The following is a 72,089-nucleotide window of genomic DNA, read 5'->3' as shown; positions in this document are numbered from 1 at the left end:
TCTTCTGACAGAGCTATGAGGTACAGTTTCATTGAAAGAATAAACTAAAGTTTACCCAGGTGAAATAACCCCTGAGAATTATCCCTTCAATTTTCAAGACAAGACTGGAACAGTGAACGTTGTGTTTCTCTTTAGGAAAGAGAACTTGTGGCAAGTAACATTATCCTAAGGCCAAAGATCACAGAAACACAGAATAATTGATGTGGGAAGGGACCTCTGGACATCACGTACCCCAGCTCCTCAGCTCAGAGCAGGGTCTAATAGATCACATTGCTTAGGGCCATGTCCAGCTAGCTGGGTTTGGATTAATTCCAAGGATGGAGACTCCATAACCTCTCTGGACAACCTCTTGATTACCCTCAGTGTAAAAAAGATTTTTCTTATGTTTAAATGGAATTTCTCTATTTCATTTTGTGCCCATTTTCCCTTGTCACCCCCTGACAGAGGGTGCACTCCGTCCCATCATCCAGATGACACCAAGTTGGGCGGGAGTGTTGATCTGCTGGAGGTTAGGAAGGCTCTACAGAGGGATCTGGACAGGCTGGATTGATGGGCCAAGGCCAATTGTACGAGGTTCAACAAGGCTAAGTGCTGGATCCTGCACTTGGGTCACAACAACCCCGTGCAAGGATAAAGGCTTGGGGAAGAGTGGCTGGAGAGCTGCCCAGCAGAAAAGGACCTGGAGATGTTGGTCAACAGCCGGCTGAATATGAGCTGGCAGTGTGCCCAGGTGGTCAAGAAGGCCAACAGCATCCTGGCTTGTATCAGAAATAGTGTGGCCAGCAGAACTAGGGAAGTGATTGTCCCCCTGTACTCGGCACTGGTGAGGCCACACCTTGAATACTGTGTTCAGTTTTGGGCCCCTCACTACAAGAAGGACATGGCGGTGCTGGAGCGTGTCCAGAGAAGGGCAATGAAGCTGGTAAAGGGTCTGGAGAACGTCTTATGAGGAGCATCTGAGGGAACTGGGGTTGTTTAGTCTGCAGACAAGGAGGCTCAGGGGAGACCTTATCACTCTCTACAACTACCTGAAAGGAGGTTGTAGTGAGGTGGGGGGCGGTCTCTTCTCCCAAGTAACAAGCGACAGGACAAGAGGAAATGGCCTCAAGCTGCGCTAGGGCAGGTTTAGATTGGATACTAGGAAAAACTTCTTCACCGGAAGGGTAGTCAGGCACTGGAACAGGCTGCCCAGGGAAGTGGTTGAGTCCCTGTCCCTGGAGGTATTTAAAAGACATGTAGATACGTGGTGCTTGGGGACATGGTTTAGTGGTGGCCTTGGCAGTGTTAGGTTAAAGGTTGGACTTGATGATCTTAAAGGTCTTTTCCAACCTAAATGATTCTGTGATTGTATGATCCAGGTCATTAATGAAGATGTTAAACAGTACAGGACCCAGTATTGACCCTGGGGTACACCACTGCTCTGATGCCAGCTGGGCTTCGTGCCAGTGATCACAATCCTTTGACTCTGGCAGTTCAGCCACAGTTCAGTTCACTGTCATCTACAGATCTGGTCTGTAGTTCGTCAGTTAATCTATGAGGTTGTTACGGGAGATGGTGTTGAAAGTGTTACCAAAGTTGAGATACAAAACATCCACTGCTCTCTCTTTGACTGCCAAGCCAGCCGTCTCATGTAGAAGGCAATCAGGTTGATCAAGCATGATTTCCCCTTCATAAATCCATGCTGATTACATCCAGTCACCTTCTTTTCCTTAATACATTTGGAAATGGTTTCCAGGATCAGTTGCTCCACCACCTTCCCAGGGGTGAAGGCAAGGCTGACAAGCTTTTAGTTCCCATAATCCTCCTTCTTACTCTTCTTGAAGACAGAAGTAATATTTGCTTTCTTCCAGTTCTCATGAAACCCCTTCCAATTGCAATGACTTTCAAAGAGACTGGCCTTTTGGTGACATCTACCAGCTCCCTCAGCGCTCATGGGAGCACCAGTGCCATGGGTGTGTGCATATCCAGTTTGTTTAAATGTTCCCTAACCTGATCCTTTTCCATCAAGAGCAATTCTGCCTTGCTCCAGACTTTCCCCTGGTCTCATGAACCTGGGATTCCTGAAGGCTGGTCTTCCTTGTAAAGATCAAGGCAAAGAAGGCCTTGGGAACCTTGATCTTTTCCATGTCCTTTGTCACCCTGTTCCCTGCTCCATTCAGCAGTGGGCCCATATTTTTGCTAATCTTACTTTTGCTGCTGGTATACCTGTAGAAGCCCTTCTTGTTGCCCTTCACATTCCTCAGCAGATTCAACTCCATGTGGACTTTGGCTTTACTGTCGCCATCCCAGCATACCTGAACAGTGTCTCTATATTTCTCTGGCTCACCTGTTACTGCTTCCACCTCTTCTACACTTCCTTTTATGTTTGTGTTTTGTCAAGAGCTCCTTGCTCATTGGTACATACCTCCTGCTGTGTTTGCTTGATTCTTCTGCTTGACAGGATGGACCAGTCTTGAGCTTGTAAGAAGCAACCTTGAAAATCAACCAGCTCTTCTGGACCCCTCTTCTCTGCAGGGTTATATGCCATGGGATTCTTCCAAGCAGGTACCTGAACAGGGCGGAGTCTACTCTCCTGAACTGCAGGGTTGTGATCCTCATTTTTCCTTTCTTTCCTTCTCTCAGGATCCTGAACTCCACCATCTCATTGTCCCTGTAGCCAAAGCTGCCCCTGGCCTTCACATCCCCAGCCAACTCCTTTTTGGAGATATGAGGTCCAGCAGAGTGGTCTCCCCTTGTCATCTCCCCAGTCACCTGTGTTAGGAAGTTGTTGTCAGTGCACTCCAGAAAAATCCTGGATTGCTTGTGCCCGTCTGTGTTGTCCTTCCAGCAGACATCAGGGTGGTTAAAATCCCCCTATGAAGACCAGGGCCTGCAAACATGAGACTTCTTCCAGTTGTCTGAAGGCCTCATCTACTTTTCCCCGATCAGGCTTACTGATACAGTTCTGCATCCTGCCCATCCAGCCTCACTCATGTTGGTCTGTCCACTAAGCCTGACCCATAAACTGTCAGCTGGCTCATCGACCAGCCCTAGGCAGAGCTCCATGCATTCCTGCTGCTCTCTCATGTAAAGGGCAACTCCCCGCCTTGCCTACCTGGCCCGTCCTTCCTAAAGAGCCCATCGATGGCTGTGTTCCAGTCATCCCACCAGGTCTCTGTGATCCTGATAAGACTGTAGCCCTGCAGCTGTACATGGACTTCTAGTTCTTCCTGTTCCCCATGCTGTGCATGTTACCGTACAGGCACTTCAAAGAGGCATGCAGTTCTGCAATTTTCCAGAAAAGGTATGACAGATTCTCCCATAATTTCCCCCATAATCCTTGGGGTATGTCTAGATGGCTAGCCACAGACAGACCTGGGTGCTTTTGCTCACCCTTTAACCTGAGGAAGAAAATAGCTCTGATTCTAGCACTGCTCATCTGTATTAGATACTTGCTTTTCTTGCACATTAATAACTCTCATTGCAACAGTGTGCCTATTAGCCCATTCTAACCCAGCTCTTCTGCCTGTAGGCTGGCATGAGTTGAAGATTACATCCATTTTTGTGTTCACCCACGTAGGCTAGACTGCTGGAAAAACTGAAACATACTGAAATTACAGTTTAGCCACTTGTGAACAGGACAAATAACTTCAGCATCTTCCCCACAAATTTTAGAAGTGAATTAATAAGATTTAGTACTACTAAGGTACATGTCTATCATTTTGATAAAGGAAATGGTCAAAAAAGCTGTATCAAATAAGCTTAGTTTGAGAAAAAAGTCAAGGTTATAGTCCCAGCTAGATGCAGCTACTTAAACAACAGGGTGATGAGGCATCTAGTTTCATAGACATCTGAGCAGAATGAATGAACTTGAACTAAATGTGAATTCAATGCCATGCAGTCAGTTTTTCTTCCTGGACCATTATATAAACATTTCTGGATTCGTTGCCACTAGTCACACATATAAGTGTGTTTATTCATGTTAATGAAGAGATTTTGGCGAATTATTCTTTATCTCATCAAGTACTACTGCTGGCTATACCACTGTACTATACTATTGCCTGCAAAAATAGAAGCCCTCAACCCCTCTTCAAGAGCTTTCACCATCATCTTTGTCAGCTCTGTTTTACACACTTGCCCTTTCCACTTCATTCTTCCTGACTATATTACCATTTATTTCCATATTGCATAGATGAAATGAGCTGCCCCATTTCTTTTTACAAATGGTAAGGCATCTTGGTAGCAGCACTCTGATGTCTGCCAGACCCCTGTTCTGGCAGATACAGTAAAACTCACCCAAACGTAAATTCTTCTTTCCTAGAAATGACAAGTGTTTTAACATAAAGTTACTTGCAGTGTAATATGCTGTAACCTTTTCTGCCCTTTCTGGAGGAAAAGACAGCTAATGGCCTGTATACACCTCCCTTCCTAACAAGTCACAGGCATTTGAAATGGGAATGTAGACAGAGACATTGTTTACCGTTTAATTTCTAGTAACTAGAAGTTCAATAAATTTCCTTCTTCCTGCCCTACAGTGATATTTCAGAGAAGTCAATATCCTGATGTTGGCAAACTGACCGATATTGACAACAAGTAAGCGAGAGGGGACCTCAAGCCTCTACCCCCAGAAGGATTTGATTCCAGATGAAATGCTACTAATACACCTAGATAAAAAAATAACTATACCTCCTTGCATACGGCTTATTTTCTCTGTGTTCTTGCACTGCAATGCAGCCTAGTATGGTATCCTTGAGTCACTTTGAGCATATGAAATGTTATATATTATGGTACATATCCTCAGGTGTTACAACCACAAATGGATAAACATGTCCCAGACTGATGAAATCATAGAATGTGTGCTCCCAATATTGCCTGCAAAAGATTGAAGTAAACCCAATTTAAAGGTCCATTGACTAGTTTGAGACAAAAATTTTGGAAGAACATGGGGAAGCGTTGCCACAATCACTTTTATACTGTGCATTCATTCTCCTCTGGTTACATGAGAGTTTATTGTCTCCCATCTACCTTGAGTACAGAGTTAAGAATCTTGATTATGGACTGTGTCAGCCCCTTGCCCTTGCAACATGTACTGCCTTTAAAATAGTGCATGCTGACAAAATCCCAAGGATCCTATACACATGGAGGATGTTACAGTTGCTCCCTGCCAAATGTTTTGGAGGTTGGGATAACCTATGCAGTTTGCCTGCTGGGACTTGTAAAGCAATTACCTGCACTAATATGAAAAGAAAGATTTCACGCATCTTACAGGACAACATGAGCCAAATAGATAATCTAAAAGTCCAGTTCGTAAACACTTTCTTTTCTACTTGAGGAAGTGGAAACTTGAACCAAATTTTTTTCTTCATATCATTTTAACTTCTTCCTATTTAACAGACAAGCTGAAATCTCAGTTTGATGTGGTTAATATCAGTTAGTGTTTGTAAGACTTGCAACAGTGACTGAGGCTTAAGTTTGCTATAAACTGAATATTCTGTGAATAGATATAGAAACATATTCTTTAAAATCATTACTTGTGAGGGTCAATTGCTCTGGTTAGTGATCCTTCTACTCATACCATATCACTGCCAAGAGGGAAATACGTACTTTTTAACTCCAAAACTACAGAAACAAAAGGCAAATGAAGCATAGATCTTGGTGATCTTCAAAAGATAATCCAAGGACTATTGCTGATTAATGGAATAATTGCTGATAGTCTGCAGAGAGCTATCTGGTTATCGGGTCTCCTTTTTTCTAAGTGATCTGCTTCATGACAAGATAGGCGAAACCTATAAGTATGAATTTAGTAGTAATATTTTTCCATACAGCCCATTGTTCTAATTAGTATGTGGATACTATGTAAGTACGGAGAAGAGAGGAGGACAATGTTGTCACACACGAGAGTGTAGGAATTAATGACTGACAAATACTTACAGATAGGCACCATAAAAAAAGCAAAACAGTTCACCTTTAAAATGCATCCTAGAAATCAGCATCATCCTAGAAATGATGCTGTCATTGAAAAATCTAGTTTTGCTGCTTTTTTCCGTCTTGTCCAAGATTGTAGATTTTCAGGGAACTTGCCATTTCACTGTGTGTGAAATGCCTACATTTTCTTTCCTGTTCTAAAAAGCTCTTCTTTTTTAGGGTTCTTTCATGCCTTTCTCCTCATGGGTACTCACACCTTTCAGGTTCCTTCAGATGATTACCACCTCTGATCAACATATGCCTGTAATTTGTAGTTTTAAATGTATGAACAAAACAACATTTTTGGTGGTGGGGAAAGGATTGTTCCTAGACTTACTCAGAGAACTGAAAAAAAAGGAATCCTCACTCGCCTTATCCTTTTGGGGAAGATTTTCCAAGGACAGGTAATTTTTCTGCACAGAAGAAGAGCCTAACTACTCCTTGTGCCTTTGAAATTCTCCTCCCTCAGTTTTCCAGCTATTTCTGTAATCTAGCTGTGCTAAAGGACACCTACAAGAGTCAAGTGTCAGCTTGAGACTGGCTAGCAGAAAAAACATCCAAATGGAAAAGCGCAGTTTCGCAATTAAACTTAAGTCTCTCTTTTTGCATTGTCTCCTTCATTTCTCTTTCTATAATTCTGCTTGTATTATTCTGACAAGGACTTCTGTAAACTCCCAAGATGCCAACCTGAAGCTGACAAGAATGGTGGCAAAAATACCTAAAGCACAAATTATTTTGACAGCCTAACAGCAGTCTGTCGTCTGCTGGAATCACCTTTCATTTTTCCCTTGTGCATTTCTTGTGCTCTGCCCTCTGCACACACCTCAGCGACAGCCTGGGGGTGTCAGGCATAATTCTGCAAAGACACAGGGAAGGAAAAGAAAATGCCAAGTGTCAAGTCTATCCCATGACCTCCCACTACTATATAAACTGAAAATAGAAATCGCGGGAAAGTGGCCTTGATAGGTTTAATTGGTTTCCAAGTGTTTTCATAGCTACGCTGGAAAGATATCTGTGTTTAGGATATGATGCAGCGTCCATTGAAATCAATTAGAGTCTTTATACTGACGTCAGTGGGCTGAAGGTTGACCCTGGTTTCCATCGTGAGAGTTCTGTATAAAACCAACCTACTGATGCCCATTTGTAAAGGATCAGTATAAAAAACCTTGTTCCACTAGCACATAAAAATGAGGCAACAGGGGACATTCTGAAGTTTGGTATTAGAAACACAAGTTCAGTAAAGCTGGGAAGAAGCACGTGAGCTCATATATGTGGTGCTGTATCACAATAAAAGTAGCTTTTTGCAGTTACTGCTGATGTCATTTCTACTGTTACTGATCCAATACTGCTTTATGTAGTTCTTCTGAAGAAAATGTTCACTGGCATCACTAACACTGATCATTCAGTTATATTGCCAATTAAGTCCAAGCAGTAATGTTCAAAGGAAATATAGATAAGCACACTGTGAAAAAAGGGTAACTATGCAAAGATAAGCCACTGACTTTGATAAAAACTAAATCAAACTGCAGCATTTAGTCAGTATATCCCTTTGAATTTTTGCTATTCTGAGTGGTTCTGGTTTTAAAACAGAGACTCTCCACTTCAGAAATGGAGAGCTGACATTCTACATCTGTATCCGCTCAGTTCAATGTTTGTATCGTGGTTACTTGCCTTCACTGCCATTTGCCACAAATGCTGCTGTGGATACGTCAGCTGTCTATGTGGATATGTCATAGAGACAAAACAAGTGAAATAATGGTAGATGCTAATAAACAAACTGATGATAAATATTCACTTTTTAATGTGAGCATTGTGTTAAGTTAGTTGATGTTATTTCTGCTTACACATCATCAGTAGCTGGATCTTGCATGGGAAGGAGTTGCAGTACAAAGTACGATGTTCCACAGGTTTGAAAGGTCAGGTTTAATCTCCCAAACATCTGTAAGTTTATTTTCATCACTTCAAAGGCAAATAAAATTCACTTGAACAAACTTGTCATATAAATAACTTGCAGTACTGAAGATATGAATTCACAGTAAAACTGGGGAAAACATGGTCCCTACTGGGTAAAAAGAGCTAACATACCCTGGAAGTCAAAAGTAGCTGACTGGACTGGCCACAGCATTCTGAAATGAGAGCTTTTCTAAGTAACCAATAGCAGGCACACATTTTCAGTGGGAATAATGTGATGTGACTACTGTTATTCAATAGCTAAATATTTAATATTATATAATATTTAATGGTTTAATATTTTACACCTTTGCAGGGAACTGCACAAAGGAGAAAAGAGTGCAGTGAGTCAGATTCCCTGCAAAAGTCTTGGCAGTGGCTCTTAAGAAGTAACTGGTCACTTTGGAAAGGAGAAGTTCGGAGTACTTGGCTTCTGTGCAGTCTGAATGCAAATGGCACGACCCACCGAGGCTGATGCTCAGGGACTCTGGGAGACAGGACACTTCCTTGCGGCTGCTGACTCCAGTTACCTATAATTGAGCTCCTCGCAGCTGCTGACTTCAGTATAGTTTTCACAGTCAGGACAATTATCATAAGCTGGAAATCCTCTTGCATGGTGTAGTGGGCTTGGTGTGGGACATGCTGCCAAGAAGGGAATGGGGCCCGTAGCCTAGCCAGCTGCCAGCGAATGCCAGGTCTTCCCTGTTTTCCTAATCTGGCACTGCCCTTTGCAGCTAATAGTTATGATACTTATAGTGACATACAGAGCAAAGAAACCACAGATAAATGACCTAAGAAAATACAGCTGGCCAATCTTTCCAGAATAATAGGTATTTTATTTAAAAAGATCTTTTTTTTCCTAACTTAACTTACACTGTAATGTTGTCTCATGCATTAGCTTTTACTTTCTTTTCCACTTTCCTTTTCTCATTCTTTTCATTTTCCTTCACTTTCATTCCTCCTTTTCCTGTGCCATCTGCCACTCTATATGGCCAAAAAAAAAGGGGAGGGGGATGACTGGGGTGAGAGACAGGACAGAGAAAAGAAAGAAGTATGGGATAAAAATACGAGAAAGAGGAAATATGAAAGAAGAATGCAGCACATTTAAAAATCAACCCTTTTTGATAAAAAGCACAGCAGAGACTATTACAAAGAAATACAAAATTTGGCTATTTTTAAATCAGCGTTATGCAAATAACAGAAAAAATAATTATTTCTTTTTCAAGTTCCTCATCTCCATCTTTAGTATAAGTCTATTGGATAATGGACACTGTTTTTTGATCAGGAAATTTGTTTAGATGTCCAAAATTTAACAAAAGGATCTTTTCCTTTACAACAAGAATGCTAGTGGAGAGAACAAGATTTCTTCCACTTGTGCTTTATCTGGCTAATGAAGGAATAGTTTTCAGCACTGTCCACCATTTGTTATCTTAGAGTTAATGCAGCTCATCTTCCCTTGTGTCAGTTTTCAACAAGGACATGTACTGGATTGCCTTTAATCTGTATTTATGCCCAAACAGAACATACTGGGTTTTCTTTCTTTTGGTTTGAAATAGCCTCGTGAAATAGATGGAGCAAATATCTAATTTAAAGAAGAAATCTTTGGCTTGATTCTTATCTCTTACTACTATAAATCAGGGATAATTCTACTAAGGGTAGTGGAGTTACATGAATGTAAATCCAGATAACAGAAGGAGGTGCTTGCTCCTGTTAAGCGTTTGTGACTTTTTCTAAGCAAGGCTTTGGTAATATAATCAGGAGCAGTGATAAATCCTTAACAGATACCTATTGTTCACAGTCAAATGGCCTTTTAGGTCAGCTGTCGAATTACCATGATTTACTAAGCAGTGGTATCTCTTCCATTCAGTGCCTGCTGTTGAGTGGTATGCTCCTGACAAGCAGAAGAAAATCCAATTATCTACTTTTCTTTCTTGCTTCTTCAGGAAATGTTTCCATTTTTAATATGTCATCTGGCCATACAATACAGATGTTGGTAGGGTGTCTTTAAGAGAATTATATTTTTGTAACTCTTTTTCATAACAGTTGTGAAAGACAGAACCAATTTGCTGCTGCAGCTATCTGAAGAAACCAGCATTAAATCTGTTCCTGGACAGACTCTGTAGGATAATGTTGTGAAAAATTCATAGAAAATATGCTATTGCATTTCTCGTTCCAATCCTTTTGGACCAGCCAGCTCATCTTAGGAGGGCTCCTGTGAATTGAAGGACACCAAATGGGAGCAACCTGTCACAAAATAATTGTTTCTCTGAAGAGTAAACTATTACATGCCTTTCACAACTCTTCTGAAGCCAATTTTCAAAAATCCTTCAGAACCAGACAAATGGCCATAGAGTTTCAAATTATAGGAGACATTCACCTCCTGAGGGTACGGGTGACTTGTGTGTCACCCTTTTCTCTACAACAGCGCATCTCAGAGTGTTTTGGAGGATAAAACAATGTTTTTGATAAAAACACACTCCAAAATCTCAAACCCACTTTGGTGGTGTCCACATATTCTTTTTATTTTTTGCTTGTATGTATGTAACAGCACAGGGGTGTGCGAGACTTGGCTTTTTGTGTTGTTTTTGACATTGCTTCGTGGCAGAAACAAACTGGGCAGGTAGGAACTGGCACATAACCACACATGTATCTCACCCAAACTTGGAAGCTTAGAAATACTTCTGAATCAGTCATTTTTGATACAGTCTCAGTTTGCTTTTGTGGTTACTTCCAGGTTAAAGTGCAGGAGAATCTGGCTGGATTCTTGCTATTTTAACAGCCAGCGTAGTTTTCTGTTCTTTATAAATCATAATAAATGTAACTGGGAGGACTTTTGAGTCTCAACAACTAGATTTTCTGTGGCAGAATAAATAGTGCCCTGAGAACATATTTCATTGTCTTCAAACGCCAGGGGAACCCTCTGACCTTTAAAAGTAAACTTTCAAATTTGCGGGAAGAGGTTTAGCCAAAAGATTCTCATTAACATTTGTGGCAGTTAAGAAGCTGAATGCTTCTGCTGAACTAAAATTTACCTCTATGCCACAGACTATGAAGCCATATGATGAAAGTCAGAGGAACTTCTAAGGCCAAATGTTCTTTCACAACTCTTTTTGCAAAGTTCTCTTACAACAGGCTTGGGCATATCCTGGACTAATTTCATGTGGTCCTGACGGCTTAAAACCTGATGGTATTCTGACTTGAGATGTTCAAAGATTTATTTAACGCTTCTATGGTGCTGGAATATCAAATGCCTTTTGTCCAATAGGCAGACTGCCTTTTTACAAGATACAATGCTCATTTTTAAGAGCGTTTCTCTTGAAAGGCAGAGAACCTGTGGAAGTACGACTGCTGCTTCACCAGTGGAATTTTCTATACATTCGGCAGCATATTCTATGAACTTCTGACAAAATTTTCAGACTGTGGGAACACATTTATTTCATCTGATGATTCAGGCTCTGCCTTTCTCTGAATTTTACCAATTCCTTGGCAGTAGGTTTCTTAGTCAGCACTGTGGTGTATCACTAATTCTTTTTATTTCACTATTAACAGTGAGGCAGTTAACTTTTTCATGAACATTATGCTTTATAGATCCATATATTTTTAAGGCCAGGGGGACTGCTGTGTTAGTCTAAGCTGACGTCCTGTGTTGCAAGAAGTATTCTTCCTCACTTATAGAAGTTTGAGAACTGAGTGAATTCCTTTTCTTCTCAAGGGCAGTATGAAAAGTCCTCCTGACTTTGTGGATGACATGACATTTTTCCTTGAACTGATGTATGAAAACAAGTAAATTCATTCCAGGTTTGGTGCTATCACCTCAGTAAGGTAATTCACTGAAACAAGTGGAGAGGTAAAGGTCAGAAGGGAATGCCTGTGTTCGAAAGAACTTACAGAGGTGGAAGGGGGTTTGGGGGCACTTTTTGGCTAAAAAAAAGACCGGTCAAACACAGACCATATTTTATTTTTATTTACAGGACCTACTGGGAGAGGATTCAGGTCCTTCCTAGGCTCTGTTGGTAAGCTTGGCCAGACTGAAAGAGAAGTTAGCAAAGTACTTCCCTGCCACTATTGCTAGTGTACAAAGACTTGGTGAGAACAAAACCTGCTGAGCCCTGGCCACACCAGGGTATTGCTTCTTAATTCCATTTTTTTCCTACACTACCAACTTGATGACAGGGAAAAAAACTCCCAATTTCTTCTCTTCAGCCCAGAATATGCTCAGTCCTCTGATATTCTCAGCTGTTTGAAAGCGCATCTCTTCTGCCCAGTGGGCTCTCAGTCACCAAGAACAACCATAGGAAATGTTGGGGTTTCTCCTTGAGTTGGCTAGGTTCAACAAGCAGGGTTCCCTTTGTCACTGCAAGCATTTCTGTGTGACTCAATGCGTGCCTCACGTCTTCTCCTTTGCTCCTGTCTTCTATGCAATGTCATTGTGGAGGAAGAAGATTAGACATGCAACCTATGATTCTTTGGTGACTCTTTAGTGTCTAGTGTGAATCAGTGCCTGGAAAGATCTCAGGGAAGTTCATGAAAAGTGTTCAACAGCCATCTTATTTTTCACTCTTTTACTTCTTTGAATTTCCTGGTGATAAAGGGACCTAAGACTTAGGCAAAACTAAAAGCAGTTGCTTGCCTCTCTAATTAACAGATCAAGTGTAGTTATCCTTTTCGCCTCCTACCACACCATAGCTCCACAAACAGTGTAACAACAGCCAAAAGACAGCTAAATCTTTAACCTGGACTGAAAGAAAACATGTAAACCTACACTGTTGACATTTAATAGGGCTTAATTTGGTTTTCAAAAGGCAGGTGCCCAGCACCATGTGAGATTCCCTAAGATATTGATGGCACCTGCATAGGGTTGGCTGGTGGAACACAAAAGCTACTGGTGACTCATGCCTTTCAGAGCAGCAGCTGAAGGCCAGGTGAGATTACTGAAGGCACCTCAAAAGACTCTAAATGCCTGTGCTTTGGCAACTGAAATGAATCCTAAGGGACTGAGTGAAGTTTAAAATTAGCATTTTTAAGGTGCTAAAATCATATCACCTGCAGCAGTGGCAGAATTAACTTCGTTTCCAAAACCAAATGTGTCAACATGTGTTGAGCTGTTTCCATCATTGCTTTCAAAGAAAACTGAATTTCTATTGCCTGCTACCATAACCGTCTGCAAAACGCCGTGACAACAAGCTCTCCATGTGCGTAAGTTTAGAAAATAAGGCCACCTTTGTGCCCATTCTGGTTTAATGACTTTCAATGGCTCCATTTATTTTGAAACAAGTTACAGCATAAGGCAATTTTGCTACTCGATAGCTTTTGGGTGCAATCTGTTTTTGATTTAGGAAATAGATGAAGCTCTCAAACAGCCTGAATTCTTTAATTGAAAAAAAAGGGCTACAGACAAACTTAAGAGGCAGCAAGCTTCTTCATGCTTCATGATATTCTCCAAAAAGAAAAGCACAAAATATATGGATGATGTGGCAAGTTTTCAGAGAAAGCAGAAAAATGGAAAATCCTAATGAAATGATATCACCAAACGCAGTCCATGTTAGTTACATTATCTTGCCACACAAGTGTTTGTACTGTGATGGAGTACAAGTACATTTTACCAAACAAGCTGAAAATGCTGCCTTAGGAGAACAGGCTGACTTCAGCTTTATTCCACTGCTTTGCCTGCAGGCGATTTCTGATATTTCAAAGTGACTGACAGAATCAAGCCAAATTCACAAACTCAGTCATTCAAAATGATATAAGTTATGACCTTCAAGATCAGAATGGATATTTCTGAGAAAATTTCAGGAAAGTACTATACAGTTATGGTAGATGAAACTAATCGACTTTTACACAGAGCAGGTGGTTTTGTGGCTGCTGTGTGTGGAAGGTGACATGAATGTTCATGAAGAGTTCACCTATAGGTTGTACCAAGTAATCTGATCAGTGGCTGTAACCAAGTCAATGATGAAAGATTTGTTATTGTGCCTAAATGTGGGGATCAAACACTGCCAGAAATGGTGCGGTGATATTGTAGGATTAATATCAGACGTTGCATCCAGCTTGCAACTGGCAGAGTCACATATATCATTATTGCTGTGGGCATGATTTGAATTAAGCTTGCCCAGAGAACCCTGAGAATAATACTGTATTAAAAACTACCTATGAAACTGTTTATGAAACCACGTATCATGGGAAAAGTACCCTACAGGAGATGCTATGTTAAAAGGAAAAGATGTCTATGTGTCCTATCAAGAAATATGATGTGGTACAAAGCGCCACATCTAGAGATAAAACGCATGATGCTGTGTGCACCAGCAGGCATCCATGTGACACAGGGAGTAAAACAGACTTCCAGTGAAGAAGTATAGAGTTACCTGACCATGTGGACAAAGTAGGAGTTAAAAATATTATAAAGAAATATCAGGAAATGAGAGCTTGAAGACAGGATATAGTAGTTCAAATAGGAAATGTTTACTTGCTTGGTACAAAATGAGCTCTGAACATGATAAATAGTTGGAAAGACACACAGACAGACAAAAAGATAAGTCAGGGAGATTAATAAGCCACAGAAAACTTTGCAAAGGCTGGATTTTCAGCAACAGAAGACCATTCTTTATGAAACAAAGCACTGCAGTCTTTCCAGTCAGATGAAAGCTGCAACTTATTCTAAAAGCAAGTCCACCGAGACATTTTAAAGCTGGAGATACTGACGTTCCCAAAAATAACTCTTAAAGAGATGAAAACATGTCCCCAGATTTGGCAAAGGAGTTTTGGAAGTACCTTCACAGCAGTGAACCCATTCTACAGCATCTCTCCCATCAGGATTTGAAGAAAATAGCTGATATTACCTTGGATGGTGCTCAGCTTCCTGAGCTGTAAACTGAATGAGGCTTACTGAAGTCACAAGCACCTTTACTTTGTGCAGCCAAACCAAACATTACCTGGTTTCCCATGCCATAAAGTTATCAGTTATTCCAGCACAGGTAAAGCCAGTACCATAAAACAACTGAGATTCGTCATTCTACATAGCATCCAAATGTGGCTTTCATCCATCTGCTGCATGTGCTGGTATGTGTTCAAGGACAAAACCGATCACCTTCTACTTAGATATGCAAGTCTAGATATTGACTTCAAGAAAGCCAAGGCACAGATCATCATTGGGAGCTTTTCAGACAGGTCTTTCTCATTCTTGCATTAAAAATGATTTAATGAATAATTTTGTTCTATGACTGCATTCATCCATTTTTAATAAAATGAGCATTTATTCCAAACTTAGCATTCTTCAGCATTCTGTATTAATTCTGTACTGAAATTTTGGAATGTTTAATGTCCTAACTCATCATTTGAACTAAGCTTACTGAAACTATTGGCTCAGTTATGAATTCATTATCTTTTATTTCCTACATACCTCTGATATGCAAATTTTTATAGCAGTGAAATATGTCTGACTGCTTTGCTCCCAGTTAATGCAGTATTAATATAACAATGAACTTCATTACATTTCCATATACCTTTTTACTTACACTAAATTAATGTTTGAACTTGCGTGATAGAGTCCTGCAGTTGCCTAAGTTTGGGTTGGGCTTTTTTTTTTTTTTTTCCAAATTAATACAGCTGTTGAGATATTTTGTGTTGGCACTAATGCTGGGTGAAACTTCTACTTTTGTCTGTCATCTGTTTGTGAGATGCTGACTTTTCTAAATCATAGGTTAATTATTTCAACTTAGAATTTCACCTCTGGAAGACTGTCTGTTCCAACAGTAAAAATGACATGGAAAGACCTCATGTAGATATAAGAGGAAAGCCCATCAAAATACTGTCCCCATGATGCTAATGCCCTGCTCACACCCATCCCTTCATACTGTACATCTGAAGTGTTTTAAATGACAGAGACTGAAAGAACAGACATTATGCAGCCAAAAAAAAAGAAGAGAGATTTTACCTGAGACTTTATACCAGTCTCCAAATAAAGAAATAAATCATTCTGTCAGTCTACAGTAGATAAGATAAAAAACAATGGGCTAAATTGCAGCAAGTGATAGATAGGCCAGACATTGGGAAAACCGTACTGCATGGATACTGAAGCTCTGGGACAGATTGTCTAGAGAAGCTGTGGAGTATCTGCTGCTGGAGGTTTTTAAATACCACTCAGACAAACACCTATCAGGATGGGGGATAGATGAACTAGGCAATCTCTTAAAATCCCTTCCAGTTTTATTTTTTATGATTCTGTGAGTAGGGTTGTCATACTGAAATATTTCTCTGATTAGGGTCTGATGCTATCCCTTGTCTACTGTAAGGCTATTTATCCTTATGTTGTTAGAGACCTATGGTGATGAATAAAAGGTAGATGACTAGTTTGCTTTCAGAAGCCAATTTTTCAGCTGGTCAGTATCTGAAGTTGCAGACAGACTTCCAACAGAGTTCAGTTCTAGAAGTTCCCTTGTTTCAGATATAATGGGACTTTCTAGGTCAAGCATCCTGGCATTTTCTACAAATATGCTTAAGTAAAGATCACCATCATGCTGAGACACATGACTGCATTCCTGTAACTCACCTAGTCACAGAACATCTGAGGTGAATCCTCAACCTCATGTGGCTTCCACTGAGGTTTAAACTGAGAAGTTTTACCAGCCACTTGCAGTGAGACAAGATCATGCATGAGATCAGTTGCTATGTCTCAGCTGTCATATGGGAACTTCTTAAGTCACAGCACTGTGGCCAATGAATGACTTTAAAGATTCACTCATGCTGAAGAAAATATCTGAGAAGTCCAGGAGCCTAACACTCTAGAGGCACGCCATGAAGCTGACAAGATGCTTGTTCTGACCCTCTACAGTTGTTCTTATAAAGTTTGTTTGAATGAAGTTTCTAAATCAATTCTGAAAATGGGACCTAGGCTTTGAATTTACCTGCTTTTGATCTAGGTGTCATTTAGATGCTTTTGACAAAGTTATATATAGCCCTTCTCAAAATCTTTAAGGACACGCTTAACTATATGCACCTACATAAACACTGTTGAAGAGGAATGTATGCGAGCATATATTCCTGGTTATATGTACTTTCAAACATATTTCTCATCTCTTTAGCTATATCACAGCTAAAGAAGACAAACTCTCTTGGAAATTTGATCCTGTACGCACAGCTGTCCTGAAGGAATCCCCAGAGCAGGATGCTGAGGACAATGCAACTGTAAGTCAAAGACAACAGCAAAAGCTGTCTAGAGTCTTAAACCACTCCAGAGGAAATGAGGTACCAACATCGGTCTTAATACAGTTATTTCCTTATCCACCATCTAGTATTTATTTTGTTTAGTTTTATTCCTGTATTCCATTTTTGTTCCTGAATGCCCTGGTCTATTGCTGATTTTAAACAATTTCATTGTGAATGTGAATTAGCATCTCTGATATCAAATACCTAGACAAATACCTTTGTGTCTTATTTGTCGTTTATTGTTATTTCAAATCAGGTGCCTAATTGGACTGCTTATAGGATTGCAGGGCGCTTGGATTTTAATTGCATGAAGTTCAGGCAAAAATGACTCTAAAAGCATCAAAGAAAAATAATAGTTTGTAAGTGCAAGTGAAAAGATGCTGAGATTTACATAATGGATTTAGTCAGACACCCCTACTGTTTTATAGAGGGAAAAGTGCATGTGCACAATAAATAAATTACACTGTGCCATCAGTATGTTGCATCTAACTGCATTAGTGGCTCCATTTTTCCCCTCATGACTTAGGTAGGGTGACATATTGGAAAACACATATTTCTTCATTATACTATTTAAATGGTTTGATAAATCTGCTTATAGACGACAGAAACATTTTTTATTGCTTCTACCAAGTTATTTGTATTTAAAACAACTCTTTCACGTGTTTACATGCAAGATCTCAAAATATTGAAAAAATGTTATTGCCATAATAAGCCCCACCTGTGGCTCGGGTAGAACATGACCAAAATCTTGTTCTTTGACCTACTCTACCTTCAGGCTGTCTTGCTGCATGCGCTTTTTGTGGTGCCCATCTTCTAAATCTACTCAGTTCAGGAAAGAGCTGTGTAAACCATCTCCTTCATGATCAGGGCATTTTGATCTATGTTTCAACAATTCATTGCAAAACGATTTTTTTTTGAAGTGCTGTTAATATGTGGTGAATTTCATTTTAACATGGCAAAGTACTGGTTAGAAATTGTTAAATTATTGAATCCATTTTTATGGAGACTGAACCTTGCTTTGAAAAGGAAGCGTACAGAAATGGGATTGTTTTTGATGAAATGAATATATTTCGTTTCCAGATTTTTTTTATCCTCTTCCTCCACATTTTTCCCTGTGTTTTTCTGTGCTTTTTTATTTTAAAAAGGTTAAGAAGATGAATGGCTTAAATATGGTAAAAAATGGGGAAAAACAAAAAATGGAACAATACTGAAAGTTTTCAGATAAAATTCCATGTATTTTCTTAATATTTTTTTTTTCTAAATTACGGATCTTTAGAATTAACCTTTTCTGTAGTTTCAAAATGGTTAATATTTTAACTTTGGCCAGCTCACTTCTTTTCTCTGTTCAGTGCATCTACGCGCTGGAATACATGAGAAAATCTAATATATGTATATGTTTCCATATGCAAAAGAAAAATAAAGCAAATTAAGGAATGTGTTACTGGAGGTCATAGACAGGATATATTATGGACTTGATTTTACAAGACACTGAATGCCTGCAGCTCGCCTTGCACCCAGTGAATTTAAGGCACTTGTCACATGACCTGCTCTTTTATTAGCTGAGTTGCAGTGGAAAAGGCAGAGCAGGAGCATCAGAAATGGAAAACGATGGCAGGAGAAGTCTGGTTGTTGGTTCCTTAGGTGTGATGGAAACAGCTATTCTCAAAGGGTCTCTGCTGAGGAATATAGGAGGAATACAGAGGAAGACAGCAAGAGCAAAGAAAATGAAGATTTAAGAATAATAGAAAATAACAATAAAAAAAGCACAAACTATTTCTGGAGCAATAACTGCTCTATGAAAAAGTTATCAACCCAGATGAATCACATCTACGTAAGGGGGCTAATTTAAAGGCATTTTATCAGACAAAGAGAAATAAACATTTCTAGAGAGTGATTCAGTCCTTAGGTAGACTGCATATCTTTCTCTGGTGAGGCATCTCAAAGCACATAATGAAATTCAGATGGAATAAAGCTGGGCCACGATGACTGGGCACTAAGAGACTGGTCCTTCCAACCGTTTCTGCCTTAAGCTAGGCTGCTGGAAGTCTGGTGCCCAGCTCAGTAAGGACTGGTGTTTCTGTCTGCCCTTCCAGCCATCCATACTGCAGGTATTTTGAGATCAGGCAGCCATGAAGAAATAGGTAAAACTTGACCCCTACTTGGCACAAAGAAGGGATCTGGCGAAGAACTGCAAAACCCTACGAAACCCTGCAAAAACCAAAAACTCCTTTTAGCCCTCAGAAGAATGACGATTTTGCCACCTGCCTACTGCTGGCTGCACAGAGTCGTGCTCAGAACAGGCTCATTGCTGAGGGCTCCCTCCTGCTGCGGAGGTCATCTCTTTCATCTGATGATGGCCTGCAGAAAACGGAGGTTATCATTTAAATGTTTTTATGAGTATCTTTAGTTGCCTGAGAACACACACTATACTTCCCGCTGGTGTATTCCCTGTGTATACTCTCCATACGGCTCAGTGATCTCAGTGCCTTTTCAATAATTCAGGCTGTGTGCTCTGGCGATGTCATCTCGGGAAAGGAGCCCAATGCGGTATCCAAGAGCTGTGCTTCCTATAGGAAGGAGGAGGAGGTACATGTTATGGGCTTTCCCGTGTTTGCTCTACCTTCCGCGTAAGCTTGATTTTCAGGCCTATTTGCATCGGAAAGGTCCAGTCCCTCAGACAAAGGTCAAATGTTCTTCAGTGGGAACTTTTCCTGAAAGCAGACTGCAGGATCAAACTTTCCTGCATGAAAAATGACATCTTCCCTCACTGAAATATTCAGGATGCAGAAGCAGCATATTTTTGCCCTCTGCAATATAATGCAACTTAAGGTATGCTGCCTCTGATCTGAGGCCAAAAAAAGAGGGCTGCTTTATTTTATTCTCAGCTTTTTAAGCTCGCAATGCTTCACGTGAAGAAATTCAGTCAAAAGAGAGGATCGCAAGGAAAGACAACGCTCGGTGAACAACGTCTCGCTGCCGGCACGACCCCGAGATTTACGCGGGCCCCTGGTCGGACTCCCGGGACGCTGCGTGGGGGCTCAGGCGCGGCCCCGCGCACCGAGCGCCCTCCCGGCTGCCGCCGCCCCCCGCCGCAGGGCAACCACCATCTTGTTCCGCGCAGCCCCGGCGCCGGCGGCCGCGGCGCGGCTCTGCCCGAGGCCCCTCGGCCGCGGGGATCCGCCACCTCCCCGCTCCCCCCCGCGGCCTTTCGGGCGGCCGCTCCTCGGCGGCGGAGGGCAGCTGCCGCTGCGCGCCGGGGCGGGGGCGCGCCTCTGCGGGGGCGCGCCTGTGTGTGCTCGTGCGCGCGTGTGCGCGCCCGTGCAAGGCGGGGCCGCGCAGCAGGCAGCCCCGCGCCGGCTGGTGCCATCTGGGAGCCGGGGCGTGGAGCGGAGGAGGGCGCGGGAGGGGGACGAGCATCCTCAAGGCCGAGGCTCCGTTTGTCTTTCCGGGCTCCGCGCCGGCGAGCGGGAGGCTCTTCGGCACCGCTACCGGCGAAGTCCCTGCGGATCGGCTTGCCTCCTCCTCGCTGCTTTTTTTGGTTTAGTGGTGTTTTTTTTTTCCTTTTTTTTTTCCCCCCCCACCTTCCCTCAAATCCGGGGAGACGCTTCTGAAGCGGGGCGAGCGCTGATCTTACGTAAATGGTGCTGCTCCGAGGAGGGCAGCCCCCCTGCCAGCCCCGGGCCGGGGGAGCGCCCCCGGGCGCCGCTCGCCCTGCCTAGCGGCAGCCCGGCCTCAGATCCGCACCGGCACCGGCACCGGCGGGGGCGGGCGGCGAGCGGCAGCCGGCAGCCCCGCAGCCCCGTCCCCGGCGGGCTTCGGCGCCTCCCCGGACCGGCTGCGGGGATGATGCGGCGCGTCGGACCCCGCGGCGGGGAGGGCGCTATGTCAGAGAGATAACGCGGCTCCGCCAGCAGCCCGGGGGCGGTCTCGGTGCCAGCCCCCCCCGGGACCTGGCTGCCTGGGAGCCGCTCGCTTCTCGGCGGCCGGACTGGCAGCGGCGGCGGGGCCCGGGAGCGGCGGGGCGAGGCCCGGCGGGGCGGGGGAGCGGCGGCCGGCCGTGCCGGGGCACCCCGCCTCCGGGGGGCAAACGCCCGGGAGGCTGAGGAGCGCAGGCAGCAGAGGCGGGGAGGAGGAGGAGGAGGGCAGCGCCATGACTCATTTGCAGGCAGGTCTCTCCCCGGAGACTCTGGAGAAAGCCCGGCTGGAGCTGAACGAGAACCCCGACACCTTGCACCAGGACATCCAGGAGGTGCGGGACATGGTCATCACCCGCCCGGACATCGGCTTCCTCCGCACCGACGATGCCTTCATCCTGCGGTTCCTGCGGGCCAGGAAGTTTCAGCACTTCGAGGCGTTTCGCCTCCTGGCCCAGTACTTCGAGTATCGCCAGCAGAACCTGGACATGTTCAAGAGCTTCAAGGCCACAGACCCGGGCATCAAGCAGGCGCTGAAGGATGGCTTCCCCGGCGGGCTGGCCAACCTGGACCACTACGGCAGGAAGATCCTCGTCCTTTTTGCTGCCAACTGGGACCAGAGCAGGTAAATGCGGAGCCAACCACCCGCCTTAACCCCTTCTTCCCCCGGGCAATGCGTGGGAAAAGCTGTGCCAGACCAGAGAGAGGATGGGTGGGCAGCGGGGACACACCCGGCTCTGCCCACAGGGGGCTGGGCAGCAGCCTGGAAGGCAGAGGGAGAAGAGAAAGAAGAAATGTATTTTGTGGTTTAGGCCCTTTTCAACCTTCTCATCCTTTAGGCTTGGAATTTCAGGAGGCAAGCAGGAGCTGCTCGGGTGCGCTTCTCAGCTCTCTGATGTGAGGTTTACACCCCTCTGCCTCCCCGCAGCCAAAGTGAGCTGGCGTGGTAGATGATGTGCTTAAACCCCCGACAAAGAAAGCTTGCGATCCCTGTGCTGGTCTTTCTGCTTCAGCACGCACAGAGCTGCTCAGGTGCCGTAGGAGAAAGTGGGAGACTCTGTGTGCAAAAGAGGAGTATCCATCATGGCTTTTGAGCTGAAAAGTTTGCCAGTGCGGGAAGGTGAGGCTCTGAATCCTTTCCTTCTGCTAAAGAAAGCTCTTCCTGAGCCACCTGGAAATGCCAGGATGGAAGTTACAGTAACCTCTTCTTTTCCCCACTCACGCTGCTCTAAGTGTGAATTCCCTTCATAATAAGATACAAGCCTACAGAGCTTTGGTAGCAAATTGAAGGAGGCTAGTGCAGTCCCCAGAACAATTTCTGATCCTTTTTGGGACTACTCAAGCCTGAAGATGACTTAGCAGGCTGACCCAAGGGCTGTCTCACATCAAGGCCCTGTCTTTTAGCAATCGGCTTGATGCTATGTGACACTGGTTATTCTAAATACCTCATTAGGTGCTATGCCTGGTTTCTCCTGGAGTCTAAAATTACAGTCACCAAAATACCTTGATTTCCCACACGTGTAAATGAATGAGTCCATTAAGAGTGAACTCTCTGAAGCCTACTCCTGTGAGTACTGCATGGCTTCCCTAGCCTCCCAACCAGTGACCCGTTTTAGTATCTGAAGTGCTTCCTACTGAGAAAACTTAAAAGTCTTCCTAGCTGCCTTCACGTGAACCCAAACTGTCTTTTGTGCAGTCAACACGGGCTCGGCACAGGCAGTGCCGAGTGCTCAGTACAGATATCCCAAGCTCAGCTATTCTGAAACATGGGAAGGACACAAGCAGCTAGCAGTGTGGATAGGATGAAATTTGGGGGATCAGCATGCTTAAGCTTGCCCTTTAAGTGTTTGTGTAGCTGTCCTCTTGCAGGCTGTATCGATAGCCATGGCAAGGAGCGATCCTACAGCTCCCTGCAGCAGTCAGGGTTACAGCTAGGGAGAGGTCTCTGCCTGGAGGGCTGCTGGCCCACCATGGCTCTCCTCCTCTCCAGACAGGGTGGCCACATCCATGCTGCCTACGGGGAGAGTTTCCTGGCCCTTGCTAACCCATGAATCATGCCCAGAGACTGGGAGAAAGCTGTCTGGCACAAATATAAACTGCCCACGACCATGCTAACAACTAGAAAGTGTGGATGAACATACGCGGAGCTGAGGCCAGCATCCTTTCCCTGCTTTGGTTTTCTGGCAGGTGGAGCTAAAGAAGCTGAGTGAGGAAGCGGTGGTGATGAGGCTAAGGACTCTCTGAGTGGGCTTCGTTTCCCACCTAAGGACCTTCCTTATTTCCTACGTAAGGATCAGGTCAACTTTTTATTTTAAAAGCAACTCCACAAACTCTTAAAAATCCCCAAAGGAAGAAACAGCAAAGAAATGGATGCTTAGATCTTTTATTAAGTCATATGTCTACTATGAAGAAGTTCCCTTGTTACAGCTAATGTGGCCTACTGTCTACCATTATTTCTCATTAATGGAAAAAACCCCCAAAGCTTCATGTGACACTTTTCAGGTCATTAGTTCCTAGTGAAGAGAACACCAAGAATTCCAGTTCAGGGATAAAGTAACATTACAAAAATATTTGCCATGTGAAAAGAATAGTTTCATTTTCTGCTTCATTTTGGAGGTGCTGATATTTAAACTACATCAGATCAGCTGACACAACAGTAAATTTATCGTGATCTTTTTCATGAAGTCCTATTGGTACAATTACTATTGTTATTTATGATATGAGGGAAGTGACTGGGGTACACAGGGGTACCTAATGGCCATGTTTGCAGTTGGGTCCCCATTGCTCTTCAGCACTGCCCGCCCACCGTACGCCTCTCCTCCAGGGCGAGGGATTTGTTTTCAGATAGACCACTCAGACAAAGGGGAGAGAGCTGAAGCCCAGCTGCAGGGAGCGGCTTGCTCCAAGGCACGTGACAAGTCAGTGACAGATCTGGGAATGGAGCTAGGTCACTTTCTTTTCTAATTAATTTAGTGTCTTCCGTTATCTGATGTTCAGCAACTGAACCTGGGGAGCATTGTGCACGGAACTTACACTGGAGCTGCTACGCAATATGTCTCAAGCTTATGCCTTGACTGCCTTGATATCTTACAGTACGTAAACCAGCGCTCCTCTTACAGCAACACTGGGAGGATTGCTTTCTGAAGTCTGTCGTGTTAGGACCTCTTCGTATGCTTCATAAACTAAGTTAATAGAGCACAGCAAGCCTCCAAATTTATCATGTGTGTACAACTTATTATGGCCAGCATGTAACAATTAGAAATAAAAAGTTCCAATTTGTTATTTAAATGAATAGCAGACATACTATAGATGATTTATGTAGCACCAGCAGCCTAGGATTTACATAGTTCCAATCAGAAAGAAAAGCGTGGGAGGAAAAAAATCCTATGGTAAAACAAGGCTGTGTACTAGTTGTTAAATCATTAAATTAAAGCAGGGCCTGAAAACTCTGCCAGATGTCCTGCCATCTGAACAACTAAATCAGACATGTATTTAAAACAAACAAACAAAGGCAAGGTGAAGAATAATGCATTGAGTCACCCAGCAGCTTTTCAATGGGACCCTGCCTAACTCTCCATCCTGTCTCTACTATGGGGAAAGTGAAGACGGGTGGCATTCCTGCCAGGAGGCTGGATAGCGCTCGGGGAGGACTCAGACTTCCCTATTAGCTTCCAGATTGTTGATTCGTAACTACATTTGGCTTGTAGGTGTGTACGTGCATTTGAAGACTTCTTTTTCTTAATGTGTCCAGCTGGTGAAGTTTTTTTCAGTTAATGGTACAATTAACTTGAACTCTCAGCAGCAAGGAATCTGCTGTCATGCATCTTCTATATGTTTTGTGGCACCTGTACACAAATTCCCCAGGAAAATCAGTCCATTATGATGCTATTTATTTGAAATCTTTCCCTGCGTTAATTATCTCGGAACTTTTCATAGAAAGTGCAATAGAAAAGTGCAGTAATGCCTCGTTCCTGTCTGTGTCACAGTGACCCAGTCAGCTCACACCATCCTCAGTGAAAATGGAAATCCACGGCACTCCTTACCATTGGCTCTGCTGTTGCATCAGGTGATTTACAGCAGGGCAAAGACAGAGTCCACTGGTTTGCTTTCAAAACTATGCTTTCATGTGCAGAAGTGCTAGAAACTTTTCTTTTCCTCCCATTAAATGAAAATTTAAAATCTGTAGCTATTAGGAGGCTGGTCTGCTCCTCAGCTCACTGTTAACCACAGGCGAGTTGGCAGGGTATTTTTCAAGTGCTGATGGAGGCAGTGTGACAAAATAAATAGCAATGCTAACAATAATAACGCATTAACAATAACAAAATACCTGCTTAATAGAGTCAGTTTTTGTTTGGAAGTAATATCTTTCAAATAATAATTATTAACTAGTGCAAACACAGTCATTTTTTCTACAGTTTCTCCTGCTGACTGATGCTGTCTTACTGTTTCCTAACTTTCCCCCAGGTATCCCTATCTGCCCATTATCACTTGTATTTAGACTGTGAGTGTTTTGGCTAGGGATCTTTTTGATCAGTGCTAATGTAAAATTTAGCTCAGCTGAATCCTAAAATTTAGGTCCGTGGCTGCGACCGTTAGACACTGGGCTAACATAAGGAGTAATGAATGATATTAAATCTGAATCTAAAAGCTAATCTGGTAAAATATTTGAAGCAGTTTCCATTTTTCTATGCGTTTTTGTTACACTGGTGGTGCTTTTTGTTTTTAGAATACGGGCCCCCAGGGCATGCTGCCACTATATAGGCAGAATAGCTATAAGAGAAGTTTCGATCCCCCATCTTTTCAGCATTCAAATCTGTACCCAGACTGACAAACCAAGGAGATCTGAGGCATCATTTCTACGTACTCCTTTGTGTATCTTGAGGGCTCTTGTTTCACTGAAATTCTAAAAATACTAAGCCAGAGCAGTAGGTTAGAAATGGGGTGATGGCTCAGAGACTTGACCAGCTTTCTCTTTTAAACCACAGTGGCTCCGGAGCTCATTTGATAGAAACCTTGACTTGTCCAAGTGGTGATGAGCTTAAAATACAGATAGTGTGTTCCTTACATGTTTGGGACCTTCAGGAGACATGTGGCTTAAATTCAAGCAAAGACGACTTACCATTTATCTCTTCTAGTTAACAGTTTGCATCCTGAGAAGCAGATTCATGCCACTCAGTTTTAATGCTCAGAATAACTTGAAATTTCTTGATAGCAGGGGAGCGGGGGGTGGGGGGTGGGGGGGTGGAGATGACAAATAACAATAGAGATAGTAGGGCAACTCTGCCAAATCAGATTATCTGTTATTCAGTGCAAATGTGAATCAACTGGAACCAGAATCTGGTTAAACAGTTGATACAGTGGATGCCACCCATCATCAAGAACATAAAATACTGAAAAGAGCTGACACAGCTGGATTTGACATGAGATATCTGTACCCTGCATTCTTCCTGTCTCTTCTCTTTCTGTTGGTCTGGTGGAAATCACAGTGGCCTCTGGGAGTGAAGAGGATGCATAGACCACATAACCAAGAGGTAAAGGTGAAAGATCATAGTGAAGTACTACCAATACTACCAGATGATAGCAGTGTCTGCCAGACTGTTTTTCCCAGAAATCATTGGAAATACTTTGAATCTGTTCATATCCTGTAGAAAATTCTCAAAGAACTTGTCTTTTCTGTAAAGGGGAAATTGCTGCCACTGTTAAATTACAAGAGAGCAGGATGCTCAGTTAATTGTTCGAGCTGTTCTGTTCTTGACAAATCAAGACCTCAGTGAGGCATTACCCTAGAAAGCTCTGTCGCTGTCCTGGTAGAAATGGTAGCCATCCTGAAGCATTTGAAAGAATCGCTGTCAGTGTGGCTATTAACTTGTCAAGCCTTCCCAGGCTCATTGCTTTAAAGTCAACCTGAATGAAAAATTTCAAGAGGTAGCAGAGTATGTCTGCACACCAGTCCCCACCTCATTTGAAGTCAAGCTGGGACTCACATAGAAAAGGACCATTAAGAGTGCATTATATATGTGATAACATATTTCCAGCATTTGTTATTCACATTAACAACTGGGCTAAAAAAGTAGTCTGAGCTCGCCATTGAATTAAGCATGGTTCTATAAATAGAGGGCATTAAATACATGTAATTTAACTGTGAGTTCTCGATTATCCTAGCAATTAGTAATACCTTGCTAGCTACAAGATGTCCCATAAGAGTCTGTTTAAACAAGTGAATGCAACTGAATTTAGCCATAAATAAATAAGGATTTATTTCTGCACAGCCTAACTCCCCGCTGCTACAGCTGCTGCAGCAAATCAGGCCCAGCACACCCTATGTACCCGACAGCACTGGAGCACCCATTGTAAAACTGAGGCCAGGACAAGATGAGCGGCTCTCTGTCCCCTAAATACACACTGTTTCTTAACACAGATTGGTAAGAATAAAACAATACCATCTTCCCCTCAGACTGAACACTATAGTCTCTCGAAATTGAAGGCTAACATGTTGCTTTTTTCTTCTTTTTTTTTTCCTTTTCTTCAAAGTAGAAAGGCAGTCAAAACCACCTTGGACCAAATTTATTTCACACTCACTACCTTATCCAGTTTTTCTCACTTTTGAATGGTTATACTTCTGTATCTATATGGAAAGTAATTTCAGCATGAAATAAAAGTTTCAGCAACACAATGCAGAGTAATTTTTTCCACCTTCTTTTTATGTAGGATTTTCATTTCTGTAAAGTCCAGCCAAGGATGGAGCATATGTTATGGCAGAGCCTGTGCATCCTGCTGCTGACATGAACAGTAGTAGCAGTGAGGTGAAATGTTGGATAACATGGGTCTGGAGTGGATTAAAGATGAGTCTTTATGCAAATAACTCTGTGCTGTGTGAAAGCTTCAGTATAGTTTCTTTAATCATGTCTCATTTGCTTGGGCTGTTCAGCTGATACTTTCAGTACTCAGCTTGCCATTCGCAGCACCTAAGATTTCATCTGTCACACCAGGTTTACATTTCTGGCTTGCCTCACCATGCATCCAGAGTAAAAGCTGCTTTAAATATCCACTAATGGATTTCTTTTTCTTTTCTGGTTTTCTGTACTGTACTTAAGTAATGTATCAAAACCAAGAGAAGAGGTCCATTAAAGAATGAAGGATAGCTCCTATCTTCAACTAATTGCCCCTAAGGGTATTTGAGGTGGGAAGCTTGGTTGTTAGGGTCATGTCCCTGTATAATCCTGATGTGGCTTTTTAGATTTAAAGAGTACTTCAGATACTTTCCTCTGGCAGAAAGTGTTCTTGCTTGCTTTTAGCTAGACCTGTGTTCTTCAGGACTTGTTTTCACTGGGAGGACAACCTTTTGTCTTTTTCAGTAGGTAAACATACAATATCATCGTTGTTGTGGACTGTATTTCTTACACTAAGCAAACCTGCAACAGGGGTTACGGTGCGGGTGAATATGCCATAGATTTGTGGAAGCCCAGCACTGCGACCATTGGTTACTGTCTGTGGTGGCTGAAATCCTGGTCTCACTGATGCCTGACAGTTTTCCCATTGACTTGAATGAATTCAGGACATAATTAGGTGTATATGTGTTTACATATCTATGTCTATATACTTATCATTTAGGTATATATAAAAGCATTTTATGGCCAGTCTTACAGGCCTGATTGGCCTCATAAACAAAGAATCTTTATGTCTAATGCACCAGATTTCTAGCAGCCTTGTACCACCAGGGAGCCGTTAATCCAAGGCATGTGATATGTCTTCTTGAACTCCCTTGGGAGGGCATTAGAGATCTACATCAGGAACTTGGGACTCATCTGCTTGGACTGGATGTAGGGTGCTTGCAGCAGCCTTCTGCTTCGTGGAGCTCTTCTCCTGGAAAATGAGACCCTCTGAATGTGGCAGCATAAATTTCAAGTGGCGTTGAGGCTAATTTTAGGATTTGAGTATTTCTAATGTCTGTTTCTTGTATGAGCTCTGATAGATGGTCTTCCGCAGACTGAGGCATTAGCTGCTCTCCCAGTGTCTCACGTGATGTAATTTCCTTCCCTTTGCAGCCTTTTCCCTGGGAAGGCCTCTTACAGGGTGTATCTCCATCTAATTTCATGAAGCGATAAAAATACAGTATTTCTGAGACCTCTGCCAGCTCGCAGAGGTAACCGGTGGGCTCGAAGGTAGTTGGCCATGCTCTGAGCCGAGCCCCAACCCTGTGCACAACTCTGTAAGCCTCATTCCCTCAGGCTAAGCATGTGTTTTAATCCCGATGCTGGCATTTGTACAAAATGCAGATTGTACAGGGGATTTTTAGTTCCCATGCTGATTAGGTGCCCTCCTCTGTCCATGCACCAGTGTTGTATTGGATAGGTAGGCGGGTCTGCAGATACCCTAGGCAAATTAAGACTTTTTTAGTGCCAGTAAAACCATCTATAGTCTTCATGCTGCCAAACACTCCTTACATGTCCCATTTTACATGCGCAAGCTCATTTGGGAAAGAGCCGATGAATGATTTCATTTTTCCGCAGGTCACTCTTCGCACTGCGGCGCTGGGGGTGTGTGTTTGTTTTCGTATTCAGAGCCCTCAGCAGCGGCGGTGGCATTTTCCCCACACGTCCAGCAGTTGGGCTTGGAGGAGCTGCTCTGCCTGGGGAGAGGGGGAGCGTCAGCCGCGCCGTGCCCGAGGCATTGGCTCTGCCACGCCAGCCCCTGTGCCCCCAAGCAGGTTTGCTCAGGGCAGGCAGGGCGCTCCAGGTTTGCTTCACTGTGCCTGCTGCAAAAACGTTTTCCTTCAAAATAGGTTTTAACACATGTCCTTTTTTTCCCCCATAGACAAAATTCCACTTACAGAAATGGTCTTTTTTTTTTTTTTTTCTGCCGAAAGGAAATAGAGAATTTTAGCATTTTGAGGATTTCCATAGGGAAATTACAGAGAAGAATTTTTCTTGTGCTGTTGCCTCTCCCAGTTGAAAAAACCTGGACAAAAAAGAGGGAGCGTGCAAAACTTCCTGTAAACCTTAGATCTCAGAAAAGTAAAGCCTTAGAAAAAAGTTAAATCTCAGAAAAGTGAAAAGGAGAGGAGTGAATATGAAAACTTTAATCCTAATCAATCCAACCACATTCAAAACAAAATAAAGGTCTCCAAAATTAAGAGAAGAATTGTGTAAAACAGTGCTTCCCCTAATGTTTTCTGGGGAAAACACACTTTGTCTTGTTCACTTGTGTTAGGCTGACATTAAGAGAGTCCTTTTCTAGTCCCTTTCCTAGGAACACATAGTTGGGAAGTTCACTGAGTTTTAGTTGGCTAAAAAAAAAGATGGAAAGATGCGAGGAGTCAGCTAGAGCAGATTCATTTCATTTGTGTTATTTACAGATACTTTCAAAATATAGTTATGTACACAATGGAACAGTGCACTCATATTAAAGCAAGTAGAATTTAGTATAATTTAATGTAATTTCTAAATAGGCACACATGCTTTTTGCTACATATGCAGTATGGTGGAGATTTCTCTGGGGGCTCATAATTTTGAGAACTTCTATGTTTGATGCCATCATGGGAGATTTTTAAAGGACCTTATTTAAAAATATCTGCACAAACACTGAAGATTTAACTCTTTCTTTTGTTCCTGGAGTATTTGCTTATCTGATATTTTTCTGGTTTCGCTTTCTAATGCCACATCTGATACCGTGGTGCCGACTGGCAAATTTGCGCTGTTTCAGTAACTATCTTTCTTACTTTTAAAAAAATTTTTAGATATATAATATAGTTAGCCTGGAAAAAATCAAAACTTACTTAAACTACTACTTTTATATCTCTTAAAAACCCCCAGATAATTCAGGTATTTCACCTTTTTAAAAAAAATTCAATAAGCTAAACTGCAAGTTGATTAATAACTCTATTATATGGCAGTCTAAAGATGACTGCTGGATATATTTAAGCTATTCAGCTGCTGTATTAGGTGCTTTAGCTTCAAAAAAGAAAGATTATACTCAACAGGGCTTGGCAATAGGGAATTACGTCTTCTTTTACAAGACCATCGATCTCAGAAAAGATTATGTGCGTATACATAAAGCACATAATTACATATTGTAGGTGGCATCTTTGTAAACCCAAATTTAACATAGAAAATTCTAGGACTGATGAATACCACATTCCAAACTTACTCCTGAAACCATATACTTTGGGTATACAAAGTACTCAGAAGGCAGTTAAGTAACTCTTAAAAGGTTGTTATTACTCTTAACCAGGAACACCTCAAAGCCCTAGTGTGTGTTACTTTGTGCTTTCAAGATCCTTGAGTAATCAGCTTTCTGTAATACCCTTTATAGATTTAAGAGAAAATATTACCCAGAGAGAGGGACAAGGGGAGCATGTGGAAATTCCTTTTTTAGCTGATAATTTTGTAGAAGCTGTTATTTCAATCCCTTGGAAAAATGTAGGAGGAAACTTTGGGTCTAGGCTGCTGGTGTTAGACTCAGGTTTTGGTATCATTATGATTTTAGAAAAATACAATTTGCATAGATACATTTGTACAGACATTTAATAAAATGCATAGATATTAAAGCAGATTAGGAGACTATAGAAAAGTTGAAATTTGCTTTTGGTGTGTTATATTCTTGTAGTTAGTTCTGGCTTGCTGGTGTTCTAGATGTACATAATCCTACTCCAGAGGATGAGTTCAACTAACTGAGCTTTTGAGACTTTCCCAGCTTTACATACCCGTGACTTCTGGGGATAAGTTTGCGCTCCTTTGATTTAAACTTTTGACAAGCAGTGGAAAGGAAGAATGCTCAGAACTTCACGTCCGTGGTCGTTGCTCCTTTCCTAACCGAATCTCCCCTTAATGTTCGCAGGTACACACTGGTGGATATTTTGCGCGCCATACTTCTTTCTTTAGAAGCCATGATAGAAGACCCCGAGCTTCAAGTGAATGGATTTGTTTTGATTATAGACTGGAGCAACTTCACCTTCAAGCAGGCCTCCAAGCTCACACCAAGCATGCTTAGATTAGCCATAGAGGGCCTTCAGGTAACCTTCTTTTCTTTCTTTTCCTGATTCTCCTTCGTTTTGCAGTTCATTACAAATCTAGGTGGCTAAAAGCACCCAAATGAAACACAAATCCAAGAACTTCTGAATAGCAAGGCTATTAACACCTTAAGGTATGGGCAGACAGACAAGCTTCAGTGGCACAAGCTAACGCATGAGCTCAGTCAGCTAAGTGCAGTAACTCCTAGTGTGTAGGCTCCTTCTTTGCCATAAATAAGAGGTAACTTTTCTGTCTTTATTCCAAAGTGGCTGGCTTCCTGTAAATTCAGATCGTAGCTTCTGCAGCAGCAAGTTAGAAGTAATCGGTTTATATCTTGTCATTTTGCACAGGGCTAATGAAATATGGGTTGCTGCTGCCATGCCAGGTTGTTTTTTTTTTGTTGATTCCATTGGAGATGGGCTCTACATAATTTGTCCTGAAAAGTGTGGGGCACTGTGATTAGGCAGTTAGCTGGGACTATTTGCTTACTGAAAGTTCAGCATGTGCTTGGGTCTTTTGCTGGGTCAGGATTAATTTGAGCAGCAGCTTCTGAGACTGAGTATACAGTGATTTAAATGTCTTTCTGGTCATTGTAAATGAACTTTACATGGCACAGGCACATTGGTGGAAAGGATACTACATAACTCTTGGCTGTCTCCTGTGATCTTTAATGCTTATTTAAATGAAAAACTAGAATCGGTAAAGTAGTTGTTTGCTGTGCAAGCTTGAGTTGCTGTGTTAAAAATACCAGTAATTCACTCCTGTGGCAGTGTGCCTTGGTTTTACAAGGACATATATTCCTTTTCTGTGATGTTTTTATAATTTATACATTTTTATTACTCATAAAACAAAATGACAGCCTTATCTGAACTTTCTTCACTTTGATATTGCTATTTTTGAAGAAACTTGTATAGTAGTAGTATGGAGTTTTGATTTAAATCTTGAAATGGCTTACCCGGTGTTCAGCCTGCTGTTGCACACAGAAGGGTAGTGACAGTCATGAGACAAAGATGTTAATTTTCATTTTGTTGTGTTTCCTTATGCAACGGTGTGATTCCATGGTCTTGACAAGTACATCAGAAGGCAGCAGTGAGATCTGTACTCTAACAGTATTGCATTTCCTTTTATTGCTTTCAAAGTTGTTTTCTTTTTTGTGCTGTTTTTCAAAGTTAGCAATTGTTTTCTTGTTTAGAACATGAATAAATACTTTAGTGGTCTTTGTTTTTAAATGGTGGTGTTTCTTCTTGGACATTAATCAGAGATGGTTATTATGAGGAGAGCTGCAGTGGATAATTGCATCTGAAAATATGATGGGTGACCTACCAAACTTCAGGTGGGCTCTGAGACTCTGTGTTCTTCTGCCATCGGTTCGTTCGTTACTGAGTTGAGGTGAAGTCCATTGGCTTAATTTACCCATGCCCCCAGCTTTGTCTGTTCGAATATCCCGAGTCTGATGGTGGCCAGAACCCAGGGCATCATTTTGTGCCCACTGTCTTCAGTCCTGTTGACTCCAGAAATGTAAAACTAGGCATGAAATGCTCCAGAATAGGGAATGAGAATGTACTGAAATGGCAAATGTGAGATAAAACTCTCCCAGTGCTCGAGGAATCGGTCCTAATCTGTGATGGGTATTGTTATTGGTAAGCAGCAACTTTTGCAAGGCCTTTTACCACAAGTCTTTTGAAGAAATCAATTAGTTGGGCTCTCATAATACAGTGTTTAATTTTCTGTGGAGAACCACTGAGGGAATGAGGGCTAACATTCTTATATTAGTAAAATTGACTGACTCTCTAGTGATATTTTCCCAGTAGTTATACTGCTTAGGGGGTTGTTTACATTTAATTTCTTTCTTTTTTTCTTTTTCTTTTACTTAGACATTTTTCTATGTAAAGATATGTTAGAATCAATGGAAAGGACTAAAGACAATTGTACTGAGCACCTTGGAGGGAGAACCTCACTTCAAAACCAAGGAAATAAGAGGAAAGCATGGTGGAAAGGTGGTACAGGGAGACCCTGGGAAAGGCACAGGTTTCTGTGCACCTTCTTGCAAGATTTCATGCCTGAAATGTTACATTCCTCCAACAGGGACTGCCTTTCTTTTCATTTTGGACAAAAATGTGTAGCGGAAACATCATTCTGAATGATGTCAAAGTAAAAAGTGCTTAGTCAGGTGGTATGAAAAAGAACAAGAACAACTCACACGCACTGTTTATTTATGATCTTTGTAAATACTCTCTGTTTAATCAGAGAAATGGAATTTACTTTGGCTTATAAGATTTAACAGGGCTCAAGATACTGAACTTTACCATTTGGGGAATTTAAATATTTGTGTTACTTGGGTGGAAAGGGACGGGGAAAGTGGGATTAGTGACCACTGAATTTGATGTTAACCAAATCCCTTTGCCTCCTGAATGAAATCTACTAAATTTGCATTATATTTACTTAGCTTCCATGGTGAGCAGAATATTCAATATGGTATGTACCAGAGAGTTGATTACAAGCTATGGCATTTCTGGGCTCTTCACAACTGCTTATTTTTTAGGAAATTGCTTTTGAAAGTAAGATAAGTAAATATATACAGTTTTCTACTGAAGACAAGTTCTGCTATATACTTTGTCTGCATATATATATTAAATGGGAGCATGAAAAGAATCATACCCCTAACTGACTTGTATACATTAGAAAAACCTCCTAGGTAGTTATTTTCAGGAAAAGAGCCTTTTGGCCTTGGAATTTTTAGTGTTAAAGGACACTGATTATCTGTAAACTAATGTGGATTTCCAGCATATCCATCCCAACAGTGCTGTACCAACCAATTGGTGCAGTGTAGGTCAGTGCTGATCTTTAGATCAAATGGTTCTGCTAGCCAAGAAGCAAAAACCTCCTGTGGAGGCTGGGGCATTCGGCTGGGACTCTTGATGCTCCAGTCCTAGCTCATACACTGGCCTTGTGCATTTGGAAAAAAGGAGCAATACTCTTCCCTGCGGATGCTGGTGGCTACAGCATTTATGTTGCTCCTTATCAGCAGGAAGGAGGATTTGCACTTAGAGCCCTTAACATCTTCTGTAGTGAAGAATAAGAACATAAGCAAATGCAACATGTAATACTCTCTATTTTCTGAGAAGGGTCTGTCTATATTAGGTGCCTAGCAGCCATGAAATCTGAGCAGAAGGAAAACATTCTTTGAGAGGTGAGACTGAAACCCATGCCCTGACTTTAGCACCTTGTGTTGGCTCTCCCTGGCATGTTCAATATGCGGGTGTTTGTGAATCCCAGTCTTCAGTGCCCAGTTCTCCCCATTCGTTGATTTCTGTAGCCAAGCACTGATTTTGGGCTTATGAAGGAGCTCATGTTACTCAGCAGCTGCGTTCCTGAAAGCAGAGAGTGTTATAGCATTGTGTGCTGCAACACCCAAGTGCCTTGAATAAGTCCCTTTCAAAAACTTTGAAGAACTTTACAAAATTTTGCTTCTTTCACCAGCAAGGGGTTACAATCTGCGTGCTTCAGCTACTTTTCCCATAGAAAGGAGAACTCTTGAGCGCTCAGAAGAAAAACACTCCTAACTTCCCATAGACAGTGATGAACTCTAAGCTCTTACCACACAAGAATGACAGCTTGATGTTATGGTCTGATAAATAGTTCTATGAAAATATCATCTCAATACATAATGTTCATTGAAAAAGCAGATCAAATGTTAGGAATTGTAAGGAAAGGAATGTAGAGCAGGGAACATGGTGAAGCTGCTGCAAAAATCTGTGCCATCACTTCCGTCTTGAATATTGTGGATGCTTCTGATTTTCTGTCTCAGAAAGACTACTGTAGGACTGGAGAAGGGCAAAAAACCCCAAAAGGTATGGGCTGGTGTCTGTATAAGGAACAACTAAGTTGGCTGGGATTCTTCTGGATGGAAGAAAAAAAACTGTGGAGGGAAACTACAGGTATCTATAAAACCGTAGGATCACAGGATAATTCAGGCTGGAAGAGTCCTCAGGAGATCAGTACGTCCAACCTCCTGCTTAAAGCAGGGTCCCTTATGAGGTCAGACCTGGGTACAAAGAAGGTCATGTGTAGCTGGAGAGAGCAGACAAGCTGCAGATGTTCTTTGTTACCTCCATTTTAAGAAATGGGCATCATCAGATGGTACTAGCAAGAGGCCTGGCTCTTCATATGACACAGTGGTTCTTTGTACAACATCCAGGTAATCTGTGGAACTCCTTGCTGTGGGAAATGCTGGGTGCTAAAAGTGTAGTTGTGTTCAGGGAAAATGGATAAGTTTGTGGAAGAGAAATGAACTGAGGATTACTAAATATGTAAAAACGACATCAAAGTTCAGAATTCCTTGTGCTGCACATAGTTGGAGATGAGGTGAATTCCAAGTGGAAATATCACATATGCTGTCTGCATTGTACCTGCTCTAGGCTTTCATTTTTGGCCTCCGTTAAGGACAGGATATGGGGTTAGATGGACTTTTGGTGGGACATAATTAAGTCAAGTGTGTATGCCCACCCCCCCTTTTCATAACCTTTCATTTTACTGCTCCTGGCACTCCCATGGCCCCTTCTGCCTGGACACTGAGCTGGGAACACTTGGGCAGAAGGAGGGAGGAGGTTCTGGGTATGATTCTTTTCTTTGTGATAGTCCTTTTATAGCTACCTATATGGGCTTTGTATTGAGTATCAAGAGAGCATGGTTTTCACAAAGCAGGTCAAAACAGTGTCAAAGACAAAAAATTCAATTTGAAAATTATATTGAAAGTTGGGATTTATTATTAACTCCGACAGACAGCTTTGAGGGTAATTATAAGTGAGCTTTGCAAATGGAAAGTTGTGGGTATGCATAAGACACTTTAACTGATTAACTGATATTTAGGATTCTAAAACCTGGAACACTAAATCCTTCTAAAATACTTGATCTCTGTTTAGCTCATAGTAGTAGTTGCATACATGACAGATTTGTTTTGCATGTTGTCACTCAGGCAGGCTGTACCTCCAAATGCTTTGCAAAACTGCGTAGTTATTGGTGGCTGAATATTAATGCTTTTCCTCAAGATAAAAAGCCAGGGAAAAAGAGATGATACACATTTAAACTGGGAGCTGAACACATGTGGACAGTCAGCATTGTTGCGGATGACAGAAGACTCTTGCTTTTAGGTTGAGGATGTTTACAGGAAGAGCGCGCGATAGTGTTGTGGAGGACAAGGCAGGTCTTTCAATGGATTGTGACTTTTTTTTTGTAACAAAGGCAGGCTTCAGAAGCTAAAACAAACTCGTTACTGTGAACATGAAAGCAAAACAGAAAGAACACTAAGACAGCATGCTTGCAGCTACTATTGCTATCCAAAACATCTTTCAAACAGCTGTTCTTGTGAGTTGTAAGGACAATATCCCCAATCAGATTTGCTGCAGCAGTGTAAGGTGGAAGTAACAGAGACCAGAGCATGTACAGTCTGGTGATGAAAGGGGCAGGACTTCCTACTCCCGTTTTCTTTAAGTATGAACTTCATCAGTATCTTACAGGGAATCTTATCTGAACATCATGCTTGGTTCATCTTTCTTTTTAGATGTCCACAGACAGTGCTTAAATTTTGCCGCCTAGTTCTGGACTACTTATATACAGCCAGCGGCTTGCAGTGTCAAGAATTCATAAGTCAGGAACTTCCAGAGCTAAGGATGCCTCTGAAAACAGTATTTTGACTTCATATAATTACGTGCTCACATGCTCTGTGCGGTGCATAAAGTTGTTAATAATGAGCTTAAGGAACAGTTACTCAGTACTAGTAATGAGCATCAGTGAGCAGCAAACCACAAAAAAAGAGCTTTAAATGTCTTTGCATCCAAACTTAAAGCCATAGAAAACACTCATTCAGTGCTGGAGTTTTCCGCCAGTTTTTGAGAATAGAGTCCTGACACTTCACATAGTGCTTGGGAGGATATTAAAAAGTAGCAAGCTCAGGCTTTTAATGGGAGTATCTTCTGCTTTCAGGAGGGCTAGTAAATCATGTGGGTGCTTTCATTCAGTTTTTTGTCAAAGAATTAAGCTGTTTGTAAATGCTAGAGTCCCCTGAGCCCAGGAATGTGCTTGTAAACAGCACAATTTCGTACCAGTTCAACTCATGCTCTGTAGCAGCAGCAGAATGGGATATTTTTCCTGAGCTTGTTAGTTTACAAGAGTTTGCATATATTTGATCTTCTCTACTTGTAAAAAGGCCATCAAAAAGGCTTGCCAGCAATTTACTGTGGAAACAGGGTGGGTTGGAAGTGATCGTTAGTTCTAGCTCCTCACCTGCTGTCTGGATGGGCTTAACCTGCCTGGTGAGAAAGGACTTCATGGCTGGAGCTCGAGTTCAGTTTCTTACAGGCATGTCTGTATAGACATAGCCATCATTCAGTGTGGTCCCAGCTGTTAACCTGTTGTCTGAAGACAGAATAATTAATTTCCTTGCCAGATTCTTTTATGATGCTCATCAATAAAAAACCATTGAATGCCTTTCAAGTGGTAATTTTATTCTCACAAACATACTTTTAAGATGAGGGGATACTATTCTCTCTTCTTTTTTTCCAGCTGAGAGCTATTCCACTGAAAGATTACTGTTAAAAGTAACTGCTAATTTGGGGTGCCCACTGTGACAGGCCATGGTCTGATTTTCGGTCACCTTTTATATGTTCAGAGTCCAGCTGCCATTTATTTTTGATCAGGTGCATTCAAGACTTCTAAAGTCTTGATCCTGAACCCCCAAGCCAGGAGCCTGAATTCTAGCATGGCCTAAATTTAGAGCTCCCCATCAGATGCTCTTTGAATGCACGTAACGCTGTGTGGGCTACTGCCTCTTTGAAAGAAATAGTAAGAAGCAGTAAAGTGAACTCCCCTTTCACCCCCAGAAACTCTGCTCTGTGGCATCTTACTGAAAACTGCAAGGATGCTTAATGGAGTTAAATATCCACCAGCCAAACACTGCCACTGGAGCTAGCAGAGTAACTGCCTGCAGTAGGTTGTCATCCTCCATGTGAACCCGCACGAGAAAGAGAGTGGGAACTTTGCCAGTGTTTTGCAGATATTTGCTGTAAGCGAGGCGTGATTAGTTGTAGGGATCTTGGCTTTTGTTCTAACTGGCACAGACTCTTCTGCCTGTTCCTCCTGCCCTTTTTCCTCTGAGCAGCTTTTGTTCCAGTCTTACTGCTTCCCCAGTTCCTCATCCCGCTCCTGTTGATATTGCCTTGCTTCGTACTAGTCTTCACTGATGTGGTTTTTTTTGTCTCAGTGTCCGGATGTCATGCTCCAAAACCTTAGTCACAGTGGGTGATTGCACGGCATGTTGAGTTCATCTTACAGACTTGCTTAAGCGATTTCAGCCTTTTGTAGTCTCACTGTCCAAATGCTCTCCTCATCTGGCATCTAATCAGCTTCAAATCTCCCAACTTCAAATCTCCTCTTAACCAGTGTTCCCACTGCTCTTCGCACCAGTCTGGAAAGTAGCACTAGAAGGTGAGTCCTGATCTGTTCACATATCAAGTGAGTCCTCTAGCCACCAGGCTATTAAGTAAACAGTCCTTGTAGTTCGTCAGACTGGAGCTGGTCTGTTTGGTATATACGACTCAGTGCTCATGGGGCCAGGCAGGAGATGTTGGGAGCTTCTGGGGAGGTAGTGGAATGACATGGCATGATCTGGGAAAAGAAGATTTTTTTGTATCTGAAGTTTTCTTCTACTTCAACAAAGTAGACATGGTTAGTGTAGAAGCCAATGAAAATGCTCATAGTTGACATTTTTTGATCAGTTCCGTCAACAGAGAAAAACATCCAATTAAAATTATTGCAACTTGAGAGAAAGAAGAGTTTCTTCTTGTATATGCAGACTGCCTCTTTGATGAGCTTTTGCTAAATGCTTACCACTTTTCTGTTTTATTTCTTTTTATTGGGAAACTGAATCTATCTGTATTAAATAAAGATAGTGACTAAATTGTCCTGATTAAGCTGAAAAACTAGTATTATGCTAAGGTGAGTGGCACCAGCATGAGAAAAAAAGGGCTTGTAGCACAAACTTAGTGTAGGGAGTTAACTCTTGGCACTGTGATTGATTTTCTGTTGTCTCTGGTAGGCCACAGTTCAACAACTATATGGTTATGACCATTCCTCAGCTTCAAAATAGATAATTATTTTTGGAAGTGATTTTTCTCAGCCAAGATCTAAATATTTCTCTTCGCTTCAGTATCTTAAGGCCATGAAGGGAATAAATAGTATTCCTTCTCGTAAGGTCACTCAGAAATAAAACTAATTTGTTCTAAATCGTAACGTCAGAGCCAGAAAACATGTTTTAAGATCATAGTTCACCTTTCTGCTAAGGCAAGATTATCTCATGCATTATATTTTCTAGTACTTCACACAGTTTAATTTAAAGTCTCGAAGGCAAGTCTGGCACATTCTTTGGAAACCTTTCTATGACTGCTTGCTCTTCAGATTTCCCCTCGGCGTTAATCCTCATTTTTCTTTTCCAAAACGTCACCTCCTATAAAACCCTTTGCTATTTCACCACGTGCTGTTTGGCCTAAAGCAGGAATTGGTGTGTGTCTCTCAGTAACCCAAAGAAAGGAATTGTTTGATGGAATATCTATCTGCAACAGCAATGATCTGGAATCAGGACCTGGAGACTTTCCTCCTGTCTTGTTTGCCACTGGAGATGGTGAGATGTGAAAATCAGTGGGATCCTCTTTATTTGGGCAGCTTAAATTTACTTTTTTTTGATATTGTCCAAATTGCTTATGTTATCAGTCCATTTTATATACACATTTTTCAGGTTTATTTCATAAGGATATGCTGGATCATTTTTGGAATTATTTTCTGAAATCAGTCTAACCTTTTTTTTCTGTGATGCTCATAAATCCTCTGTGATCTTATCAGGCTGTGCGCAGTTAGCTTTATGTTGTCTTCAGTACATACTGCCTTTGCACATAGTCCCTGTGATATCAGCTAAGCCTTCAGTGCTCGTTCCCCAAAACAATACAGTATAATTTTTTGTGATTTTTGTTTATATTTATTAGGAAGTGTTCAGCTTCTATGACAATTGTTTTTATGAATCCAATTTGACTTTGGTTATAAGCAAAATTTTGACTTTGGTTATAAGTGATTGCCATGCAGGAAAACACTGCTGTGATATTTCACTAATGCTGAAAAACAAATGTGGACACTTCTCTAGGGGGAAGCACCATAAAAATGTGAAATTGTATGACTGGTGATGGTTTCTCTCATTTAATGTTTCATAATCATAAGAAAATTCAGACAATTCAATTCTCATAAGTTTTAATAGGCACAATTATGTTTAAATAAGTGCTGCTGTAGTGATTTAAAGTAGTTCAGGAACTGAAAGTTTAGATTTATAACATAAAGAAAATTATATTTCTTAAGGAAAAATTAAGTACAAACTCTTTCTAAAACATAATACTCCAACTTGCATAATGTATTTTTTTCAAAAAAACCCACACCCAAACGCCAGGCAACATGCATTTCTCCAGTCATTTCCTGCATATTTTGCAAAGATCAGAATAAGTTCTTAAAGAACATTTCTAACTTTTTAATTATATGGAATGGGAAAAATAGTGCTTGTAATCTTTTCCAGTGTCTTCTGTAATAAAAAGGATCGAGCGCTAATGTTTTGTCTGTACATAATAAATATCCAAACATGGATATGGGCTGAAATCTGAGGTGGCTGCACATATCATCCTATTGGTGGAAATTTGGGTGGACATTCAATCCAAAAAAATGAATGTAACTCCAGCGCCTGACACTGAGAAAGTCTTATGTCAGCATCTCACTCAGAACAGTTCTGGCTATGTCGGGGTGCTTGCTGTTTGTCATGGGTTACATTTTATGTTGTCCCTCACACTATAGGCTTGAGTGCTGACTATAAAATGTGTATTCAGCCCCCTTATTTTATGGGACTGACTCCAATACCACACAGTGGCATTGGAAAATAAAATCTTTAATCAGTGGTTAAAGATTGTATTTTCAAATGTATTTGTTAATTTCTTGCTCTTTTAAGTTCATTCTTAAGAATCTGTTATGTCTGTTACAATAATTTTGGGGAGGGCTTTCTGTCTGAGTAGCACTGGATTTCAACCCTTTGCACTTCCCCCACTGAAAACGTTTTCTGGAAGGAGAAAGTGGTTCTGCTGTGATTCAGGAGAGGGCCTCCCTAAAGGCATGTTTAAACTGCAGTTGTCATTAATTCTTACCTGATAATGCACTGAATGTGCCTCATTACCTACAAAATCTTCCGAGTTTGTTGGGAGGTGCCTTCATCCTGCACTAAGCTATTTGACTGAAAGTATCATTTAGAGCACTGCATCTTATGGCTGGAAGCCACCACGCTAAGTATGAAGGATCCAGGATAAATCATCAAGTACTGGTAGTTCTCCAGCGTTCTTCTCACAAATTCTTTTCAAGGTACAGCCAGTCCTCTGAGGTCTGTGATGGATCCTTCAGACCTTCATACAAAAAAACCCCATAGAGTATACTCCAGACACCAGTGAATGCATATATTTAAACAGTGGATACATCCAGTAATTCAAGTGCAGTAATTAAAAGCCTAGCCTTTGCAGCAGGGATTTTTTACCTGCAGGAGAGTCTATGGTGAAAATGTAGTTTCATTTTGGGAGGAAGATGGAGAAGATTTTGAAGGGTAGTGCTTAACAGAGGAGAAAAGAGGACAGAAAGGATGTTAGGAGAAGACAGGATAGTTATGATAGGGCAGGGTGTAGGGCAGAGTGGAGACGCCATTCAGATTAGATTTTGAAACGTTTCGAAGTAGACAATTCCATTTCCTATTTAATGTTTCCAATCTCATTGAGTAAAATGTCATTTCTAAAACAAATTTTTAAAAGCTATACTGCCATACCATTACAAAATGAAGATTAACATTTTTGAAGTCATAGCTGACATACACCTGCAATAATTAGCCTATATCATACCACCAAATATTATCAGTCCCCTCTAGTTTTATCAGTAAGCACACCACCACTACATGGTGACTTTGACAGACCACATGTGCCTTGCTACTGTGTTCCTCCTCAAATCCTTACTTCACTTTCCAGAAGAATTATATGGGTTAGCTGCATACCTCCAGCAACATATTTCCATTATGAGGGGATGCAGTTAAATAGTTGTGATTGATGAGCATTTATATATCAATGAGGAACTGGCTGAGCCCCTTAACCACTTATTTTCCCATCCTTTATCTTTGAGGGTTTTAGAGATGCAGAATTACAGGCAAGGTTTGATGTGTGTTTTGGGCATTAGATGAGCTCCATTGGGTCATGCTTTTCAAAGCTTTTTGTTAGGAATATTGAGCAATTGATTTTCACTGGAAAACCTGAGGGCATCTTCATACTATTGCTATCAGTATGATCCAATTCTGTTCTCCACAGAAATTCAGCAGGGGTGCAATTTAATGAGACCAGTGAAAGGAATCTGACCGCTCTATTTATAGCACACTAATTGATCACAGTAGCCATGATAGGAGGAAACTTCACAGAAAATCAATGCTGTATCAAATGAAAGTAGCACTCAAGCCTTTAAAGAGAGCTGCATGGAAAGCCAATTAAGAATGAATCCATTTGACGATCCATGGGAACAACTTGGACCATATGTGTTCTTACTTTACGCTGTAGGAATGAAATCACACTGAGCAGCACCTTACTTGCAAGGTGAGCCTTATTATATATTTTCTTCTTCATCCTGTTGATATTCTGTCCCATTAAATCTTCTTGATGAATTGTTTTACTTTCATATGGCAACTGTAAACGTCTTCTTTTAAGAGCTCCCCTTTGACAATCTTATGCTTTTTTGTAATGAGCTGTGATGTCCCTCCCTGAGGATGGCAGCCACACTGTGCAGCAGAACTGCGCAGCCTCTTGGCTGCATTTCCAGGATTCAGGCACAGTCCCAGGTCTCAGGGCTTTCACTTAAATGCAGGGAGAAGGTGGTCCATCTATTTCCATTCTTATTCCTGTCATCCAAATACTTGTCATCGTAGTGAATACACAAAGCATAACTTGTGTTCTTGTGTTCGTACATACACAAAACTTTTACCTCTTCTAAAAAAGATGGCAAACACAGCGAGGGGGAGAATCACTACTTGTGCCTTACATGCAAAGCTGTCCAAGCTAGTAATGTGTGTCTCCTTTCTTCCAATGCTTAAATGTGCTTGCAATTAAATGGATAAAAACCTTGTTTCATTTTGTGACATGTGGGATACAGTGCTTACGTTCATTTTCTAAAGAAGAATGCACATAGTTTTTTTCAGTAGGATAATCAAAGGCATGGCATCATGAAGTAGCTGCATGAATAATTCTGTTTTTCTGCTGATGAATGGGAAAGGAGTAAATAATCTGTACCTTACATGAACAATTAATTTCTGTGGGCTAAATTTATGTAACACCAATAGCTAAGCATATTAATGGTGCTACATTTTCTGTTCATTCAGTTTTGAGCATATGTAGTGGCATGGAGTTGTGGCTTAATTAGCTAGATGAATAATGTTGGAAATATTGTCAATTATCAATATGGTCTTCATCTTTCTGTAAGCTCCAACTGGGAATCCAGTTCCCAATGACATCAGCAGTTGCTGTGGTGAACTTCTATAAGCTAGTCTTTAATCTTCCATTAAATCACAGGCTAGGAAAGCAGACATGAGGACTGAGATGAAAAAAACATGCATTTGCAGCACTGATGTCTTCTCTGGAAAAAAAAAAAAAAAGCAGGCATGCCTCTGTTTTTGGAAAAAAAAGATAATTTGCTGCATCTGTGAGCACACTTTCTCAGCGACATATATTGTCTAAACAACACTGTGAAAGAAGAATTTGCAGGATATAAACTGAGATGAGATGTGTGGGGCTTGAGAGAGGTCAAAATCAAATATGACACTAGGGCCTGAATATGATGGACGGCTCGGCTCTGTTATGCGCAGTGTTTGAGAATAGAAGTAAGGGTGGCAAATTTGGCAGCTCTTCTTCTAGCTACATTGGGCTTTAGCTGGACATTTTTCAGAGCAACAGGCTGCGATTTTAATTTGTTGTACAGGAGGGGGCTGGAGAAGAGAAGTCTCCATGTAAGCTACCAGCACAGAGATGATGGCTGACACATGGGGAAAAGAGAAAGGGACTGAGGGCAGAGCAATTTGTGGCCCATGTGAAGGAGGGTGGATTAGGAGTGTCTTTTGAGAAACAACTCCAAGCTGGGAGGGCAAATGGAAACTGGGTTGTGACTGACAAGCCCATGAATGTTTGGTGCACTGAGCTGACATTGGAAGAGTAGAAATATCTATGTCACTATTAAAGGACATAAAGGTGCCATCTAAAGCTTTCATTGTGGAACAACCCCCCAAAATAGCAGTTTGGGTCAGTATGTAACTGTCTCATTCTGTGCTATTTTGTCTAATAAGAGAAAATTCTTCCCCATGAATGTTAACATGCTTATGCCATTACAGCATGGTGGCTGTAAGAATACCATCACTGTTACTGGCACAGGTCTTCTCAGCAGTTCATTTCTGCCCAGGTCTTGGTCTACCAATGCAAAGCTCTGTCCCCTGTCTCCTTGTCCTAAATCAGTCCTGGCCCCTGACTGGGACCAGATATTGAGCCAGTGCTTCCCTGTGTTTGCTCACTCTGTGGTGTGGCTACTTTTAGGGAAAAGAAGTGCAATTGCAATTTCATATTTGTTTTCCTACACTAGAAATGGGAAAGCCATAATCTTACACTTTGGAAATGGAATAGATTTTAAAGAGGCAGTAGGGAACAGAGCTACAAGTGCTTTGTTTTATTTTGCAAATACATTAGATGAAAAAAAACAGAAAATGAAGAAGCAGAATCTGGAGGGTTTGGGGTTTTTTTTACAGATTTTAAAGTTGGGATTGATTTCCTTTCAAGTCATGAAGTCTTGCTCACAAAGCTTTTATGCTTTCCCTGAGGCTTTCCCTTCCTGTAAAGTTTTTTGACAATTTTAGCTTAGTCAAAAGTAGTACACTAAGCTGTAATTTATGTTGCCAAGCATTATTTCCCAAGGCCCTGCCTTCTCACACATAGGAGCACACTGGTGAAACTGCAGAATAGAATTATCTTTGCCCAGGTCACAAAAAGAGAAGTTGTCCCTGAGAGCACTCTGTCATGTTTTCCTACCAGCACCAAGTTCACAATTATGTCCTTGAAAAATACCATTTGCAGGGATGACAGACTGTCACAGGGCTGCGACATAGGTTATTGCTGTGAGATGGGAGCCTTTTGGAGTTCTTCTGAGTCACTGGCACCATCTGTCCCTCTTCCTGAGGTAAGGCTGGATGGAGTGAGTGGAGCCCTGGCATGCCGTTCAGCTCTTTATTTGGCATTCTCGAGCTTGCATCAGTCGCAGGCTGATGGGGAGGTTGGTTTAGGATAACTTGCTTTGTTCCATGTTCTGCAGCAAACCCTGGGCATAATCTGCTTTGATTCACATACTGTATTGCAGGAGACAGGTTTTGCTGCAAAGCAGACGGTTTCAAAATGATTGTTTTTACTATTAGTGCATCACATTGGGCTAGGTGTTGCTTGCTTCTCACCCCTCCTTTTTCAGAAGCTTGATTTTCTTTTGAACACACAATAAAAACTAAAAAGGGGATTCAGTCAGATTCAGTCAGGATTCACACAGACCGCAATTCTGGTCACCCAAATAGCGTCAGCCTGGTTTCCTTCTCTGCTTTTACTGGTGGAAGATGTGTTCCTGTCCTTTCTGTTTTGGATTTGATCCTTTCAACATGGAGTGAAATTCACAGCCCTGGACTCATCAAACCCAAATTGATCAAAAAAGCCCAACCCTTAAATTGAATAATTTTTAGGCAACAAAAAGCGTGGTAGTAGACTAGTAAAGATAAATGGGTCAGGTTCCACACAATCAGGTTCCACGTGTGTGGGAAGACATGGTAAGTGTTGGTCTTTCAGTGGAAGCCACGGTGTTAGAGGAGAACAGGATCTTACAGATAATCCCAAGGATGTGAGCTTACTAGCTGAGTGCTTTGTGGGGATCGCTGCAACACTATAGAAGATAAAAACTGAGAGAATTTGAGCTTACTGCTGTTAGTGGGCTTTCAGCTAAGTAGTATGATGAGCAAGGCTTGGCCATGGAAGATAGAATGAGTGGAAGGACGTGCATTTTGGCACAGCGATGACAGTGAAATGCACGTAGGTAAAGGGACTTCTACAGGGAGGATGTTCAGTGGGAAAAGAGCAGGGAATAAGGGCTGAAGTCTTTGAGGTGGTGAAAGGTGACCTACAGCACTGAAACCTCGGGAGGACAGTTTGCACGGAATGGGGAGACTGGGGAGGAGGCAGAGAAAATGGGTAATGCAGCAACTGAGGGCATCCTGTTTCTTGACCATTAACAGTAAAATAGAGGTGGGATGAACAGTGAGTTATTTTACAGTGAAAGGTACTGTAATGCATTTATATGCTAAAGAAAAGGAGAAGGAGGGGTGAAAATAGGAGCTGTCACTGCAAGAAAATGTCATGAGGAGTACAATTAGAGGAGTTAGTGCTGAAAAGTAAAATCTACGGGTTGTTTCCCAGGTAGCAGGTGAGCGTGTCGGGGGCAGGCGAGGTCCAGGCTGTGGAGTGGGACTTGAGGACAGAGGTTCATGTCTGTGTGTGCCATTTGTTTTGCTCTCATTTTCAGAGTCCTAAAATAGATCTTGTTTCCCTTAGTATTACATAACAGTGAGTCAAACCCAGCTTTTAAATATCTTTAATTAGTTTTGAACAATCACATTTCTAGTTAACACATCTAAGCTGATCTCCATCCTTGCAGAAAAGGCTCAAAGGTTACCTCAGTGAGTGTGCAGGTGCCTTTCATCAAAACTGATCCAAACCTCTGTCATCCTTTTCTGTCCTCTTGAGCTACACAAGACACTCCAGTGTAGGAGGACCAAACTTTTCTGTCCATAATGCCAGTGTCTTTCTGTGTCTGACATCTATCTTTATGCTTTCTTTTCCCCTATGCCCATCCGTAGGCTCCTGCAAGCTCTGGTGCCCTGTGAGCCCTGCAGCTTTGGAGGGCTGGCGGCAGTCGCCTGTCCATGGAGATCACCAGAACTGGTGTCAATTTGATGCAGATTTAAACAAAGCTAGGCATGCCAGGTTGGACAGAGAGTTACTTGCTTGAACTTCAGAATTTTGGCTTCTGGTTTGATTCTTGCTTCAGGCATAGTTTCAGATCCCATATCTGAAGAAAAAATATCATCTCTACCTGGCTGGGAGCCATGTCCTGGGCAATGCAGCATGATCTTCACTGGGAATACTTTTCATCTGCTGCAATGGTAGATGATGCGCTTACTTGTCCACATGCGTTGATGCTAAATAGCATCTGTAATTTTTGCTGCTTTGTGTAGTACTGAAAAACATACCCCAGTATGATAGATGTGGATCAGGGAAGAGTCTTATTTTATGTGGACTATATAAAACTATATACAGCCTGCTAATCATGCCACAATGCTTTTATTTTATAAACTTGGTGCTCTAGTGGAATGCACATGGCAAGCTTTTTGCAGTGATTCTGTCACCACTTGTTTTAACAAAAGCACTTCAGAAAAGATAATTTAATTTTTTGTGAACGCATCTGCATCTGTATTTACTTTTGTGTCAAAAAAACACAGTAAGGGAGAGCTTTATTCCAAAAAATAAAATACTTGTAAATTGATTTTACTTTTGTGAAGTACAAAACCATGAAAAGGTCTTGATCACATTACTTATTTACAATGAATTCAGCTTCTCTGTTAGTCTAGCTCCTATTCCCATTGGGGCTGTGCTGTTCACCCTGCTGATGATAGGAGATAAATCGTTCTTACTAATATGCTTATGAAGCCTCTTATACAGAAAAAGCATTCAGTAGATAATAGTGGAGAACTGTTTCCAGACACGTACGTTGTTTTGAAAAAGAAGAATCTCACAGCCCAGATGAGTTACTCTTTAAGGCCATCAGAAATAACTATTGGTGTCAACATTTACAACCCTGAATGTGGATTATTATTTACTTTGGATTTGTTAATTGTATAATCAGACTGGGCCTGATTCTCATCTGATGCAGAGTCCAGCTCCTCAGAAGCCCTTAGTTACATTGCTGTAGCTGAGGTTCTCCAAAACCCCTGTGTGTTCTCACCAGATCCGCTGGTCATTAAGCACCGGTGTCCCTCGCTTGCGGATGATGTTCAGAGCTGGGCTCTTTCTGCTCCCTCGCTTTCCCCAAGTACCAAGTTCATTATTGATTCCAGTCTTCTAAGGCTGAAACCTTTGAGTTACCTACTGAGTTAATGGGAATATGACAGAACTTACTTACTTACTTAACACTTATCTTAAATATACAGCACATTGCTCAGTCCTGTAGGAAAGGAACTGGCATGTGAAGACCTGATGGGTAAGTGAGTAACGATTATAAAGTATTTTGCTTGGAGAATTGTTTACATCTTGCAGCCATTTCTAGTCTGTATTTCTGACTGTACAGAATGTGGACAACAGAAGTTTAAACAACAGATAAAATGAACAGAAGCATTTGTGTGATACTAATTTTCTGAAAAAACCCCTATTCAGTAGAGGTGACTATATTGGATGGAAGCAGGTCCCAGGACTCCTTAATATGTATTTATACAATAGACCTCATAGTGCTTGAGTAGCCACACTGTTTAATTAGTGGTATTTAAAAGGTTTAATCTGTGTAATCAATAGAATTGAAAAGGTCTATAGCTTACATTTGAAAGTGAATATGTTTGCTTTGTATGAGACATCATAATTTAAAATTAATTCATATTTTCATGGGTTTCTTGCTGTTTTATAATGGGCAGCTGCCAGTGGAGAATGTCTCTAAGAGAGTGTAACTATGTCTGTACTAATAAACTAGACATGCCCAGGGCTGCTCCCTACTGCTGGAGTGCCTATGTCCTGGCTATTAAAGTTTTGTTATCCTAAAGAGATAGCTACAATCCAAAGAGGATTTTGGGAATGTGCCTGATTTGTGCTACCTTCCAAATTGTTTGGGAGAGTGCTAGGTGGCTTTGCCTTGCTCTAACAGTTTCACAGTATAGATAATTGAGTTTCTCCTCTGTGAATGCTTCAGGGTACTGTTAAATACCCAGTATAGATGCTGCTTGGGTTTGGTAAAACATTATTTTGTGTATCTTGGTATTTCCTCTGGTACATTTTAATAGAGCAAGGCCTGTCTTCGTAGACAGAGATTGCAGAGTACACCTGATGCAGTCAAACTAGTGCAAGTCCCCAGTGAGCTCAAGTGAGTGAGCTGTATACAAAGAGCATTGCTTTGGCGATCTTTGCACTCACCCTTGCAGGCTGGTGGGGCAGGACTGGAATGTCACAGAGTTGAGCTGAGCAGACCCACTTGCTGTTAACTTTTATGGATCTTTTCAGTGTTAAGTGTTCGTAGTGATGACACGATCACATCTTGCATCGAATAAATTGTCGTGTCTGGTGTTTTTCAATGCTCAGTGACACTTTGAGGCAGCTGAATGCTGCAGTAAAAACACTGGAGTCAGTTGAAAGTATAGAGAGAATTTAGGTAGGCAGAATGAGATTACTTGAGTTGTTATTTGACCAAGACATTGGGGTTAATCCTTCTACTTCTACAATGGCACCATGGGACTTTATACAACCAGAAGTGGCCAAGACCTCAGTTGCTTTTTTTCTGCTGAAAGGTGGCAGCTGCAGCGGGCGCACCGAGCCTGTTCGATTGTGCTGAAGCTTTGGGGCAGAGTTGAGTCCAAAGCAGAGGAACAAGTTACTGAAGTGCCAACCGCTGTCGTGCAGCACTGCGGCTTCCACCTGGAGATCAACCTGCATGGCCTCGCTTTGCAGGGTGAGGTCTGTCAGAGTCACAGAGCTGGGCGATGAAGTTTCCAGCAGCGTAACAGCTCAAAATAACAAAGCCATCTGTTTGAATACTGAGGATCTCTTGGGAAACAGGGGTAGTGTTTACCTGTAATTTATTTCATCACGTACCTCTCCACATCGGATCTGCATGAAATTCAATTTCTGATCCTGGTGTAAGCTTGCATTTTGTATGATCATGGCAAATAACAGAGTGGAATCTGTTAGTATAGCTCCAAGGTGCTGCATTCATATGCACAAAAACAAGGGCATTGTAGTTATTTTAAAAATTTAAGCAGAAACATTATAACTTTTGACACTAGAGCCTTTCTAAGAGTAGTTGCAAATTTTCCATCAAGATTAAATGAAAATGTTTATGTGAAGTGTCTCCCTTCTAGAGATTTTTTCTTTCCTTAGACAAATGTCAAATGGGGCAAAACTGAAATGTTTCGGTTTGGGAAGGCTGCCAGTATTGAGTGGAGCATTCAGACACTTCACGTCCCCATTTACCTCTAGGCTGTATCTGTTCCTGTCTCCAGGAGAGACTACTGTGCATCGTAGGAAAAATATTTCAACCAAGTAACATTGTCTTTGTAAGGAAATGGAAGCTTAGAGCACTCAAACTACAGCTCCTAGGGCAGAAGTAATATCTAGCAAGCATTTTGAGATGATTTCCCTGCTTTTTTTTTTTTACATCTACCTTCCTCCCCTCCATCCTGTATTTCAGTGAACTCAAATTCTAAGGTTCCCTTGCCTTTTGTATACTGGCAGATTTAGCTGCTGCATGCTTATCACAAAACACTTAAATATTCATGCTGCTTTTAATTTTAGTGCTGAAAGGCTGTAGTGGATACGATGATGCAGGAATTTGGGTACAGAAAATGGAAGACTTTTTAATGCTTCAGCTATGTGTGAAGATTTATCAGCCGGGCTCCAAAATGAGCAAAGCTGACTGGAGTACTGCTTTAAATTATCTATTTCAGTAAATACACAGCCAGGATCTTTAAATGGCTGAGCATACAGCTGGTGTCTGATATCTACAACGTGGCTTAAAATGTTGTTCATTCAGGATGAGAACAGGTATTATAGCTCTATAGTACTACAATGTACACACATATACACATCAGCAGATTTCTTTGCCTGAATTGCCCAAACGAAGGGTAAGAATGCAACATATTAAAGGTGATCTTATGGTTATTCCAACTGGGATTTATTACATTTAAGGGAACTTAAATGAATTATCTGTGCATTTCTTATTTCCCTGTGTGCTGGCAGTAGGCAGCCTGTCTCTCCGTTGCTGGCATTTGGCTGATTAATTGGCCCCTTGGTTGATCTGTTTTCCTTTTTTTTCTGTAGAGCTTATTCTGGTGCTTTCCCTTTTTAATATGGTAACATCAAATTTGCTCAAGGTCTGTGAACTAATGTGGATTAAAAGTCAAGCAGCAGCAGCAGCTCTAATACATAATTGATCTACCAGTAGGACACAAAAAACTGATTCTGGTTCCTAGATAGGAAATGCTTTCTTTTTTTGTCCTACGCTGATAGTCTGAGCTCTTAAATCTATTTTAAATTAAAGTGAATAGGCTACTGGCAACTGACAAATTATCCATGGTAATAAATAATTTAAGAGATTAATTTGATGTTTGAGGCATAATGATTTTTATACTCAGACACACACACACACGCTCTATTTGACACATTCTTTTTTTATTTCAATGTGGTTTGATTCATTGGCAGCTGAAAATACCTTATGTCTAGCAAATGTTGTACACTTTGGGCCTGTATTTGTCTCTTGCTGTGACCCCACACCTGTTAGTACCGAACAGAAGATTTTGCTTGCTTGAACTATCTTTTGTGGAGGTGCGAGAGCTTTGTGACATGCTCTCCGGATACCCTCAACAACTGCATCCCTTTGCGAATGGACAGGTTGGAAAAGGCCGTGTCTACTTACATTAACATTGGCTGTGATTTTGCTTCGGCTTGTCATACGTCGCTTTTCTTAGTTGCGGAGGAATGACTCTTGACTGTTCAGTTAAGCGGGGGTGGAAGCTTGTTTAAGTTTTGATGTTCAGTGATATTCTCAGTGAAGTGAGGAGTTCTGTATTTTCAGGCTCCTTTTGAGGTACACATGGCGGTCACAGCAGGGGCATTTGCAGCTCTAGCATGAATGACAAGTGGATGATGGTTGCATGGTTGTGTGACTAATAGCATGTATGTGCCGGATGGCATGGCGTGGTGCAGTGTGTGGTGCTAACGGATGGGAAGCAAGCGACAGCCAACAGGGTGTCTCTCCCTTCCATTAAGTCCGTTCAGGCATACCATATGTCATCGTTCCTGTACTGGGGATTTAATTCTGTTAGCATCAACCACTAACATTGGAGTGACAGTAATATAAGAAAGCAGAAAATTTAAGTCATGCTGTAGAAGAGGGCTGCAAATCAGAAGGTGGCCAGGTCAGAAGAGTAGAAAGGAAGGGAAGAAAGATAGTAGAAAGAGGGAAGTAGGATCTTTTTGTGCATATTCTTAAGCTTTCTGTAAAAAATAGGTTACACTGGTTTAGTGTACTGCATTGGACTTAAGATGCTACAGTTTGAATAACATTTTAACAGTAGAGCAATAAACATTTTGCAAACTACAGTTACAAACATTTGAAGATGTTACATACGCAACAGCAATATCTTTTGTTAAACAATGCTATATTTGGAAAAAGATACTTTCAGATGTACTCACCCTTTATGAGCTTGGTAGAGCTAAAAGCATAGCAGTAAACAGTCAGTCTCAAAATGGAAATTGAACTTCTTTCCTAGAGGTTTTGTTAATGAATGGAGTAATCTGAGTGTTGCAGGCTTTCCCTGGTCTGTGAGCTGCCTGCGTTCCCCTCTGTGACATTTCTGAAAAGCTGAGCTCGCAGGTGGGTGTTGAGCCAGAACTAGGGGAGCAGCTCGTTCCCAGCCTTCGGAAACTGAGCCTGTTCAGTGTTGTGCAGGCAGCTTGGCAGCGGCCGTGTTTTGTAAATCCTGGGTCAGAGAGTGTGATGCATGAAACGTCAGGCTTTTCAAGTAAGGTGAGCCTTCGTTTAGGTGGAGTAAGCCATCCACATTTTCAGCAGTCACTTGTGATGAAAAGATGAGTGATCTCAAGCAAGCCAAGCACCTTGCGTATATTACATAGGGTAAATATTAACATCTACCTGCAAATCAGTTTTTTATTTAATTTGAGAAGTCTGTCATCACATTGGTTGCTTTGGGTGATGATGAACTTCAGAAATAGCACAGCTTGGGAAGTGAAGTGTTTTTGGAAAATATCAGCTAAAAAGACCTCATGTAACCTCAGTGATTTTATATTTTTCATCAGCGTCTGACTTGTTCAGAACTGTGCACTCTTACATGGTTTCTTTATGTTCAGAAGGGCTCTCCTGTGTTTTGATTTACACCCGTTGCCTCTGGTCCTGTCACTGGGCACCACTGAAAAGAGCCTGGCTCTGGCTTCTTATACCCTCCCTTCAGGTATTTATATATATTGATAAGATCCCCCTGAATTTTCTCTCCTCGATGCTGGACGTTCCCATCTCTCTCAGCCTCTGCTCATATGAGAGATGCTCCAATCCCTTAATCATCTTCATGGCCCTTTGCTGGACTCACTCCAGTATGTCTGTCTGCTTTGTACTGGGGAGCCCAGCACTGGACCTGGCACTCCAGATGGTTTCAGAGTTCAGTTCTTTTTCTCTGTGGATATCCATGTAACGTGGAATGAGGCGACTGTTATTTTCTCTTGCTGAGAAGAGATTCACATGGGTTCCACTTTTATCTTAGCAAGAAGAGATCTGCGTTTCTGATTTTGATCTTCCAAGTCCTTGGGTATGAATTTTCAAGAGTTCCAAAAGTGTGATTTTAAGATAGACTCTACCACCACATTTATTCATTACTGGCACATACTGATAGCACAATAAACATATTAGCTTTGTCCTAGATGTGTACGATAAAACAAATAATTATTTATTTGCCCAGTTGTTGCGAATCTCTGTTTTTTACTGGCAGGGTTTCTTTTATAGCAGCTAACACGGAGACAGCCATGCTCATATGGCTTTAAAAAGACGGGATTGATGTCTGAAGTTAGAATTCAACAACAGTGATTTACGATCCTCCAGAGTAATAACCGGAATGACAGTTCTCTCTCAAACAATATTGAAATTCCCTGGGCTCCCAGGAGCATTTTACGTGTGTGTACCACCAGCAGTCGTTCAGGAGCGCAGAAGAGGGAAGCTGAGGTGCGGTTACCTCATAGGAAACCGTATCTTTTCAAGAACCTTTGTAAATAAAGTGTAACTGAGCAGTTCAGACTGAGGCTTTCTTCAAGCTGAAAGGCTGAAATAAATCTCCATTCTGTACTATGACAAAGACATTTGAACACTTTTTGGAGCTGAGAATAGTTTTGTACTGCCGGGAACTGACCTCTTGAAAATTTGTATGCTGCATAGTTCATACCTCTACTTTTAATAAAATTTAATACTTATTAATGGATCTCAAGTCAGTTATTCAATTTCCCCAGTAATTTAAAGCTTAATTACGCTACATTCTAGATCTCAGTGGCTGTCCTCATCTGATTTTTCTTAAGTCACCATCCCTCCAATTTTACAGTTCAGCTCAATTCTCAGGACTCTCATTTGCATAGAGTGACAGATTAAAATTGGATGGCTAAAACAATTACTGCTCTTAGTGTCTACTGCAGTGATGGAGATTGATTTCTCATAGTATGAGGAAACATATGGCTCATGAAATAACTCTTGAATCACTACAGTCTTCAGTCTATTGTATTATTGTAAATTGAAACTGATAAAGTTATAATGCAATTTTAATGCATCCTGTCTGAAACTGAGAGTTGCATTTCTGGAGGAGCTTTGGATAATAAAATTGTAGGCAGCAGCTTAGAAGTTCTCCATTTCCAGGGAAAAAAGTGAATATTCTGGTTGGAGAATTGGTGTCTTTTAACTCAGTAACTTGTTGACACTGCAAAACTACACAATGTTGTTTGGAAGCTGCCACAACAAGGAAACTTGCATTTTTGCCTCTATGCAGTATCTCTCTTCACCCTATCCATCTGCAGACCTGTGCACCCCATTGCCTGTACAGGTATACTGATATACCATGAAGGATAGTCAGTTTGATGTAGCTTCTTGCAAATTTTGGCTGAAGCCAATCCAGAATTAAAAATCCATAGGTTGGCTCTGGTTCTTCTGGGGAATTGTCAGTTGCGATGACATGCAGAAATTATATGGAGGGCATAAGATTTGGTATTTACTTACTCTATTTTAGCTTAGGTCTGCAAAATCAGTCTTGACATGTGACTGTAAAACATGGGCCCTCTATGTAGGAATACTTTACATTTCTTTTTCCCTGCCTTTCTGTGCAAGTTTTGAAAAGGGGCTAGAAAAGAAACATGATGAATATGTTTTTCTCTCCTGCACATAGTAATTTCTCTATATCCCTCCCTGAATTAATTTTAATTTAATCTCTCCTGTTTTCCTCTGCTCCTCACTTTTATCTTATTCCTATGGTTTCTGCCTTGTCATTATCTTAAAATTTTCCTTCCTTCCTTATGCTATGAGGGAAATGTGAGCACAAGAGATCACATTTTGGTTAAATAAAACAGAACAAATAAGTGTAGCTCCCCTAAGGCAATTCTAGATAGGGTACTATTTAGCCTACTCACATTTGGAAGTGGTCAGGCACAAGGCGGGGGCTATCCGATAACTACTGATGCTCCTCTTTGAAATGGCCTCAGGACTGCTGGGAGGCTTTCTGCATGATGAAAAGCATCATGACAGTAATCCTGTGGGCAGTGGTCTCTGCAGGGACCAAGGGCTGTTTGGGCATCAGGATAGCCTCACTGACTAAAAGAGGGTGACTTCAGGATGAGGGTGGTACTAGCTGAGATGCTGGTGTGGCATTTCACCTCCTCCTGTGCAGTCCCTGGCCAAAGACTTTTGCCTTCAGGAATCTGAATATGGCATTTTTACAAACAGTAATTCCCAGCCTTATTTTTGTTCCACGAGCATTATGAAAGTATTGTTACTATATTTATGCACAGCGGTTTGCAGTATGGTGTTTTTTCCATTTGTCTGTAATCTTAATCTAATAAGACATTCACAAGCTGCCTGGAAAATGGATTTTTTTTCCCCTATGGGAATTTCCATAGAAGAAATCACCATCTGATAATTGCCTATTGTAAAGAATGATTTTCATCACAGGAAAAGAAAACAGTATAGAAGAACCTACTTCTACCATCTTTCCTACTGTTTTTCTGGCTTTGCCAATTTGGAAACAGCATTGGGCTGTGAATAAGTTTTGTGTTTTTTCCCCTCTTTTTAGTATCTCACATTCCAAATGAAGTGTTACCTAGAATTAAAAAAGAGCCAGTGTTTGTAGTTGAAGACAGAATTGCCCTTGGAAAACAGCATTTTTCAGTTCCTTTTTAAAATTAAAGCCTTCATTTTTCCAGGTTCAAACTAAACAAATGAGCCAAGGGAAAAAAAATACCCAAAATCCCAAGCCCCTGTCAAAACAAGCAAAAATTGTTAAAAGAATGCCACACAATGTCTAATTAAAACTTTTTTTTAAAAAAGGCCAAAACCTCTTGAAGTTAATTTGCAAAAATAAACTAATTCCAAATGAAAATGAGAGGTTTTATACAAAATATTTTCTTTATCAAGCCCATCTAATTAAAAAAATGGGAGTGATCCGAGCCCTTTATCCAAATATTGGAAGCACAAAATCTATGTAGATTTTTTATTTTATTATATTTATATATAGACATGCAGTCACATGTGGTCAGATGGCTTTTAAATCCCTATCCACCTAATTAATTTAACCAATATATAATTTTTATGAGTAGCATACTGAAATGAAAGATGGAAGATTATTTGAAATTAAAGCAGATACTTCAATAAAAAGAGCAATATTCTCACTGGATGGATACCATCTCTCTCCTCATCTCGTTCAATTTAACATATTTCTATATGAGCTGTAAGACAAAATGACTAATAGAGATGAAAAGGAGGACTGCCAAAAGTCAAATTGCTTCACTGGAAGCTTCTTAGCAAAATGACAACATCCAGTTCTAGATAATTAAATCTTATTTTGTAGGAATGTCACTGAATTATGTTAATTTGCCTTTAGGTAGTGCTCTTTTGGTTGAGCACAGTAACAAAAATTTATTTGGGCACTTTTTGTTTGTCTTAGAAATGGTTCAACATTATTTAATAAAAATGAAAAGCTCAAGCTAGGAGAGAACAATGTCATAGTCTTACAGAAGGAAATCACTTGCACAGCTATTCCAGGGATCAAGGAAAATTTCACCACCATTGAAACCTGAAAATTTTTTGGATCTGAACCTTAAAGAGCTTTAACACAGAGGGACAGAGGTGAAGTCTCCTGTTGCTACAGACAACCTAAAGCTCAACTTCCTCATAATTTAGTAATCTTTGTCTCAAAATGAGTTAGGTTGCTTATTCCCTCCCCAGCTTGCTGGATGTTTGATGATTCAAAATTGTCTACCACTTTCCAGTCTAGCTGTGTTCATGGTGAGCTTTTTCTAATTTGTTTGGGTGTCAGCATTGTCCTTTGTTTTCAAAGGGTCTTTCCTCACCTCTCATTTATTCTCTTTAGTGTGTTTATAGATAACATCTGCCTTCCAGTATTCGTTTTTGTAAACAAAACAATCCAAATTCTTTTAGACTCCACAAATACACTTTTCAGTCTATCATCCTGCCACACCACTGGATACGGTCCCAGTCTAAGGAAATGCCTAGAGTACAGGGGATCAGTCTTGACGCACGAGTTAGTTTGTTTTGAGACATTGCAATTGTGCTTGTCATGGATGGATGCCTGCAGGAAGTTTGGTATTAGGAATGCCTTGTTCTTTTATACCTTCAGTGAAAGTTACAGTTTGGGAGCAGGACTTGAGTATGCTTTCCTGATGTGGATGGATTTGGTTCCTCTGGTAATTCAACTCTTATAGTACTAAGGAAGTGAAATTTTCCTTCTAATCAGAGCTTTTATTTCTATGATTTTCCACAGTTTCCTCTTTAACATGCTAAAAATTAAGTTTAGTCGTGCTGCAACTTGCATGAGACAGAATGTTTCACTGTCTTTTTAGTGGAGCTTTCCATTAAGAAGACATTATTTTGGTTCATCATTTGACTGGAAAAGTAATAAATCTGATAGGATATTACCAAACCATTAAAAAGATACGGCAAGATGTGTCCAGATGGGCTGTTTGCGGGTGATGTGCATCTTGCCTGTGAGGCCCTGACGTGGCTGGGCTGCCAATGCATCTGTGGGCACACAGTGGTCCCAGCAGTTTCTAAGACTCCACTTCTAAGAGCTGTGCAGACACAGTTGACTTCAGTACTGATTTCAGCTAGGGGAGCTAATTCTTTAAAAGTAGACTTCAGAGGTTTACATGTAGACGCGATACCCAAGGAGTGGAGAATACTGTGGGCTTTAAGAAGTTCTTTAATTTTTTGCATTTGGTAATGATGAAAAAGGTGGGTCATTTTTATTATCTCTATGATAACAGTTCTGATACCACTAAGAAGACTCACTGATTTTCAGTAGGAATTTGGCACTTTGGTCTCTTAAGTACTGTTGAAAATATCATACCCTGGTTTTGCTGTTATTACATGTGCTGTAAGACTTTCTGCTGGCCACAGCAGAGAGCAGGACCCTCTATGAAACCTTGAGAGCTGGCTCGGGGGAGGACCAGGCCCAGCACAGCGTGGGATGTGATGCCCAGCAAGTAGAAACCTGGCTTCCTAGCATGTGCCGAGGGCAGTAGCAGGCAACAGCACTGGGTCCTTGGAGAGGAAGGTTGTGGAGACAGGTTGTATGAATTATGCGAAGCAGAGAGGTAAAACTGCTGTGCTGTGAGTGAGCAAAACCATGTCATTGGAGATGGAAACCTGGTGAGGCAGTTTGTTTGGGGTCATTCTCCAATGCTGACTTATGGATGCTGGAGGAGAGGTCCGTTACTGCCGCGCACTGGTAGTCGCCCTATCCTGCAAACACTAGTGTAGGGGTCTGCCTCTTCCTTGGCAGCCCACTATTAATTGTCACTCGTAAGCCTGGTATCACCAGGACTGTGGTCCTTAATGGTAACTACTTGCTTGCCTGCGCCTGTGGAGGGGCCATGTCCCAAACCGCCTTCATCAGAGGCACGCTTAGGTTGTGTTCTGCTGCATAATCAGAGGTTATTGTGAATGCTAAAAAAATCCACACACTGTGTATATATAATTAGTTCTTTTTAGTGGTTTGGTAATACCCCATCAGATTTATTACTTTTGCAGTCAAATGCACAGCTCACTTCGTGGCTGATCTCCATTTCTTACTGTTTTCTGGCATGGGATTCCTTTTACTTAGAATTCATGTGATTCATGGGTTACAGGCTTTTGTGTTGAAGTGCAATATGTCTACAGAGGCAGTTGTGACTGCCACCATGCTTGTGACTTAATCTACGTAAAAACCCACAAGAATCAGTGATTTGGAAGAAATTCCTATCTGCTGTTTGTGTAGGATGGCCATCTGTCTGGCAAATCCCTATGCGGAAGTCAGATACCTCTGAGAAGAGCCAGACAACCTTCTGACACCTGTTTCTCCAGCAGCTGTAGTTGCTTATTCCACTTTTTTTCTCACCAGGTGCTGTTGAGATTGGGTTTTGGATCTACATTCAGGAGCTTTTGAATTCTAGTCCCAGCACTGTGTACAATGCAGGATTATTCTGACCAAATCACCCTTTCTTTCAGTTGGGGGTTCCTAGTTACACCTCAGGAAGTGGTCCCGAATTTAGGCACCTCACTTCAGTCACAGAAATCGATAAATAACCAACTTCTTTAGTCAGTTCTGGAAAATGCCTTTAGAATTGCTGAAAAGCACTGAGACAAATTGGCTTTTAATATTAAGTGGCATCTTCCATTTGAGAATCATTCCACATATATTCATGACCCTCCATGTTAAATGGATTCCAGAAAAAGGTAGTGGAAGTGTCAAAGTGGTACTTTGTAAAGATTCTCCTTTTACCTGCTAGAAATATAGTATCTTCATAAATAACTGAGTACTGACAAAGCCATCCATTCTGAGCCCACGGTAGAATACAAATACCTGTTTGCCTATTAAGATCTTCTCATTCATAGATTGTCCTCAGTTTCTGTGTGAGACATCTTTTGAGCAATAAAGAACAAACATTTCATAACTTGGCATGTGTAAGTTTTGGGGCACTTTTATTAGTTTAAAAGCTTATAAAATCATGCAAGAAGGCATGCAGCCAGGAACGGCTGGTTTGCTTTGCTGTCTTTCATAATGCCTACATTACAAAAAGTGTTTGACCCCCGTGAGACTTAACAGTTGCTATTCCAGTGTTAACTCTGAAGGTATCTTCAAAGAAAGACATCTAGATGAGACTAGCAAAAGATTTCTTTTGCGGCTGTAGTGTATGCTTTTTTGTGCATGGTACACGGCATGCTGCACTGGACTTCTTTGCTGGAGCAAAGCCATGATAAACCAAATAAACACAACCTTCTGTAGAATGAATGGTATCTCCTGCAACTAAAGGTTAAGGTGTCATCCAATGATTTATCCTTCCTAATGGATTCGTTGGATTGCTGTGATAGGAACATAATTTATTACCTTTTGTGCATCAGAGGTTGTGTTCTCAAAATGGTGTTTTGGGATTCATGATATTGAACAGGGTGAATTACGTGTCAAATTATCAACCATCCTGTTTGACATTTAGTCAGCGCTGACAGGAACTAGGCGTTTAGCAAGATGAGGTTTCTGTAGCACAGTCTTTCAATAGGATTGTTTTGTTTCAAGGCTGTTGTTAATCAAATGTTTCTGGAGAAAATCTCTAAAACAGACTGTTAATTGCATTGACTGTTTTGCTGTGGCCAGCCAGATGTTAGTGGTGTGTGTTGTAGCTGTCATCCTCCCTGTAGAATATTGGTAAGGCATTGCCTCCTTGATGGAAAATATTTCATCTCATAATCCACTAAGTTGTTGCAGTTTGGAGGCAGGTGGCCCCCCATGTAAAGACTCCCTGGGTTAGGGGTGCCTGCCAGTTTTGGAATGGTATTTTTGAGAGGAGCAGGTGACCTCTTCAGGCTTCGTTATTCCCACAGCGCTGTACACATTCGCAGAACTAAGGAGGTTGGTTGGCAGATGTGCTTTTTCAAAGTATATTTGTATCTGGAAACGTTTCTTTAAAGATTTCCTTCCTACAGTTCCTGCCTTCTTTATCTGACAGTTCTTGATTGGTTGATACAGCTTATGATTTTTTCTTGGCCATTTTTTTACTGTGTGCTGTATGACCTTAAATCAGTATGCTTCAAATGCTGCTTTGTGCATTATATCTAGACTGTTGGATGCTTCTATATGGCCTGCTGTCTTGTCTCCAGAGGAGGCAAAATATGTCTGTTTGCACAGAGTGGTCTGTCTAACCATTTGATTGCCTCCTTTTGAGCCCGATTCCACTGACACAGACCTGAAGCTGCCTTTACTGCATCCACGCAGGAGGAGGAGGAGGTGTAGCTGGGAAGCATGTCCTTTTTTGTACCTGTATTGTCAAATGGGAGTTGCTGCTGCTGTGAGGAACCTGGTTTTGATCTAAGTGACTACCATGGCTGCCTAGAGTGGACCACGTGTTGAATAAGGGTTCAAATGAAAGCCATTAATAAGTCTGTATACCTAAACACCGAGAAGGTTCTGACATAACCCATGAAAACAAAAGAGGACATGCATCAATTTACCAGCCTGTTTACACCTCTTGCTTCCTTGCTCAGTGCTGTAACTCTAGGCAACTTAGAAGATGGCAGCAGCTTATTGCATTGTTTGAGTGTGTGATCAACCAGGCAAATACAAAATGAGGACATGCAATGAATTTGGCAATAATATTCCAGGACTGAGCGGCTGCCTTCTTCAAACCGCCAAACCTTCTGGCATATTCTCTTGACTTAGAAACTGAAAATGGAGATCAGAATCTTTTCTAGTGAGTTGTCTGCCCCTTGTGTTTTTCAGTAAGAAAAAAGAAAAGTCATTGCTATAATACAGATATTCTATCCTTACATTTAAGGTCCCAGAAGGCCTCTGACTATGTGACAAGAATTACTGTCATGGATATTGCATAACAGTTTATGCATAATGTTTAATGCATTCTCCGTTTTATGAAATATGGATAATATTGGAGACATTTTGAATAGTAGTTTAGATTTACACTTTCTTTTTAAGGTGGAAACAAGAGGGACATTTTTAGTGCTCTTCAATGACACTGGAAGAGTTGAGGTGGTTACTATTAAAAATGAATAAAATCCATAGAAGTGGAAAAGAGAAAAGTATATTGTGTGGATGGATTATGGGCAAATCATAAATGTTTAAAGCATTTCTGGAGGTTAGAAATTCTGTGCCTTTATTTGAATACCATAGCTGTCTCAGCACGCTTCCTCACCGCTCTGTCCAGGGTGCGTTGCTGCTTGGTGTGGAAGGTTGGAACTCAACTGAGAGGACACAGTTTTGAAGAATGTTTCTTCTTGTTTAAGGTTTATTATTAAAATGAAAGCACTCAGCATAAAAAAAAAAAAAATATTTGATGCATGTGCAACTTCAGCTAAGAGTCAACTCACATCGTATGTATTTGTTTTGTGACATACAGGACAGCTTTCCAGCTCGGTTTGGAGGAATACATTTCGTGAATCAGCCGTGGTATATCCATGCCCTCTACACAGTTATACGGCCCTTTTTAAAGGAGAAGACACGGAAAAGGGTATTCTTCTGTTTAATTGTCCATTACCTGGCAATTGTAGTCAGCAGACATATCACACTGTAATAAAGTAGATATACACAATATATCAGCTTGCTGTTAGTGGAAAGTATTTAAATACATCTGCATTGTAAAGAGTGTCTTTAACTGTTTTAGAAACTTATACAGTGTTATCCTTTAAGGACACGGTCAAGCAGTGCATTTAAGTGCATTTTTAAATGTAAGCATATGCAATAAAAAATATTGTCAACATTACAGATTCTATTAAGACTTTATTCAATTCAATTCTATTCAACTTCTGTTAAAATTATTTGTGTCTTTCTTTTAAGAACAGAGGTAGTGAGTACGAAGTCCTTTCCTAGTGTGATTTCCTTGACATTAGCATGAACTAAAATCCACAGCTGGTATACAGTAGTTTGCAAATACTGATCTGAATGAACACCAATGAAAGGAAATTTGTGTGCATGCATCTGTGCATAAGCACGAGTAGTCTCTGAGATGTTGCTGAAATTGCAGCATTTGCATCAATGCAATTAAATTAGAGCTTGGTGGTGATAGCACATAGAATGATATTATTTCTGTAACAGGAAATTTGTCATCCAGGAAAACACAATCAGCATTATGTACAAAGCCACTATAAAGAATGTGATGATCTTTTTTTTTTTTTTTTTTGTTGGGATCAGCTCTCTAAGCAACTCTATATTTTCTCTCCTAAAACACAGCATACAAGGCCACAATGATCCTTGGTGTTTAGCTGGTTTTTACTGACAAATTATGCTTGAGAGGCCTCTGGTATTCACAGATTTTGAACTATAGATCACAAAGCCTTTTATGTAATATCTGTTATAAATATGCAAATGAAAACCCATTTTGCAGGATTCAGTTGCACTCCGTTGACTACAGCTTCAACAAAGAACTTTATAGTGCCAGAGATGTTTGAGGCGTTTTTAAGTCAAGTGCTGTGCATGCATAACCAGGGAGTAAACTACAGCTCATGGGTGTGTTACAACATTAAATATAAGTGACAAGGCAGTTGAACATGGGTGCTTATCAGTTAGCATCTACATTTTTATGTAGACACCTGAATCAGTGGCACGTATTTTCAGAAATGCTGACCTTTACAACTGTTTTTGTCAATGCTGAGGACCTATAAGAAGTAGTCAGTTGGTTAAATATCAATTTAGGGTCCAAAACTTAGTGTCAAAATGTGAAACTTATGCCCAGCATGTAAAATTTGAAATCAGCTTTAAAAAAAAACATAAGAGAACAAATGATTATGAAAAAAAACCCAGACCCAACAGAATTGTCTTCAGAATTTTATCAGGCTCGTTATTTGTCTGTTGTGTTTATCCTGAATTATTTTGTATTTTTTTAATATGTCTGATAGATTTGCAACTGATAGCCATACTCAGATCAATGTAGTACTAGGCATGTATAAAAACAATTGCTAAGAAGTGAAATGTTTGATTGGAAAGGCACCATAGAACAAATTACTTTTGCCATTAATGTTTGTTCTTTCACACAAGGATACATTCCTTTCTGAGATGGAAGAACATTGCTGGGTTTGCATGGCCATATTAAGCTTCCTGTCTCCACAGCTGACTGGAAGATGGGCTGAAATAAGCAATACAAGACAAGCATATGTTTGGTCTTTTTGTCTTTTGAATTTAACTCTTGATAAATCATGCTAGGGGTATAGCTGTCCAGAGAAGTCCCTGCAAAGTGAAGTGGATGTGAATCGATAGTGCTTGATGTCTGTCTGTGCACACACCTCTGCCTGCCCTGTGGGGAACGACAGACAGCGTACAGCTGTTTGGAGGCAACATCCTACCTTGCTGTCCTGGCTACTTCAGCACTAGTAAATTAAAAAGGGCTGGGCACTGACATTCCTACTGTTTAATTGTATGGGCACTTTCTGGCATGGCACTGGCCGGTGCCAGCTGGTGCTTTCTTAGATGTTGCCCAGGAACAATTTGGGGATGGCATGGACCAGTGAGCAGTATGGATGAGGTGAGCTTATTCTGGAGATGAAAGGAGTTTAACCATATGGATGTGAACTGTGCCATGGCACTTGCTCTTAGTCCCAAAGAATGAATCCTGACCCATCTTACTTGCTAGTCTAGAAATAGCTGCTGTGAGCTGCCTGTGTAGCCATACCCAAGAGCAGGCATTTCCTCCCAGTGGAACGTCTGCAGGTCCCTACTGTCTGTGGGAAAGGGCTGTCCAAATCCAGAGGTGCTCATTGGTCACACATTCCAGGTCTCTGAGGAGAAACAATAAGGTTAAATATAAACGTAAATACAAGTATTCATATATATTTATATAAATGTAAAGCCTATCTGAAAATAAATCAGTCTACCAAAACACTGATGGAAAATATCAAGTAGTCCATCAACTATTCCCTTATTGTTGTCACAGAAATTGTTGTATTGTTTCTACTTACTTCATATATTGTCAAGTATGGATGGTAGTTACTAGTACCACCATATCAAGGAAGAAAAATCTTTCCAGTGGATTTTTCATTACACTGAACTATTGATCTTATTTATAGAACTCATGGCTGGATGCTGAAAGTCTATGCATATTCCTTAATGTATACAATGAATATTAATTTTATTTATTATTTATGGTCTTAATTTATTCACTTAATTTAATTCACAGGATTAGGGAAAGCAAATACAAGAGATAGGCAGTCTGTCTAATCTTCAGTCCGTCTAGTTATCTGACATCGTTTTTTACCCTCCGTAGGCCCCTTGTCCTGCAAACATTTAAAGTCATTTATGCTTTAATCACTTTGTGGGTTTATGAACGTAGTATGAGCATACTTAAAGCAGAGACGACGTGTGTGTTGGTGGCCATCTCTATTAGCCCAACATGGCTAGAATATTGGAACTGTACAATATCCTCTAATAATGATGATGTAATTTGGGCTTTGATGATTTTTGTGATACAGCTTTGTTTTTACCTGCATGTACATACAGATATTCCTGCATGGTAATAACCTCAACAGCCTGCATCAGCTAATACACCCTGAGATCCTGCCTTCAGAGTTTGGAGGAATGTTGCCCCCCTACGACATGGGAACATGGGCAAGAACACTGCTTGACCATGAATACGATGATGACAGTGAATGCAATGCGGACTCCTACAACGCTCCTGCAAAGGATATAGAAAAGGACCTCTCTCCCAAATCCATGAAAAGGTGGGTTAAAGGTACTGTGGTCTTCTAGTGTTGCCATAAGGTTAACATTTGCCTTCCTCCTCTTTTGTGAAGCTGCAGGTAGTTCCCTCAGTTTATTATATATGAGGACTGTTTTTTTTCCTTTCTTAAGATCACTGTTGATTATAGACCATAGTGTTGATTATTATTCATGTGAGTTGTGAGCTCAGTACAGCTAATTATTTCTGTGGTGCCATATGAGTAGTGTATGCAGTACTGTGTTTGGAATAAGCTGATAGCCTGCCCCAGCCTACAGTAAGTATTAGAGAGACAGTGCTAGCTGGAGTGAGCCTCGGTGCAGAGGATAAATTGGGGCCAATTACCCAGCTGGGTGGTGATGATAACTCTTACTTTCCTCCATCCCATAGCCCAGTGCCTGGTATCCACAAGCCTGTAGGTGCCAGGACATTTACAGCATCTGAACTGTCAGTCACAGTGACTGCACACAACGTGAGAAAAAGTAATGAGGAGAACCAAGACAAAAATCAGTGCCAATCGTTATGCTTAGGTCCGGCAACATCCTGGCATTCTGATATTTTTCTCTTTGAGAAGATACAGTACAATTGCTTGCTGCATTTTACCATTCAAAATAAAGTATAGGGAGAGGTTAGTTACCTCTCCAGTAACTATAGAATCAGTGAGGTGATTCACTTGGGAGGGGGAAACCTGGTCCAACCATGCCAGGACAGTAGAAGAAAAAGGGGAAAGATCACAGCAGGGTGATAGAAAAGATTGAGCAGGGCAGCAAAAGTCAGAGTGCAGCTCATAAGGGGTAGGCCTAGCAATGAATCAGAAGAGAACAAACAGAGCAGAGAACAATATATAAAGTCATTAAAATTAAGTCAGAATATGCTAAACTGAGAATTCAGTTTCAGGAGACGGCATTTGATGCAAAAGGGAGAGAGACTCTGGAAGCAGATCAAACAGGATAAAATATTTTCAGACTCCTCAGCCAGGAAGATGATTTTGGCTGGAAAATGTTGCATAGATTGGGGAGGACAGTGTGGTTTGAAAGGGAGATATTTTTTGGGAAATAGAGAGGAGACAAGAAGAGATTGCCATAGGAATAAAAAAGAAAAATAGCAGTGAAGTTTAAGGATTTTGTGTTGAAAAAAACCTACAGTGCATTGAAACTGGGAAATAGCAAGAGACTGAATGGGAATGAACTAGGATAAGATGTTAAAAAAGGTCCTGAAGCCATATGACAAAGATGCAATTAACATAAGTAATAGAGAAAATGGGACAGCAAAGAGTCAGGGGAAGGGGAAAAGTGAGCGGTACATTTATATATGATTTGCACATAATACAAGAATTATGAGACAACAGAGAAGCTGTTTTGGAGAGAAGGGTGGAATTTAGGAGCCGAAATGCAGAAGTCTTACTGTTGCAAAATGAAGTCATGTGAGTAAATAGCTTCATCCACGGATGCAACAAAAAAACATAAGGCCTGTGAGGAGGCCCTTTGGAGCAGACTTTTCCAGACTATGCTGGGCAAGCACATTATTAAACGGAAAAGCAGTGGATTGACCAGATTCTTCATTCTTTCTTAAAGAATGCTTTTTCACGCTTACCTGTTTTCTTCTCATTTGACTTGTGCTTGAAAAATCCTTCACGTAGAATTACACTTCAGTGTAAACTTCAAATTGGCATTCTTTCAGTCTGGGTTAGCTGACATAGTACGAGACATACTGGAGAAAATAAGCAGGTTGAAATTAGTATCTACATACTTTTGAGCTGAAATTTCCTCACCTTCTTCACATTCTTTTTCAGTTAGCCTGTCTGCAGCACCTGCTGGAATCCTCCTTCCCTGCTGTTGGATATAAAAAGTACTAAGTAGACTTACTGTGCTGGTACCAAGTAGAAGGGAGTGGTAGTAAAATGGACAGAAAGTCCCAGGACTTTGATGTATTAAGTGCACAGACTATGTTAAAACAGAAATAGAAAAATTAAGGTAGAACAGATAAACTCTGTTTTATTAAAAATTAAATTTAACTTGATGGATTGTTTCTCTCAGTTTAGAACCACAGTCAGTGTGATATGCTAGTGCAGAAGAAGGTTTTTAACATATAAAAGCCATGACAGTAAGTCAATGAAGTGTTTAACTTTTTAGAACAAATTTCACAAGTGTCTAGCAGACCTCCAACAATTAACTTGTTTAATTTGGCTTGACATTTTAAAATTAGTTTATTGCTCTGAAAGAATATCCTTCTTAAACCAAAATCCTGCTGAGAATTCATTTCTTTGTTACTCATTTTTGCCCCCATATGAACCAGTGATATTCCTCCCTATCACCTCCCTGAACTTTTAGTGAATTGGATGATCTCTACTTGAAAGAAAGGCTGATCGTGGGGAGGGTGGTGGAGATATTAATCCCACCTGTAGCACAGACCTCTGGGGAGAATGTGTTCATGTCAGGTGGCACCATTGCAGCTGTCTCAGCAGCTGTGTTTAGCCTGTGGCTGTGTCCACCCGTGGCTCTCACGGCTGAGGCACCCAGCTGGAGACCTGCATCCTCTTCTTACCTAACCCCGCAGGGCAGATGCCTGTGTTGATCAGCTTTGCAAAGTATCTGTGTGTGGCTTTGGTTCCTCACCTTTGCAATGGGGCTTTGTAGCACAACTCTGCCCTACTGTGTTTTGGGAGAATTTATTCAGTAATGTCTGTAAAGTTATTTGGGAGATGTAGATAGAAGGTGCTATAGACTTACACAAATGTTTTTCCTTTTGCATACCTTCATTCATGAATTGCTGCTGAATGGAATGAAACATGACAGCAAATGTTGATTTAAAACTGAATTAAAATGATTTCTCTTTCTTCAAGGCAATTAGGCTCCCAAGCTTACAAGCTCATGCGGGCTTTATTTTCACGTCTGCCTTGGCATCAGGGAGTTTGGAGGCCCTGGGAATTTGCGGCCAAAACTGCCTCACTGGGAATTTCAGGCCAGGTTTGCGGCCTTTCCAGCTCCCCTTCAGTTCCCCAGATGAGAACTGGAGACCTTGGCTGCTCAGACATTGGCAGCCTAGGAAAAGGCTGTCTCCTGTTAGTACTTACATTCAGCTGGGATCCTTTGAAATTAGTATGCTTCCACAGCATTTTTTTATCTTGATGAACTGGATTTTCGAGGAGTACAGCTTCCCACCAGCAAATTTTCAATCAGCTTTGCATTGGCACAGTACCTTGTGAAGATTTTAAAAAAGCATTTTTAATTCAGTGGTTTAGTTTTCTGCCTGAGGAACTGACCAGCGTTCTAGATGAGGGTTATTGTACAGTTCTAATTAAAAATTTTTAATTATGTTTATCACAAGAGAGACTATCAGATCTTTAAAGCTCATTTTCTTGATTTTAGCACGAGTAAGAGAATGTGGTAAGTATTATTAGAAAATATCCTTGTGTTTAAAGTTTTCATCTAGGCTTTAATTCAGATGTTTTTTCTTGTGTTTTTGAAGGTTTTCTTTAGATTTTTTGAGAAAGACCAAATTGTCTCTTGCTATCAACCTCATTCCTTGGTTTCAGTGGATGATGCCAGTTTATAAGAGTGGGGGATTGACTCTCTATGTTTATCTTAGGAGAGGTCAGAATTCGTAAAGGTTTTTCTCTGTGCTGTAGCCCTCCAAATGGGCAAATCTGTAGCAATGCTGCAGTCACAGTGTGCTTCTGCTGATCAAAAATAGATGCCTACATTGTAGAGATGTACACGTGCCCTAGCCATCTCAAATCTTTGCAGAAAGGAAGAGAAACAGATGTTTCTAGCATGAGATTCATCTCACTAAAGGAAACATCTAACAAGGGTTGCTTTTACTGTACCCCAGAAGTGTCTGCTTTTTGACAAGCTGAGACATAGGTGATGTAAGACCCCATCTTAACACTTTGGACTCTGTTTTTAATGGAGCATTTTGATTTTGCTGGAGGTTGGGGTTTCCTCTTTTTTCCCCTCACACATGGCTGTTGCAGCGTACGAGTGCCAGTGTTATGCTTCTGTGCTGAATCAGAGAATCTGGAGAAATTTTACAGTCATCATTGAATTTGCCCTTAACCATCCTTCTCTGCTCTGTTTAGTTGAGCTGATAAGTGAGTTTGACAGATGTGTCCACTGCTCCAGAAATCCTGCTGGCCATGGCAGGATTCCTTAGGGTTGGCTTAGGAATGCACTGTTGCATTTAAGTGCTATTCAGAAAAGGAGCAACTTCTGCTTCCAGCTAACACCTGCCTCTAATTGCAGTGTGCTGTTAGCCAGCTGGGTGGCTGAATTGTACCTTCTTCACCAGCCACATGCCCTATAACCTTCTGGTAGAGACGGTCAGTGCTTAAGTCAGGACAAAAGACAGTTTAGTTTGCCCTCTGTTGTGTGCTGAGGATGCACCCTGCTTCACTCTTTCACTGAAGAAAAGAGGATCCACTTTATTCCACCTTTTGCTCCTGCATCCACAAACCAGCCTTTTAAAGCTGTGTAATCACTCCATGAGGGTATTTTCTGACCATTTGCAATGATTAGATGCTTGGGTAATGCTGTACCATTATTTTTAAGCCCTAGCAGAAATGAAAATCAACAAAAGAAAGCTGAGGTTTACCCTCACTTGTCTTGATCTAGAAATGTCAAATAAACATGTTATCCCTCTGCAGGTCTCAGTCGGTTGTGGATCCTGGGGTGCTGAAACGCATGGATAAGAACGAGGAAGAAAACATGCAGCCTTTGCTTTCACTTGACTAACAGTTTCTGAGCATCGGACATGAACTGAGGTGGAAGGCACTGCCTCTCAGCAACAAGCAAACCATTGGGAAAGAGTGTACCAGCTGGAATCCTATTTACTCATGTTAATGTAGCATAATGGCAGCAGGCAGCAGGTTTTACTATTCTGCCTGAATTCTGGATGCCCTGGGGTGAAAAAGAAGAGGAGAAAAAAGGAAAATAAAATGAAATAAAAAATAAAGAGGAATCAATAATTTATTCTGTAAGTGCCAACTTGTTTGTAAATACAATATAATCCTCCAGTTTGACTTTGCAAGTTATGGTAAACAAATGCTATGGAAATGAGTGACTATTAAATATGTCAGTGAAGTGCACCATAAAAAAGAGAAGAAAACGTGTGCGTGCTCACACACGCACACAGATACACACAGAGAAACACATACTGGACAAGGAAAAATATCAAAGCCAATTAAATGTTGG

The 72,089-nt window shown here is 41.2% G+C and overlaps 1 protein-coding gene across 1 annotated transcript; it reads left to right on the top strand.

Annotated features, from left to right (window-relative positions):
- The first annotated feature begins 20,964 nt into the window (after nt 1–20,964).
- On the top strand, nt 20,965–71,702 carry CLVS2 (clavesin 2). Its single transcript, XM_009460781.2, has 5 exons — nt 20,965–21,633; nt 31,845–32,019; nt 63,595–63,705; nt 66,684–66,904; nt 71,543–71,702. The coding sequence occupies exons 1-5, from the start codon at nt 21,245–21,247 to the stop codon at nt 71,628–71,630; spliced, it is 984 nt and encodes a 327-aa protein (XP_009459056.2). The 5' UTR covers nt 20,965–21,244; the 3' UTR covers nt 71,631–71,702.
- Nucleotides 71,703–72,089: the final 387 nt, after the last annotated feature.

This window comes from Nipponia nippon, unplaced genomic scaffold (genome assembly GCF_047370975.1).
Source record: "Nipponia nippon isolate SJK-2023a ecotype South Korea unplaced genomic scaffold, ASM4737097v1 scaffold_4, whole genome shotgun sequence".
Classification (NCBI taxonomy): domain Eukaryota; kingdom Metazoa; phylum Chordata; class Aves; order Pelecaniformes; family Threskiornithidae; genus Nipponia; species Nipponia nippon.
This window is presented reverse-complemented; position numbering and strand designations above follow the sequence as displayed.

What these genes read in the sequence shown, in the direction of transcription:
- CLVS2 (XM_009460781.2), top strand. Translation starts at nt 21,245, where the DNA reads ATGACTCATTTGCAGGCAGGTCTCTCCCCGGAGACTCTGGAGAAAGCC. An exon ending in GCCAACTGGGACCAGAGCAG is followed by an intron (nt 21,634 to 31,844) that starts GTAAATGCGGAG and finishes TAATGTTCGCAG; the next exon opens with GTACACACTGGTGGATATTT. An exon ending in AGGAGAAGACACGGAAAAGG is followed by an intron (nt 63,706 to 66,683) that starts GTATTCTTCTGT and finishes ATGTACATACAG; the next exon opens with ATATTCCTGCATGGTAATAA.